This window comes from Chiloscyllium punctatum, chromosome 18 (genome assembly GCF_047496795.1).
Source record: "Chiloscyllium punctatum isolate Juve2018m chromosome 18, sChiPun1.3, whole genome shotgun sequence".
Classification (NCBI taxonomy): Eukaryota; Metazoa; Chordata; class Chondrichthyes; order Orectolobiformes; family Hemiscylliidae; genus Chiloscyllium; species Chiloscyllium punctatum.
This window is the reverse complement of record NC_092756.1, coordinates 84,661,957-84,714,122: the sequence shown is the minus strand read 5'-3', so window position 1 is coordinate 84,714,122 and position 52,166 is coordinate 84,661,957. Positions and strand designations below refer to the sequence as shown.

Genomic DNA, 52,166 nt, shown 5'->3' with positions numbered 1-52,166 from the left:
CACACTTTGACAGAATCATAGAATCTCAACAGTGTGGATACAGGCCCTTCGGCCTAACAAGTCCACACCAACCCTCCGAAGAATAACCCACCCAGACCCATTCCCCCAATCCTATTCTCTACATTTACCCCTGACTAATGCACCTAACCTACACATCCCTGAACACTATGACCAATTTAGCATGGCCAATTCACCCTAACCTGCACATTTTAGGACAGTGGGAGGATCCTGGAGCACCCGAAGAAAACCCACGCAGATACAGGAAGAACATGCAAACTCCACACACAGTCGCCCGAGGCTGGAACTGAACCTGAGTCCCTTGGCTCTATGAGGTAACTGTGCCAACCATGAGCCTTTATGAGCATTTCCCAACTTCATTTCCAAATGTAGTTAGTGTTTGTAGACCACGCCATGATTAAAGATGTGCAGGTTCGGTGGATTGGCCATGCTGAATTGCCCCGTGGTGTCCAGGCATGTGCAGGCGAGGTGGATTAGCCATGGGAAATGCAGGGTTACAGGGATAGAGTGGGTCTGCGTTGGCTGTCCTTCAGAGAGTCGATGGGCCAAATGGCTGTAGAGATTCTGTGTGTTATAGACTCTCCAATTATCAGGAAAAAATGAATTTTCTTAAATCATTCACCCTTCATATCTTATAAACTTTGATCTGTTCATCCCTAAACCTCCCAAATTTCAAGAAATTCAGCCCTAGTTTGCATCATTTCTCCTCAATTTAATCATTCTGATATATCTACACAGTACTCACTCCACGGTCATTACATTCGACGGTCTCCATAGCACCTCACAAGTTTGATCCAAGTAATTGAATCAGTTCAATCCCTGAAGCATGTTCTCCTTCTCCTCTCGGTGTCTAGCCCAGAATACACAGTTAATCTTTGTACCTGCTTTACTGATCCACATGAATCCCTTCAATCCCGGGACATCTCAGTGTCTTGCATCTGTTCAAAAGCGTTTGCAGATTAGTGACACCTGCATGGATCACATCCCATTTTCACACTCAGTGAGATGGTCAGCTCTCACAGTTACCTCAAGTGGGAGCTCTGCTGTCTTTGACACACACTGTTTCAGTGAGACCTGGCGTAGTTTAGTAGTGGACAGCTGGCATGAGCTTCGACAGCAGTGGTAGTGTTGCCAGGTAAAACAGCTGCCCAATTCCCTGCTACTGACAGAGTCATAAAATACCTTGTAGCCTATTGAGTCTGCGCCATCGAAAAAGATCCACCATGGGTTTTCTCTGGATGCTCCGGTTTCCTCCCACAATCCAGACAGTGTGGTGCTGGAAAAGCACAGCTGGTCAGGCAGCATCCGAGGAGCAGGAGAGTCGACGTTTCGGGCATAAGCCCATTCCTGATGCTTTTCCAGCACCCCACTTTCAACTCTGACCTCTAGCATCTGCAGTCCTCACTTTCTCTACAATCCAAAAACATGCAGGTTAGGGTGGATTGGCCATGCTAAATTTCCCACAGTGTTCAGGGATGTGTAGGTTAGGTGCATTAATCAGGGAAAATGTAGAGAAATAAGGGTAGGGGAATGGGTCTGGGTGGGATACTCTGCGGAGGGTCAGTGTGGACTTGGGCCAGATGGCCTGTGTCCACCCTGTAGGGACTCTATCATTCTATCATCTACCTACACTAATCCTACTTCCCATCATTTGGACTGTAACCTTGAATGTTATGATATCTCAAGTTCATCCACATCCTTTTTAAAGATTGCGAGATCTGCCCACAGGGGAGTTAAGAGTCAACCATCCTTCCATGGGTCTTGAGTCACATGTAGGCCAGACCAGGTAATCATGACAATTTCATTCCCTGAAGAACATTCATGAACCAGATGGGTTTTTCCAACAATTAACAATGGATTCACAGTCATCATTAGATTCTTAACTCCAGATTTTTAAAAACTGAATTCAAATTCCACCATCTACCTTGGTAGGATTTGAACCCAGGTCCCTAGGACATTGTCCTGGGTCCCTGGACTAACAGCCATCACCTCCCCTTGTTAGGGGGAATTGGCCATGCTAAATTCTCCTGTAGGGAAATGCAGGCTTAACCATGGTGAGTGTGGGGTTACAAGCATAGGGAGGAATGTGCTTCAGGAGGGTCAGTGTAGACATGATGGGCCGAATGATCTCCTTCCACAGTGTCGGGATTCTATGATTCTATGAAATAGCTTCCCAGGTAGTACATTCCCAGTACCTTCTGGGGTTCCATTCTAGCATCCCATACAGACTGGACAATAGAGTAAGATCAGAGATCCCACCTACTGACCAGATTGTCTCTTGCTCCTGGCAGTCACCATGCAAGGACATCTGGAAACCTCTTAACATGTTTGATCCCATAACTACAGGCACATCCCTGGAAACTATGGGCAATTTAGCATGGCTAAAGCAGGCACACAGCGTATTCTCAACTGTTTTAGCCATTCAAAGTTGCCCATAGTCTCCAGGACTATGCAGGTTAGGTGGAGTAGTCATGGGAAATGCAGGGTTACAGGGGTAGGGGAGTGGGCCTGGGTGGTATGCTCTTTGGAGGGTCGGTGTGGACTCCATGGGCCAAATGTTTCCACGCTGTAGGGACTCTGTGATTCTATCATTTCTACTACCAGAAAATCCAAGCTATAAAGAGCGTGACTGAGTACAGATAGGCAGACCTCGATGTAACCATGCTAGGGGATGACTGAACCCTACAAGGCAAAACCTGAATAGAATAAAATGATTGAATCCTTGCAGTGTGGAAACAGGTCCTTCGGCCCAACAAGTCCACACCGACTCTCCGAAAGAAACCCACCCAGTTCCATTCCCCCACCCTATCACTCTAGATTTACTCCTGACTAATGCACCTGACCTACACATCCCTGAACACTATAGGGCAATTTAGCCTGGCCAATTCACCCACACAGACACAGGGAGAATGTGGAAACACACAGACAGTCACCCAAGGCTGGAATCGAACCTGTATCCCTGGTGCTGTGAGGCAGCAGTGAGTCCTCCACCAGCAAGCAGGCCTCAGCAGGATGCTCATGGTAAAACTGCTGAGTCTTTCCAATCAAAACCGTCGCTGCCCCCCCCCCCCCCCCCCTCCCCCCCCCCGTGTCAATTAGGCACAAAGATGCTGCCTTGCTATATCCTCTTGAATGGATAGAATTACACGTTATTTTGGTGAATTGGTTGGTGATTTACTGGAAGCTTTTGTTGTTTTTGAACTTATAAGTGAAACCATGAGTTACATATGCAAAACCCTGCTCTTGGTCTAAAGGTCCACGCTCAATGAACCTCTCTAATTTCCAATTTAATGTTGATCTCATGAGCTACGGGCAGTTTCAAGGGGTCAATCAATTGAGAGGGATACTTGACTAACCCATTTTACCCTCTACAGCAACGAATCCCTTTCAAAACCTTCCTTGATACCTTTTCCTGCTTAGCGCCATGTAACATAATGCATAATTTTGACCAAATTGATTGGTTTTTAATGACATTGCTGCTCTGTTCAAAGTGATGCTCTTTTCTGAGCCCCAATCTAAAGGCAAACCCTGGAATAATCACAGGCAGTTATCTGATCTGTCATCACTCGCAGCCTTTTACCCATCTCCATTGCTGGAGAGAAGGAGGCCACTTTTTTCACACAGTTCCAGCACGGTTTAAAATCTATTTGAAGACTCTTGGCTGTTCTTGGCAGTCCTGTACCTGGAACAAATTTACAAATTTCCCACGCTCCCCTTGCAAACCCACAATGCACTTCGCCAGTCAGTGAACCCTTTCTGATTCAGTGTTCCGCGCAGTGCCCGGTTTGGGAATGCGTTGCATTCTGGAGTCTGACCACAAGCCAATTTATAAACAATCCAGAACACAATGCAGGACAATATTAAGCAGCTGTTCGTACAAAGAAAAGGACAGTACAGAAACATGCCATTCAGCCCACCAAAACTGTGCCAACAAATGATGCCTTTCTGAAATAAAACCCTTTCGACTCGATGTGGTATCACTCTGTTTCCTGCCTATTCTGTCAAGATGTCTCTTAAACGTTGCTATTGTACCTGCCTCCACCACTGCCTCTGGCAGCATATTCCAGGCACTTCCCACCCTCTGTGTAAATTACTTGCCTCTTACATCCCCTTTTACCTTAAACTTACACACACACAGACACTCACACACGTGTATATACACACACGTGCACACACAGACACACACAGAGACATACATACACAGAAACACAGATACATACAGACACTCGCACACATACACACACAGACACATGCACAGACAGACACACACACACATACACAGAGACACATACGCAGACACACACATACACAGACAAACTCACTCTCACACACAGAGACACCGACACATGCACACACACTCAGACACATACACCAATACACATATACACACATATATACACACACGTGCACACGGACAGACATACACAGACACAAACGCAGACACACACACATACATAGACACAAACACAGTCACACATACATAGACACAAACACAGTCACACCTACACACACAGACACACATACATCCACACATACACACGCAAACACACCCACACACACATGTGCACACACACAGACACACACACATTCAGACACACTTACACACTCAGACACACAAACATATGCACATGCATGCACACACAGACACACATACACACAGATGGACAAACACACACACAGAAACAGACACACACAGAGACACAAACACAGACACACACACACTCAGACACACATATGCACACACACATTCACTCACACATACACACACACACACGCACAGATAGACATGCATATACACACACGCAGATCAGATGCACTCACATATGCACACACACACACGCACAGACACACACACACACACGCACAGACACAGACACACACGCACAGACAGACACACACACACAGACACAGACACACACACACACACACACACACAGACATACACACACACACAGACATACACACACAGACACAAATTATTTCATTCAAGATTCTCTTCTGTCAAACAAATAAAACCAGTCCTCTGATCAAAACAGACAGATTCAAAACTGGACCTCACACTACAGTGCATTCTCTAACCTGAGATGTCACCTCTGGTACATTGATAAAATCTTTAACTATCTAGGGACAAAAGAAATCTGGATTTTGCATTTTAATCAGCAGTCTACCTCCTGACTGGTTCAAGGATTCAACAAGGGCAGCTAGGTTTTAAGCTGTTAACCTTTTGCTGATCGATACTGTGTCTTATATCATTCCTATGTGTTAAATCATACTCACATATATCATTACTTTCGCTGATAGATACTGTGTCTTATATTTTCTATCTCCATACCAAGCCTGAGGAAGGAGCTGAGCTCTGAAAGCTTGCAATTTCAAATAAACCTGTTGGACTATAACCTGGCGTTGTTTGATATTTGACTTTGTCCACCCCAATCCAACTCTGGCACTTCCACAACATGCACACAGTAACTGACATTTCTACCCTCGGTAAAAGACTCTAACTATCCATTCTATCCACACCTCTCATAATTTTGTTAACTTCTATCAGGTCTCCCCTCATCCTTTGATGTTCAAATGAAAACAAACCAAGTTTGTCCAGTTTCTCCTCATAGCTAACCCCTTCCAATCCATATCCTTCTGGTTGTGTGGTGAACTGTACACAACATAACAAAGGTAGCCCTAACCAAAGCAGCAAGATAGGAAATATTCACAGGGACAGGAAATACTTATATGTCGGGTCTTTAAGTTACAACCCAGCATGGGATCGTGGTTGTAGGTGTGTGTGCTCCTGGGTCAGATGCTTGTCCATTCACAGTGAGATAAGCTCAGCACACAGGATATTTTCACAACCAATTCACATTAATAATTACCTGGGAAGGATCGTGAAATTGGAAGAGGAGAAGGGGTAATCTTATTGATTAAAGATACAACCTTAGGAGGGGTGGATATAGGTGACAGAACACAATCAGTGGAGACTCTGGTTAGAACATTTGGAACATTGCGTTCAATTCTGGTCTCCCTGCTATAGAAAAGATGTTGTGAAACTTAAAAGAATTCAGAAAAGATTTACAAGGATGTAGCCAGGGTTGGAGGAATTGAGCTATAGCGAGAGGTTGAACAGGCTGGGGCTGTTTCCCTTGGAGCATCAGAGGTTGAGGGGTGACTTTACAGAGGCTTATAAAATCATGAAGGGCATGGATAGGATAAATAGTCAAGGTCAATTCCCTGGGGGTGGGGGAGTCCAGAACTAGAGGCAGAGGTTTAGGGTGAGCGGGGAAAAATATAAAAGGGACCTAAGAGACAACATTTTCACACAGAGAGTGGTACGTGGATGAAATGATCTGCCAGAGGATGTGGTGGAGGCTGGTACAATTACAACATTTAAAAGGCATCTGGATGGGTATATGAATAAGAAGGGTTTAGAGGGATATGGGCCAAATGCTGGCAAATGGGACTAGATTAATTTAGGATACCTGGTCAGCATGGACCTGTTGGACAGAAGGGTCTGTTTCTGTGCTGGACACACTGTGCAAAAGAGAGGATCTAAAACTATAATGAGAATTGTCTGCAAACCTTTTAGGAACTGTAGTGAAGTTGCAGAATGCACTAATTCAATAATCAGAATAGTTTATGGTAACAACAGAAATGTTTTAATGGGAGAAATGTTTTAATGTTTTACTTTCCATGGAAACTGGGAGTGAATTTTGATAATTTTCTCAAGCAATACACTGCATTAATGAGTAATGAGGAATACTTGGTTAATTATCATAGTAAGGAAACATTGATCTGATAATGATCATGATATAATTAAATTCAATGCTGAAAAGAAGAAACATAATACTGTTCCTAAGATCCTAGATTTTGCTCAAGTTGCATTCACTGGGTGTAATGCATGCAGAGGGTGGTACGTGTATGGAATGAGCTGCCAGAGGAAGTGGTGGAGGCTGGCACAGTTACAGCATTTAAAAGGCATCTGGCTGGGTATGTAAACAGGAAGGGTTTAGAGGGATATGGGCCAAATGCTGGCAAATGGGATGAGGTCAGGTTGGGTTATCTGGTCAGCTTGGATGAGTTGTCTGTTTCTAAACTCAATGACTCTACAAATTGCACAATTCAAAGTGACTAATGGAGTACTGAAGTAAATAATACTTCGACTCAGAGCCATGGAGGCTTAAAGATCGACAGCACAGAAAAGGCTGTCATCCACGCTGACCAAAAGCAATCACCTCATTATTCGCATCCCATTTTCCAGTGTTTGTCCGATACTTAGCATCGCAACCATACATCTAAATACTTCTATCTCTACCACCCTTATGCCAGTCTCCCGGCTCAGAGTAGCGACATAACAACTGCACCACCACAGCCCCTGTAAAAACTCAGAAGAACCCTTTCATCTTGGGTTAGGAGGCAACTGCATAGCGAGCACCTGTATTTGAACTGGGAGCTCTCAGATCAGCCGTCAAAGGCTCTACCACTGGCATATAACCCCTCAAAGCCAATGGTAAGTTTGGACTCCAAACGGGCTCCAGACCTCCATCATCAAGGCAAATGGTCCAACAATGAAACCACTCGGCTATTGCCTCCCCTCTGCATATTTTGTGACACTAAATTTAATGGAGAGATGAATTTTTTTCAAGGTGAGTTCTTCCGATTCTGATTCCAAATGGCCTGTACCTCGATACAAATACAGGACTTGGTGTTAGGTCCTGACTGAAGCACCTCATAAATGAGTTAGTGACAATGGAAGATTAGATGTCCAAAAAAAAGGGGGCCCTCAAATAATCAAAAAGTGACCCAAAAATCTCAAGAGGAATCATGAAGAAAAACAAAATGTTGATAGTTGATCTGACACCATCAAGTGGATGGCCCCTAAGATCACAGTTCACCATCTCCCGCATTTCTGCATCTTATTGCCATCTTGTATGGTTGTGGTGCTAGCATCAATCTGTATATTCCCTGCACGTTTGGAGGAGATGTCTTGTCAGGTCATTGGAACTCAAAATTCTGAAGGAGAATGGTAAAAAAACAGAAATAACTCCATTCTGGCCAGTTTTTCTCCTGAGGCACGCTTGCAGACCTAGAAAATTCAACATTAGTGAGTCAAGATGAAAAATAAATCTAACTTGAACCAACTTAGAGTGATCTTAGTGTCCAAGCTACATTGTGAATCATGTTGTCAGCAGATAATAAAATATTATGTAGTGTAACATTTTAGCATTATTCTGTCCCTAGTTTCTTGAGCTGAGTTTCTTGCCCATATCCCCTCCATTGCTAAGCCATTTACTTCTACCTTTGTAGCGTCATCTCTTTCTAGCCCTGTCTCAGCTCTCTTGCAGCTGAAAAGATTTTGTTACCCCCCTTGACTATTTCAATGCTCTTATGGTCAGCTCCCAACACCCACAGATACTTGCATCATTAACAGGTCAAAGCACTTCACAAGAGCATTAACAGACAGAATTTGATGCTGAGCTAAATAAGATAACTGACCATAGGATCTCCGGAGTTGTAGGTTTTAAGGAGTGTCTTCAAGGAGAAGAGACAGGTGGATGTGGTTGAGGACAGGATTCCAGAGCATTGGAATCTAGAATGTTCAGCCATCAATGGCAAGGTGGAGGAAGTGGGAATGAATAAGAGATCAGGATTGGAAGAACGCAGGGCTCTCAGAGGACATGTCTTTGGAGAAGGTTATAGAGATGGAGGGATGCGGCCAAGCCAATGGAGAGATTAGGAAACAAGGGTGAGAAATCTGACAAGGAGGCACTGGTGGCAGGGAAGGTGAGGGCGGTCAGTGAGACGAAGTATGAGCTCGGAACCGTGTAGAGGAGCTTTGGATGATCCTAAGATTTCCGCACAGCAAGGACAGAGGGAAACTCTGCGGGAGGCTGAATACTGTAAACTCTAACTCTGACCGGAGAAAGAATATGGTGTAAGGGAGATTGTGCCCTCCTTCTTGTTGGAGGTTACCACTTAAACTGCGGATTATCAACAGGACTGCCAGCAATGTCAAGAACCTACTCACCCAATGAAAATGGAATAAATGCATCCGGCTTAAAGAATTCCCCATTTTCTTTCAGGAAGTTCTCCGGATTGAAATGTTTCGGGTCCCGCCATCGCTTTTCTTCAGACAAAACTGACTCCATGTTTAATAAGACCAAGGTTCCCTGGAAAAACAGAAGAAAATATTATGCAGTGAGTTACAGAACTGAAAGAGTTACACCCATCGTCGCTTCCTCGCGCCAAGGATAAGTACTGTATGTAATGGGAAGCAACATTTACCATCGCAGTCAGCTTGTTAAATAAACAAAAAGAACTTCGGGAGCTGGGAGTCAGGAACAAAAACTGCTTGAGTCACACATAGACAGGGCAATGAAGAAGGCGTTTGGCACATTTGCCTTCATATGGTCACAGCACTGACTACAGGAGTTGGGAGGTCATGTTGCAGACGCACAAGATATTGATAAGGCGACACTTGGAGCCCTGCCTACAATTCAGGTCGCCCTGCTTTCGGAAAGATGTTGTTACACTGGAAACAGCAAAAAAGATTTACAAAGATGAGACCGGGACTGGAAGGTTTCAGTCATAAGGAAACGCTGAACAGGGTAGGACTTTTTTCCCTGGAACATCGGAGGTTAAGGGGTGATCTTATAGAGGTTTATGCAATCACGTGGGGCATATATAAGGTGACAGCAAAGGTCTATTTCTAAGGTTCATGGAGTTGAAAATTAGAGAGCATAGATTTAAAGTGAGAAACTTAAAAGGGTGCTGAGGGGCAATGTTTTTACACAGAGGTAGGAGGAATGGATAGATGCAGGTATAGCTTTAACATTTAATAGACATTTGGACAGGTACATGAATGGGAAAAGTTTAGAGGGATATGGACCAAATGCTGGCAAATGGGACTAGTTCAGTTTGGGAAGCTAGTTGGCATGGACGAGTTGGAGTGAAGGGTCTGTTTCCTGCCAAATGACTCAATGACTGTAGAACAAATTGGAAATGAACATATAAACAAATGTAGGTCACTCTGACAGATCTCCTGAATACATTGACTGCTCTGTTTAAAATTTGGTTTTAATGTTGCCTACCCAGCTGCAATGGTAAGGCCATTGGGCTAGTCTACTAGAATTAACGTTCCGAGGACATAGATTCAAATCTCACCAAGACAAGTACTGAAATACATATTCAATACATCATACATTGTAGAAAGAGGCTGTTCGGCCCACTGAGTCAACAATGATCAGTTGAAGAGTATGCCACCCAGACCCCACCCTTTCCTAACCCTAAAACCCCACACTTTTGTGGCCAGGACACATCACCTGCACATCTTTGGACTGTGGGAGGAAACCCACACAGGTTGGGAAGAGAGAATGTGCAAACTCCACACAGACAGTGACCCAAGGGTGGAATCGAACCTGTGCCCCTTATGCTGTGAGGTAGCAGTGCTAACCACTGAGCCAATCTGCCACCCAATACAACTCTGGAATAAAAAGCTGGACTCATGGTGACCATGTAACCATTACCAATTGTCATTAAAAGAAACCCATTGGGTTCACTAATGTCCTTTAGGGAAGGAGACTGTAGTCCTTATCTGAGTCTGGATTACACGTGACTCCAGACCCACAGCAATGGTGATCATTCTGAACTGTCCTCTGGGAAATTAGGGATGGGAGAAAATTCTGGTTTGGCCTGCAATGCCAAATCCTATTAATGAAATCTTCCAGGATGCTCTCTTTGACCATCAGAGGACTAGTACTGATGTCAGTGGACCCCCAATCATTCAAGATGGGTCAGTAACCCTAAGTATCAATTGTACAGGGGCCTGGAAGGATAGTCAGGGACTCAATAGGAATGGGGTCAATGTATCTTCATCAATTGGCAGTGGTATGGTATGGAGCCAAAGTCTACAAAAGACAAATTCAAGAGAGACAATAGATTGAATGTAATTGTTCTATAAGCTCAGGGTAAGGTGAGGTGCAGGGCCTCTGTGATTTATCACAGCTGATACAGAAATTGAACCCATGCTGTTGATTTAATTCTGCACCACATTCCAGTTATCTAGCTACTGAACAAGGATACTTGGTATTCCAAATTGATTACTGCCGCAGAAATAAGACACGTTGCTAAAATGTTTCACCTGGAACTCAACAGGACAGATGCAAGACTGCCAAATTTCAAAGGGAGCAACAATTTACTCTGCAGGAGAAAATGGTGCTGATTGGTTGGCAAGTTGATTCCGATTGGTCAAGGCATTGTGATGGGCAATGCCACTGGGATCGATTGGTTCCCTCGTGCTTTTGTTTCATTGCAAAGACAGTCAATGTGTGACCAGGTGTATTTTGCCTGCAGAGGACAGAGCTGCTGTGTATGAATTTATGTAGCTGCCTGCAACTTCGGGCAAGCCACAGGGGGGATCCAACTGATCATTGGTGTTAGTCCGAGCACACTCAGGATTGAACAGTGTTGACTGGACACGAACAGCCCATGCCTACCAAACTCGCACAGTGTCAATCATTAGGTATGATTATACAGTTAGGCAGCACTAGCCACACAATCTGGAGTTGGCTAATAATCAGAACCACATGCACTTTAAGATTATCCATCAGTTTTGCCGTGTGGTTCGAGAGAAACTACGTACGTTCACACAGAGGGATCTGTCTTCTGTAGGGGATGTTAATTAAATTCTATGAGGCTTAACTTTGTTGAGTATGGTGAAAGAAGAAGGCCAAAGACAGCGGGAAAGAACTGGACTTGCAGTGGCGGCTAAACAAATGCAGAGAAAGTGAGACTTCAGTCAGCAAACACCAAAGGCAAAACGGACTAGGGCCAGTGTGGTCCCCACTACTGCTGCCAAAAGCCATTCAAAACCCGTGTTTCAGAAAATAAAAACCAAGGTGAGATATGACATCAAATCAGATAGATGGTTAGCTGATGATTAATCTTATAGAATCTCTACAGTGCCTATTGAGTCCATACTGACCCTCCGAACAGCATCCCACTCAGACCCATCCCTACATTTCCCATGGCCAATCCACGCAGCCTGCATAATCCACACTTACCTGCACGTCTTTGAACTGTGGGAGGAAGTTGGAGCACCGGAAGAAACTCACGCAGACACGGGGAGAACGCACAAACTCCAGACAGTCACCCAAGCGTCAAATCGAACCCAGGTCCTTGGCGCTGTGAGGCAGCAGTGCTAACCACTGAGCCACAGGCCACCCTACTTAACTAGGGAATCTCAACTGGGACAAATAGAAGATTGATTGAATAAAAATAACTTATTGTCAGGCAGAACTAGGGACATTGATTAAAAATTAATCAGTAAATTCATGAATCAAAGTGTTATAAAGGGCGGGCGATGTGTTGCAGCTGCAGCCTACTGTAGCACATGGGCACCAGGGTTCTCCAATGTAAACACGGCTATAGTCAGTGTCTCTGGTTCAACGATCCTCAGCTCCAGGTCATTGAACTGCAGATACTACAATGCACTGAGGATGTCACCTAGACAGGGGACGAAACGTCTGCAACACAAATTCCCAGCTCGGCGAACAGAACCACAACAACGAGCACCTGAGCTACAAACCTTCTCCCAAACTTTGAAGACTAATGGTATGGTTTAGAATGGATTCTTGGAAATGTTTGAATTTTTTTGGGAAGAGAAAGTTATATACACATTGTGAGGGGCAATGTATTAACATGGTTAACACACAGAAGATAGGGAATCATGATCAATGGATATTTTTCAGGTTGGAAAGAGGTAACCAGGAGGATGCTTTGACTCCAATTATTTACTATCTACGTTAATGACTTAGAGAAGGCAGTATATGATGTTTCTGGTGATAGAAAACTAAGTGGGAATGTTATGATGAGGATATATGTGGAAACTGCAAAGGGACTGATAGATTGCCTGAGTGGCAGATGAGGTTTAATGTAGGGGAGTGAGAGATCATGGACTTTGGGAGGAAAATGTGAGAGAGACTCCAAAACAAAGTGCAACATAGAGGGATCTAGGCGTTCCTGTGCCTGAAACATGTCTATTGGTATAAAAGTGCAGCAAGTCATTCAGAAGGCAAACGCAATTTTGACCTGCGATTTTTGAATTTCTGTACAATTTTGGTCCCCCTTTTTAAGAAAGGATACACTGGCATTGGAGACACTGCAAAAAACAATCAATGGGCTGATTCCTGAGATGAAGAGGATGATTTATCAAGAGCAGCTAAACAGGTTAGTCTTTTGTTCAGAAGATTTTAGGAGGATGTGGGATGACCTTCTTGAAACATACGAGATTCTGACGGGGGGGGCTTGACATGGTAAATGTTTCCACTAGTGCGGGAATCTCTACCTAGGGGACAGAATTCTGATTTCCCTGCTCGGGGAAAGATGTTGTGAAACCTGAAAGGGTTCAGAAAAGATTTGCAAGGATGTTGCCAGGGTTGGAGGATTTGAGCTATAGGGAGAGGCTTAATAGGCTGGGGCTATTTTCCTTGGAGCAATGGAGGCTGAAGGTTGACCTTATAGAGGTTTATCAAGTCAAGAGGGGATGGATAGCCGTGAATAGCCAAGATCGTTTTCCCAGGGTAGGGGAGTCCAAACCTAGAAGGCACAGGTTTAAGGTGAGAGGGGAAAGATTTAAAAGGGAGCTGAGGGGCAGAGGGTGGTGCGTGTATGGAATGAGCTACCAGAGGATGTGGTGGCGGCTAGTAAAATTATAGTATTTAAAAGGCACCTGGATGGGGATATGAGTAGGAAGGGTATAGAGTATTACAGGGCAAATGCTGGCAAATGGAACTAGATTAATTTAGGATATCTGGTCGGCATGGATGAGTTGGACCAAAGGGTTTGTTTCCATGCTGTACATCTTTATGACTCTATAATTACAGAATAAGGTGATACTTATTTAAAACTGGGATACAAAAGAATTTCACCTCTCAGAATGTCTGGAATTCTCTATCCTCAATATCTGTAGAGGCTATACAACTGGAAGAGGAGGTAGTCAAAGTCAGAAGTCACTTGACACCAAGTCATAGCCCAACAGGTTCATCTGAAATCACAAGCTTTCGGTGCACTGTGCCTTCACCTGACAAAGGAACAGCGCTCTGAAAGCTTGTGAATTCAAACATACCTGTTGGACTATAACCTGGTGTCATGTGAGCTCTGACTTCGCCCACCCCAGTCCAACACTGGCACCTCCACCTCAAACAGTAGATGGACAAAGTTTTGAAATATTGGGGAGCTGAGGGCTATGAGGAGCTGAGGCCTGCGGCAGATCTTGTTGTATGGTGGGACAGCCTAGTGAGGCCAAGTGACCTATTGTTGTTCCTATGGAGAAAGTAGGGACTGCAGATGCTGGAGATCAGGGTTGAAAAGCACAGCTAGTCAGGCAGCATCTGAGGAGCAGGAGAATCAACTTTTCGGGTATAAGCCTTTCATCGGGAATGTGGTGGGGGAGGGGGCTGAGAGATCAATGGGAGGGTAGGGTGGGACTGGGGGAAGGTAGCTGGGAAGGCGATTGGTAGATGCAGGTGGGGGGGGGGTGATGGTGGTAGATCGGTGGGCAGGGTGGATTGGGTGGGTGGGAAGGAAGATGGACAGGCAGGACAGGTCAAGAGGGCTGGATCTGGGATGAGGCGGAGGGAAGGGAGACGAGGAAACTGGTGAAGTCACCATTGATGGCATGTGGTTGGAGAGTCCCAAAGCAGAAGACGAGGCGTTCTTCCTCCATGCGTTAGGTGGGTTGAATTTGGCGGTGGAGGCGGCCCAGGACTTGCATGTCCTTAGCGGAGTTGGGTGGGGGCGGTTGAAGCAGTTGTCCACAGGGATGTGAGGTTGCCGAGTAAAAACACCTCATCTTGTGACCTGCTATGCTTTTCCAGCACCACAATTTTTCTAGCCTCGTTCCTACTCCCTTACGGGATTTGGGTCAGCTCCTGACTAGAATGCGCACATGCACGCATTTACTTTGGAGAACGGAAAGTGTAAAACGGAGCGGCATGAGAATTCCGAAACGCCTTCCTTTATTAGACTCCTGTCATGAGCAGTCGGGAGATACAGCCACTCTTTAGTAGTGCAAGGCCTAGTGTGACCTTGTACACCTGGGGAAGCCACCATGTACAGAGTGGCCCATTGCAGAGTAGTGGCTGTAGTTTCGGCGCCAGCGATGAACAGTTCATTGACATCATGGAACAGGTTTCCCTCAGTCAAGCAAGAGTTGGGAGAATTCCCCTCCTGCAAAGTGAAGGTCATGACTGAAATAACCGCACAGTATCCCGTCACTAAGTCACCTTTTATTTACAATGTCCTTGACACCGGTCTGACTCCCTCAGAGCCAGCTCTCTGAGTGAAGAGAACCCTGACATTTCAGTTTCTATCTGTCAGCCAGGGCTCCCTAATCGGACCAGATTAATAGCCCCAGTCGGGGAACTCCAATTCTATCAGGCCCATCTGGCTAACCTCATTCCAATCAACACAATGGCCCTTTCACATATTTAACATCAGCAATCTAAATACCCACCAAAGCAACAAATTAATGGTTTGGAATGTAAGCTGAAAATGTGTTGCTGGAAAAGCGCAGCAGGTCAGGCTGCATCCAAGGAGCAGGAGAATCAATGTTTCGGGCATAAGCCCTTCTTCAGGAATGAGGAAAGTGTGTCCAGCAGGCTAACATAAAAGGTAGGGAGGACGGACTTGGGGGAAGGGCGTTGGGAAAGCGATAGGTGGAGGGAGGTCAAGGTGAGGGTGATAGGCCGGAGTGGGGGTGGGGCCGGAGAGGTCAGGAAGAAGATTGCAGGTTAGGAAGGCGGTGCTGAGTTCGAGGGATTTGACTGAGACAAGGTGGGGGGAGGGGAAATGAGGAAACTGGAGAAATCTGAGTTCATCCCTTGTGGTTGGAGGGTTCCCAGGCAGAAGATGATGCGCTCTTCCTCCAACCGTCGTGTTGCTATGGTCTGGCGATGGAGGAGTCCAAGGACCTGCATGTCCTTGGTGGAGTGGGAGGGGGAGTTGAAGTGTTGGGCTACGGGGTGGTTGGGTTGGTTGGTCCGGGTGTCCCAGAGGTGTCCTCTGAAACGTTCCGCAAGTAGGTAGCCTGTCTCCCCAATATAGAGGAGGCCACATCGGGTGCAGCGGATGCAGTAAATGATGTGTGTGGAGGTGCAGGTGAATTTGTGACGGATATGGAAGGATCCCTTGGGGCCTTGGAGGGAGGTAAGGGGGGAGGTGTGGACACAAGTTTTGCATTTCTTGCGGTTGCAGGGGAAGGTGCCGGGAGTGGAGGTTGGGTTGGTGGGGGGTGTGGACCTGACGAGGGAGTCACGGAGGGAATGGTCTTTTCGGAACACTGATAGGGGAGGGGAGGGAAATACATCCCTGGTGGTGGGGTCCGTTTGGAGGTGGCGGAAATGACGGCTGATGATACGCTGGACATGGAGGTTGGTGGGGTGGTAGGTGAGGACCAGTGGGGTTCTGTCCTGGTGGTGGTTGGAAGGGCAGGGCTCAAGGGTGGAGGAGTGGGAAGTGGAAGAGATGCGGTGGAGGGTATCGTCGACTACGTCTGGGGGGAAATTGCGGTCCTTGAAGAAGGAAGCCATCTGGGTGGTACGGTTTTGGAACTGGTCCTCCTGGGACCAGATGCGGCGGAGACAAAGGAATTGGGAATATGGGATGGCGTTTTTACAGGGGGCAGGGTGGGAGGAGGTGTAGTCTAGGTAGTTGTGGGAATCGGTTGGTTTATAGTAAATGTCCGTGTTGATTCGGTCACCCGAGATAGAAATGGAAAGGTCTAGGAAGGGGAGGGAGGAGTCTGAGACAGTCCAGGTGAATTTGAGGTCGGGGTGGAAGGTGTTGGTAAAGTGAATGAACTGTTCAACCTCCTTGTGGGACCACGAGGCAGCGCCGATACAGTCATCGATGTAGCGGAGGAAAAGGTGGGGTTGGGGCCAGTGTAGCTACGGAAGATGGACTGTTCCACATATCCTACGAAGAGGTCGGCATAGCTGGGGCCCATGAGGGTGCCCATGGCTACTGCTTTGGTTTGGAGGAAGTGGGAGGATTGGAAAGAGAAGTTGTTCAGAGTGAGGACCAGTTCAGTCAGTCGAAGGAGGGTGTCAGTGGAAGGGTACTGGTTGGAACGGCGGGAAAGGAAGAAGCGGAGGGCTTTGAGTCCTTCGTGATGGGGGATGGAGGTGTACAGGGACTGGATGTCCATGGTGAAGATGTTGGAATGTAAGAACAAGTCAAACCCATTGAAGTACACCCAATCAGGATAAGGATTTCAATTTCTGCTTAATCATATACCATTACTGCAGAGAAAGAGACCACTGTGCTGACCCCATGAGAGAACTTTCCAATTAGCCCTCCTGCTCTTTCTGTTTCGCTCTGCAAGGTTTAGCCTTTCAAAATATCTAATTTCCTTATATCAGTTACCCCAGTCTGCCCCCTGCCACCGTTTTGGACAATTGCATTTCTGATGAAAACAACTCATTGCATAAATCTTTTCCATCCTGTTGCCTGTGGATCTTTTACTACTTATCAAAAAATTCTGCCTTTAGTATAGAGTCTGCTGCCTTTAATCTTGGCTACTCCACCACCCTCGCCATTGATAAATTGTTTGGTTTTTGTACAATATCATTGATTCATTTGAGGATCTGGTTTACAAAGTGGATTAAGTCAGCTTCCAAATTGGAAACACCTTGTACTCATACCATCCTACTGGTCCTATACATCTTCAGCTAAAGCTGCTTGTTCAGATTTGTTTATGCAGCTGAGGCAGTGGCTGGATAGGGGAACAGCCTCTCATTGTCACATAATCTCCAGGATCTCAGATTCCAAGTTAGATTAGATTAGAATAGATTCCCTACAGTATGGAAACAGGCCCTTTGGCCCAACAAGTCCACACCAACCCTTTGAAGAGTAACCCACCCAGACCCATTCCCCAACCCTATATATACCCCTGACTAATGCACCGAACACTATGGGCAAATTACCATGGCCAATTCACCTGACCTGCACATCTTTGGATTGTAGAAGGAAACCAGAACACCCAGAGGACGGGAGAGAATGTGCAAACTCCACACAGACAGTCGCCTGAGGTGGGAATTGAACGCGGGTCCCTGGCACTGTGAGGCAGCAGTGCTAACCACTGAGCCACTGTGCCCACCCCTTAACGCTCTCTTATAGAGAGTTTATCTTTTTTGTTCGTTCATGGGATATTGGCATCACTGGCTGGACCTGCATTCACTGTCCATCCCGAATTGCCCACAGGGTAAATGACACAGGTCTGGAGTCACATGTAGACTATACTGGGTAAGGATGGTAGTTTCCTTCCCCAAAGGACATTAGCGTACCGGATGAGTTTCATTTAACAATGGTCGTTGCTAGACTCTTAATTCCATAATGTTATTAAATTCAAATTCCACCATCTGCCGTGGCAGAAATTTGAACCCAGGTCCTCAGAACCTGACCCTGGTCTTTGGATTAATAGTCTAGCAACAACACCACTATAGTTCATCACTTCCCCTAAATAAGCCTTACAATGGTGGCCATCATGTTGTCATAGATATGAACTTGACATGGTTTGAAGTTATCTCGTGTCTGGAGCTAGGTCACACAACAGTTCATCTCAATAACATTTGATTCCTTGCCTCAGTGCCACATACCTTAAATGGCTGCCTTTAGATTTTGGGCTTTCTACATCTGACATGTGCTACAGACAAATCTTGTTGATCCCAGGCCCAGTTGAAACAATCCCTCCTTATGGGAGAGATTATACTGTAGACGTTTCACGTTTGGCTTCACACCTGTTAGTAAATAGATTAGATTACTAACAGTGTGGAAACTTTGGCCCAACAAGTCCACACCAACCCGCCGAAGTGCAACCCACCCATACATTTTACCCCTTCGCCTAACACTATGGGCAATGTAGCGTGGTCAATTCACCTGACCTGCACATTTTTGGACTGTGGGAGGAAACCCACGCAGACACTGGGAGAATGTGCAAACTCCACACAGTCAGGCGTCTGAGGCAGGAATTGAACCCGGGTCTCTGGCGCTATGAGGCAGCAGTGCTAACCACTGTGCCACCCACTAATGATACCTTACCGCTAAGATGATAAGCATTTGAAGCCATTAGTCTGAGCTGGGCCCAAAGGCACAAGGTCAAATCACAATGCTCCGGCCTATTGCACATACAGACCCACTAACACTGGAAAATGTGCCCTCTTCTTACCTTCTTCATTTCCAGCAAATAGACGTCACTGAAATCTCTGACCTCTTCACCATGCAGTGTATCTTTGTGTTGCTGGATGAAATCCTGAATAACAGCATCAATTTCTGCCTGGACTTTGAACAGCCTCTGATGAGGCCCAGGGATATAGCCAATGATTGGAGCAACGTCATAAATCTAGTAGAAAACACCAGAGAATTAGCACCTGTGATTCTGATTCTCCAATACAGTCAGTCACGAGACGTGCGAGTCTTCTCGCAGGCCAATATCCCCAGTTTGGAGGCACTGGTCAGTCACAACCAACTGTATTGGGCAGCTATCACAAGGCCCACACAAATTGGAGGTGTAGTGGACAGCGAAGAAGGTTACTTCAGATTACAACGGGATCTTGATCAAATGGGCCAATGGGCTGAGAAGTGGCAGATGGAGTTTAATTCAGATAAATGCGAGGTGCTGCACTTTAAGATAGCAAATCTTAGCAGGATTTATACACTTAGTATAAGGTCTAGGGTGTGTTGCTGAACAAAGAGACCTTGGAGTGCAGGTTCATAGCTCCTTGAAAGTGCAGTCGCAGGTAGATAGGATAGTGAAGAAGGTGTTTGGTATGCTTTCCTTTATTGGTCAGAGTATTGAGTACAGGAGTTGGGAGGTCATGCTGCGGCTGTACAGGGCATTGGTTAGGCCACTGTTGGAATGTTGCATGCAATTCTGGTCTCCTTCCTATCAGAAGGATGTTGTGAAACTTGAAAGAGTTCAGAAAAGATTTACAAGGATGTTGCCAGGGTTGGAGAATTTGAGCTATAGGGAGAGGCTGAACAGGCTGGGGCTGTTTTCCCTGGAACGTCGGAGGCTGAGGGGTGACCTTATAGAGGTTTATTAAGTCATGAGGGGCATGGATAGGATAAGTAGATAAAGTCTCTTCCCTGGGGTGGAGGGGTCTAGAACTAGAGGGCATAGGTTTAGGGTGAGAGGGGAAAGATATGAAAAAGATCTAAGGAGCAACATTTTCACACAGACTTTGGTACGTGTATGGAATGAGCTGCCAGAGGAAGTGGTGGAGGCTGGTACAATTGCAACATTTAAAAGGCATCTGGATGGGCATATGAATAGGAAGGTTTTGGAGGGATATAGAGTGGGTGCTAGCAGGGGTGTGACTAGATTGGGTTGGGATATCTGGTCAGCATGGACGAGTTGGACCGAAGGGTCTGTTTCCATACTGTACATCTCTATGACTCTATGACAAGACTCTCTAAACAAGTGCTCTATTCTGAGCTCTACAATGGCAACTGATTGCTGGGAGGAGTGTTGCAGACTGGTGCATTCCAAGGTCCAGGACTATGCGCTGAGGGACGCACTGAATTTTGGGGCAGTGCTGCCAAGGGGAAAGACAACTGTCTGAGGTGTTACTGCCAAAGTACAATGGGGGTCCATTCAGTTCTCAGATCCTCTTGGTGTCTCTAATATAGTCTAGGACAGGGAATAAATGCCTTGGGTTCGTGTGCAACTTCTGGGAAAGCCAAATTCTGATGTTTGCTTGTTCTTCATGTGCAAATGCTGCACAAAACTGCTTCAGTGACTGTGTATGCATGGAAAGGGTTTTTTTTATGAATGAAGTATATTATTGAAATTCAAAAAAACCGCAATTACTGGGAGGACACCACGGAGAGGGAGTAAATCCCTTTTGACACCTGAAGGAGTGCCAAAGAAGAAAGAAAGAGGTGAGGAGCTCCAGTCACATGGATAGATTTAAGAAGCTGGAGCTGTTCTCTTTAGAGAAGAAAATTGAATCAGACTTTGATGCTTGCATCCAAAATCATGGAGATAGGCAAAAGATGTTCCTGTTAGAGTCACAGAGACGGAAACAGACCCTTCAGTCCAACCCGTCCATGCCGATCAGACATCCTAATCTAATATAGTCCCATTTGCCAGCGCTTGGCCCATATCCCGCCACACCCTTCCTATTCAAATACCCATCCAGATGTCTCTTAAATGTTATAATTGTACCAGCCTCCACCACTTCCTCTGGCAGCTCATTCCACACATGCACCACCCTCTGTGTGAAAACGTTGCCCCTTAGGTCCCTTCTAACTTTTTCCCCTCTTGCCCTCAACCTATGCCCACTTAGCATTTATTGCAAAACGACTAGATTATAAAAGTGCTGTTACAATTATATAATGCATCGGTGAGACCAGAGCTGGAATGTTGCGTCCTGTTTTGGTCTCCTTACTTGAGGAAGGATGTGGTTGGCGCTGGAGGCAGTTCGGAGGAGGGTCACCAGGTTGACTCCAGGGCTGAAAGGGCTGTCGTATGAGGAGCAGTTGTATTCACTGACTGAGATATATAAAATGCTGAAGTGATAAGGTAGAGGTGGAACAGACGTTTCCCCTTGTGGGACAGTTTCGAACGAGAGGTCACAGATATAGGGTGAGAGGAGGTAGGTTTTAGACTGAGATGAAGAGAAGCTACTTCTCCCAGAGGGTTGTGAATCTGTGGAACCCACTGCTACAGAGTGCAGTGGAGGCAGAATCAATCAGCAGATTCAAGATATATTTGGATGAAAAGCAGAGTAAAGGGCTATGGGGAGTTGAAACCAGGATAGGATGGGCCATGATCACGTTAAATGGTGCAGGGGACTCAAAGGGTTGAATTGCATTCTCTTGCTCCAAGTTCCTTTGTTGATGGAAGGGTTCAGAACGGTGGGCACGAACTTATTGTGACTGACAAAGGAACCAAAAGTAAGGCAAAGCAAAATAGTTCGAGTGCAATGAGTGCTTACAGATCAAGAACGTGCTGCGTAAAAATGTGGTGGGGGCAGGTATAATTATGGATTTCCAGAGATATTTGGATTATTGTTTAAACAGAAAATAAACGAAAGGATACAGGGAAAAGGCAAGGTCATGGGATTAGCTGAGTCGCTCTGGCACAGATGTGATGGGCCGAATGGTATCTTACCGTGTAATGGGCTTTCTATGATTTCAAGATTCTATTTAATTGTCTGAACAGATTGAAGGAGCTGAATATGTTTAAGCTGTCCCAATGTAGCAGTTTTTATCAACCGAATATTTGACACCAATATTTCTATGTCAGTAAGGAGGGTTTCCAATCCCGAAGCAAAGAGAGTTTATTTTAATTTTACCTGAGCCCATTTACTTATCTGCATTTTCATGCTCTCATCGATCAAGTGTGTGAGTCGTGTGAATGTCTGGTCTTCATAATGAAAACGCTTCCCAAGGACAACAGAGCAAATCACATTGGACATGGCGCTTGTGATTATAGAATAGGGATTAAAGGGTTGACCTGTGTAAAATGAGAAAAGAGTTTTGTGAAGGTGACAGTGCCAAGCAGTTCTCCACAAGTCAGACTTGCAATCCAATCAGGCTTGGGACCTGAGTGGTAACAAAAGTGTCCCTGGATACCGATATCATTGGAACGGTCTATGTTCCATCAGGTCATGCTGCTCAACGGGTTAATGTTGGAGATCGCATCAAGTTCCACCCAATCTGGATTGAGTAAGACAGAAGATGTCAGGATCCTGTCAGGTAGAGGGGTGGTCGAAACAGCAACCAATTGATTTCAGCAAACTTTGTTTTAACCGGCTCCTTAACAGCCTGTATTCTTTATACATTGGCAAAACAATTATATACATCAAATACCGTGATCCACCATGATATCTGAATATTTAGGCTGTAAATAATCTATGACAGTGATGTGCAAACTCTCCTGCATTACATGGGAGAAACTGAAGACTGCAGATGCTGAAGATCAGAGTCGAGAGTGTGGTGCTAGAAAAGCACAGCTGGTCAGGCAGCATCCGAGGAGCAGGAGAGTCGACGTTTCGAGCTTAGGCCTTTCATCAGGAATGAGACCTCATGCCGAAGGAAGGGCTTATGCCTGAAACATCGACTCTCCTGCTCCTCAGATGCTGCCTGGCCAGCTGTGCTTTTCCAGCACAACACTCCCACGCATGCATTAGGTTCCTATTACCCTATATCTAATCTAATCTAATCTATATACTCAAGTAATAGGAATGTAATGCTGGGGCAAGAATGTGGTGCTTGAAAAGCACAGCCAGTCAGGCAGCATCGAGGAGCAGGAGAATTGACATTTTGTCGAATAATAGTCAAATTGTTTTGACGACATTTTAAGGTTAAAGTTAGGAGTTGACTGTTACATGGATACTACTTTTACTGGCTGAAATTCATGCCCGTCAAAATTCATACAGTTTCATTAGCGAAAGCCCAATTAATCTCTAAACAAATTTTTAAAAATGGGTGATGGCAATTCTAAAAACCCGTTCAGAGCACGATGGCTGGCAGACTGACTCATCAATGAGGATCTGTTATCTGTGAAGAACTAGGGTTGACGTTTACATGAGTTATATGGGAAATTCCAGATACGAGAACAATTGTTACATGAGTATATATGGTAATTACTGTGTGTTGTTACACTGATTTTAAGAGGTGTGTTGATGTTTTTACTTGGATTTTATGAGGCATGTTGATGTCTCGAAGTTTCTCGTGGTCAGCGTTTGCTGCGGTCATGTGGATTATCTGGAATATTTGATCAACCAGAACATACTGGTCTCAATGGGTGCCAGTTAATAAAACATTTGCTGTAATTTAAAGTTTTCTTCATTTCTACATGGGTTAGCCTTGACTAGGCCAGCACTTATTGCCCATCGCAAGATACCTCTCAAACCAAGTGACTTGCTAAGCAATTGTAAAGGGCTGTGAAAAGTCTATGCTATGGGTTTGGGGTCAAATGTAGGCCAGGCCACATAAGGATGGCTGATTCCCTTCCCTAAGGGATCTGAGTGAACCAGTTGGGTTTTTTGAGACCAGATTTCCATTGATTCAAAGTTCACCATTTGCCATGGTGGGATTTGAAGACACATCTCTGAAACACTAGCCTGGGTACTTAGATTGCTAGGATAGTCATAACATCAATACACCAGCACATCCCCTTATAACTGATTGTGCAGCAAACTATGTCTTGTTTAAGACCACAGCCTCTTCTTAATAAGACTCACAGCGTTCCTTTACCATAGTGAAGCAGGTAGGACCCTTGGACCCAGTGAAGAATAGAGGGCGGTGGCATGAAACTACCCCAACCAGAAGCTGGTCAAAACTGACATGGAGTCATAGAGATGTACAGCACAGAAACAGACCCTTCAGTCCAACTCGTCCATGCCGACCAGATATCCTTAATTATTCTAGTCCCATTTGCTAGCACTTGGCCCAATCATTAGGGCATCATGTGACAGTCTACCATTTCCAAAGTGCAGCAATGGGCAAGGAATGGGTAAACCTACTGCCCAGTGCAGCCTTGCCTCTTTCGGTTGAATTTGGAACACATTTACAGGCTGGGCCAAATGATGTCAGTATTCATTAGGGAACTAGAACTATCTGATGCACAACAGTGCACAGCCATTGCAGGGACATTTGAGGGCTTTGGTTATTTGGTGAAAAGGGTCATTACATGGGATAGTTTGTGCTTGAGTTGAGTGTGGTATTTTACTTTGATTACATTGCTATTGACCCTTCCTTCCAACACTCTCATGGTTGGGGCAGGCCCCATCATGGACGCCGCCCGTCTTTGCACTGATGTCAGAAAGGCAGCTCCAATCTCCTGAAGATGCCTCATGGCGCCAGGGACCCAGGTTCGATTCCACCCTTGGGTGGCTATCCGTGTGGGGTTTGCACATTCTCCCCGTGTCTGCGTGGGTTTCCTTCGGTTGCTCCGGTTTCCTTCCACAATCCAAAGTTGTGCAGGTTAGGTGGATTGGCCGTGGGAAATTGCCCAGTGTCCAGGGATGTGCAGGCTAGATGGAGAATTTTCTCCAGCAGTGTATTTTCGGTCCAATGATAAAGGAAGCTAAACCTACCTCTCGTGAATGGTTATAGGGAATAAGGTTAGAGGGGGATGAGTCTGGGTGGAATGCTCTTCAGAGGGTCAGTGCAGACTCAATAGGCTGAATGGCCTGCTTTCACACTTTAGGGATTCTACAATTCTATGCCTGACACCCTCCTAATAGAGTCGAGAGAGTGTGGTGCTGGAAAAGCACAGCACCCGAGAAGCAGGAGAATCGACATTTCGGGCATCAGAAATGTTGATGATGAAGGGCTTATGCCCGAAACATCAACTCTCCTGCTCCTCGGATGCTGCCTGACCTGCTGTGCTTTTCCAGCACCACACTCTTGACTCTGATCTCCAGCATCTGCAGTCCTCACTTTTTTCCACATCCTCCTAATCGTTCTGATGAGCGCAAGATGAAAAAGCTTTGGCGACATGACTTTATTTTTTAAACAATATTCAACTTCTGGACTGCTGAGCCATGTTCTGTGGGAAATGAAAAACAAATGCAACATTATTTGCTCAATATGTTTTGTTGCCTGAGTTGCTTGTGACTATCTCCTGGTTATTAACAGCCTTGAAGCCTGGAGGACAATCTTGAAAGTTTGGAAACAAGCTCGCTTTAAAACAATGCAGAGAGGATACACAGACCTTACCAGTTTCTGCTTTAAAGACTTCAGTCAAATATCAGGCCTCCTCCAGAATTCTCTCCTCAAAGGCAATTTTGCCTAAGCCAAAGTTTCGGAAAACAGTCAGCATAAATCTACGTTGCTGTTTCCAAGATCTTCCATAGGGCACCATGATGATGCCTAACGGAAAAAAGGGTATAAATAATTACAACTGGCATCATCTCTCAGAGGATGAGAAAGGTAAAAGCACCGTTTTGACCCAAAGTTGAAGTATAGATCAAGGAATAGGAGAAACAAAAACAGAGATTGCTGGAAAAGCTCAGCGGGACAGGCAGCATCTATACAGAGAAATCGGAGCCAATGTTTCTGGTCGAGTGGAGAGGCCATTTGACCCAAAACGTTAACTCTCTGATTTGCAGTATCGACAGTTCTTTCGGTTTTTATTTGATATAATTTTTCAGTCTTCCTTTGACGTATGAGTCGTGCCTGATGACTGGAGAACTGTAAACTTTACGCCCAAGATCAAAAAACATAGAACATAGAATAATACAGCGCAGAACAGGCCCTTCGGCCCTTGATGTTGCACCAACCTGTGGATTATTCTCAGCTCGTCCCCCCTACACTATCCCATCATCATCCATGTGCTTATCCAAGGATTGTTTAAATCTCCCTAATGTGGCTGAGTTGACTACATTAGCAGATAGGGCATTCCACGCCCTTACCACTCTCTGTGTAAAGAACCTGCCTCTGACATCTGTCTTAAATCTATCACCCCTCGATTTGTAGTTATGCTCCCTCGAACACGCTGACGTCATCATCTTGGGAAAAAGACTGTCACTGTCTACCCTATCTAATCCTCTGGTCATCTTGTATGTCTCTATCAAATCCCCTCTTAGCCTTCTTCTTGCCAATGAGAACAGGTTCAAGTCTCTCAGCCTTTCCTCATAAGACCTTCCCTCCAGACCAGGCAGCATCCTGGTAAATCTCCTCTGCACCTTTTCCAATGCTTCCACATCCTTCCCGAAATATGGCGACTGGAACTGTCTGCAGATGTAAGGATCATCTAAATAAAACCTACACACCAGTCAAGTTAATTGTAGTGACTAAGGAAATTCTAGAAACAATAATCTCGGACAAAATTAATGGTCACACAGACAAATATGGGTTAACTATGGATTCTTAAGGGAAAATCATGTTTAACTAAAACTATGTCCAGCTGGTAGAGTTTTTGATGAGCTACCAGAGAGGGCAATGGTATTAATGTAGTATACATGGACTTCTCGAACACAGTTGATGCAGTGTCACACAACAAACATGTAGGGAAAGTGTTAGCTTGTGGGATAGAAGGGGCAGTGGTAACATTGATGTAAAATTGGCTGAGTGATAGGAAACAGAAGAGTAATCAGAATAGATGCTCTTGGCCTTAGTTAGGTTTGTAATGGAGTTTGGGCATCAGTATTGTAGTCCTTACTCTTCCTGATATCTAAGAATGATCTGGCCCTTGGGGAACAGAGCACCACTTCAAAACTGACAGATGATACGAAACTTGAACCAAGAGGAGGACACTGCAGAATAGGACGTAGATAAGTTGGTGAAGTGATAGATGAAATTCGATGTGGAGAATTGTGAGGTCATGCAGGTTTAGATTAGATTACTTACAATGTGGAAACAGGCCCTTCGGCCCAACAAGTCCACACCGACCCTCCAAAGAGCAATCCACCCAGACCCATTCCCCTACATTTATCCTTTTACCTAACACTATGGGTAATTTAGCACAGCCAGTTCACCTAACTTGCATATGTTTGGACTGTGGGAGGAAGCCAGAGCACCCAGAGGAAACCCACGCAGACACGGGGAGAATGTGCAAACTCCACACAGTCGCCAGAGGGTGGAATTGAACCTGGGTCTCTGGCGCTGTGAGGCAGCGGGTGCTAACCACTGTGCCACTGTGCCGCCAAGCCACCCTAAATAAGGGTTGATAAGAAGAACATGGAGAGACAGTGTAAACAAAAGGGTACACCTCTAGAAGGGGTGCAGGAGCAGACAGAGCTGCTTGAAGTGTGCTTAAATCATTGAAATTGGCAGGACAAGTTTAGTGAAGAGCTAAGAGTAGGGGGTGGCACAGTGACTCAGTGGTTAGCACTGCTGCTTCAGAGAACTAGGGACCTGGGTTCGACTCCATCCTCAGGCGACTGTCAGTGTGGGGTCTGCATATTCTCCCTGTGTCTGTGTAGGTTTCTGATGGGTGATCCAGTTTCCTCCCGCACTGCAAAGGTATAGGTTAGGTGGAATGGCCATGCTAAATTACCCCATGGTACACAGGGTTGTGCAGGTTAGATGGAATGGCTGTGCTAAATTACCCCATGATACACAGGGTTGTGCCGGTCAGGTAGAATGGCCGTGCTAAATTACCCCATGGTGCACAGGGTTGTGCAGGTTAGGTGGAATGGCCAAATAAATAGAGGGCTATAGGGATAGGGTAGGGCAATGGTTTGCTCTTTGGAGGGTTGGTGTGAACTTTATAATCTAAACAGCCTGCTCCCACACTGTGGGGATTCTATCATTCTAAGAAAGTGTACAGTAACCTTGGCTTCATTAGTACTGGTTTAACTGATCTCGTTATAACAATAGGTTGAAGAAGTTGGGACTGTTCCTTTAAAGAAGTGAAGGGGAAAGGGAATCTGGTTGCAGTGTTCAAAATCGCGATCTGTCTCTCTGGATCTCTGCTGTTTCCAACTTTTAACGATTGAGAAAGTAACCAGTTCCATTCTAGTTAGACTCAAAGTGGTAGACTTCATATTTACCAACAGTGAAATCCATTGGTGACATCCACCAATATCTCTGTGATTTTGTACCTTGCTGTAAAAAGGTTAACAGGTTGTTACCAATTTCCAGGGCATTGCAGGAAAATGAAATAAACTGATTTTATAAAATGAATACCTTGACCTTTCGTCAATTCTTCCATTGGCCGTCCAGCAAGTTCTCGACCGTGTTGGACGAGAGCCTCTTGAGTGGTCTGGTACCCGTTGAGGACAAGATTGGAATCCATAACGCACTGCATGTAAAAATGTCTCCGTACTTCTTAAAAAGCTGTGTGTGGAGAAGGGAGGGGAAGGAGCCTGTAAAAGATTACTTGCATTTCTGTCAGACTTGCCCGAAGTTGCTGGATAAGCAGTTTGAAATCAAATGTTGCATAATGACCTAACCTTTAGACATATCTAAAGTTGTAGAGAATTATGCAGCACAGTCGCACACAATGTGGTTTCAGTGAGTCGGGACTCTCAAAAGTCTTCAAAAGATAACTTAGAGCTGGGAAGCAATCCCACCTGAAATGGCAAGTCTCGGTATTTCCGAGTCCAGATTCTAACCAGTCAACAGGACCCCCAACACAGCAGCTTTTGAGTCTCTGACCGTTCGGAGGTCGAGTTTTCTACAACACTCACACCATCTCCCCTCCCTCCCCAACAACCCAGTCCCTGATGAATTCCTGCCGCTCAGTCTTTGAACCCGGTTTTGAGTTGAGCTCCGCCAGGACTTCATTCACAGAAAGATGAGGCGCCTGATTCCTCAGGAAGACATTTCCAGCGGGTGACCACATAGACGGGCCCTGGGTTGGGGGAGACCACTCGGCTTCCTGGTTTTAATCAGAAAGGACACCATTAGAGACACAGCCCGGAAAATCAACAGAGTTTGCAGATTGAAAAGCCGGAGCCAGCGAAAAAGATCTGTCTCCAACAAGAATTTCACACTGTCCATCCTCCAGGGTTTGTTTTTATTTCAAAATATACTTTATTCATGTAAATAAATCTCTGGTACTTGTACAATTTTCCATGTTGTTCATAGTTATATACATTGCATGTCTTAACATTACAAAGAACAAATTTAATTAATCAAATTCACAGTTATCCTATTAACAGTTACCTTTATTAACTATCCAGTCTCTTGGTATTTGGCTGTGGCTTCAGCGGAACCCACCTACTGAGTGGGTCCCCTGTTATATGAAAGCAAATGAAACTTCTTTAACCCCCAGTTTATGGAGTTACCATTGTCCATTTGATTGTCCTATCTCTGGGGTAGCTTGTCTACATCCCCAAGGTAAGCACGAACTGCTGGACCTTCGCTGGGCTGAGGTAGCTATCCAGCTCCTTACTGGGGTCATTTACCCGCTCTGGTGTCATTGAGCCAAGGCAAGGGTCCTCACTGTCCAGTTCTGTGTCTGACAATGGGACTGTCAGAGGATCACAGCTCTCGGTTGCCTGTAGTTGTGGGGCAGTGGGTACCCCCTGGTTCTCACTGGGTGGAGGGTGGACTTCGGGGGGTCCGTTGTTTCCTGGTTGGGAGGAAATGCCCTCCTCTTTACCAACGGCGCTCTGTCTCTTCTGTTCATCCTCCAGGGTTCACAGATGTCCCGGCACTGACTGTCCTGTAGAGGGGTTTGGAGCTGAACCGTGCTCAATAGATTTATTCCTGCTTTTTATGCCCAAGGCGCTTTCTGTAACCGGACAAGTTCAGAGTTCACTTTGTTTTCCAAACTGAGGAATTGTTTGCGTGGTCGAGTTTGCCCAGATATTTTAAAGGGGAACTCGCTCGGGCTGTTGCTTGTAATGTATTTGTGCCAAAAAAGAAGGCTTGTGTGGTTCCTCAAGCTGCTCTCTCTCTCTCTCACCACGATTCAGGGTGTGACTATAAAATCCAACTGGTTTTGTAGATTCTCTACAGTGTGGAAGAGAGGTCACACTGGCCTTTCGGCCCATCGATGTCTCCGAGAAACATCCCACCCAGCCCTCTACCCTTTAATCCAACATTTCCCATGGTTAATACACCCAGGCAGCACATCTTTGGATACGATGAACAACTTAGCATGGCAATAGAATCCCTACAGTGTAGAAACAGGCCATTCGGCCCAACAGGTCCACACATCCCACCCACTCCATCCCCCATCCCTGTAACCCTGCATATCCTGTGGCTAACCCACATAAGTTACACACTCCTGGACGCAATGGCCAATCCACCCTAACCTGTACATCTTGGGGCTGTGGGGGGAAACCGGAGCACACAGAGTAACTCACACAGACACGGGGAGAATGTGCAAACTCCACACAGTTGTCTGAAGCTGGAATCGAACCTGGGTCCCTGGTGCTGTGAGGTGATAGCGCTAACCACTATGCCCCCCCGCCCCCCCACCTTCTATTTAAAACCTCAGAGCAAACTTGGGCAGCAATGCCAACTCTGCCACTGACAAGTGGCAAGTAACTTTCCCACCACACAAATGCCAGGCTATGACCATCATGTGTAAAAGGCAATCTAGTCACAGCCCCTTGGCATTCAATGACGTTATCACTGAATCCCCCACTATCAACAGCCTGGGGTTTGCCATTGATGAGAATCTCAACTGGACCCACCACATAAACACAGTGACTACAGGAGCAGGTCAGAGGCTAGGGATACTGCCGCGAGTAACTCATGTCCTTAGCACATTTGCCTTCATTATTTGGTCCTTCGAGTACAGGAGTTGGGACGTCAGGTTGAATTTGTACATGATATTGTTGAGGCCTCTTCTGGAGTACTGTGTCCAGTTCTGGTCGCCCTGTTATAGGAAGGATATTATTAAGCTGGAGAGGGCTCAGTCGATACCCGCCCCCACGCCTAACCCCGCCCCCACTCCCAGCTCCAGCCCCACACCAGGTCCTAGCTCCCAGCCCTGCCGTGTTTTCACACCATCCCTCCAGACTTCCCCCTCTCTGAGGATGAAAGATCAGTCCTCAGCAGAGGCCTCACCTTCATTCCCCTATGCTCTCGGATTAACGAGTTCAACACGCGGCAAGACATCAAATAATTCTTCCGCCGCCTTCACCTCCGTGCCTACTTCTTCAACCAGGATTCTTGCCCACCCTGTGACGACCCCTTCTCCTGCCTCCAATACACCCCATCCACCTGGACACCCCGTGCTGGCCTCTTACCTGTCCTCGACCTCTTCATAGCCAACTGCCGCCCCGACATTAACTGCCTCAACCTCTCCACCCCTCTCACCCACTCCAATCTCTCACCCTTGGAACGTGCAGCCCTCCACTCCCTCCGTTCCAACCCCAACCTCACTATCAAACCGGCAGACAAGGGAGGCGCGGTGGTAGTTTGGCGGACCGACCTTTACACCGCTGAGGCTAAACACCAGCTCGCGGACACCCCCTTGACCATGACCCCACCTTCCACCACCAAACCATCATCTCCCAGACCTTCCATAACCTCATATCCTCAGGGGATCTCCCATCCACCGCCTCCAACCTCATAGTCCCACAACCCCGCACCGCCCATTTCTACCTCCTGCACAAAATCCACAAACGACCCATTGTCTTAGCCTGCTCCTGCCTCACCGAACTCATCTCTGCATACCTCGACATGGTCCTGTCCCCCTTAGTCCAAGAACTCCCCACCTACATTCAGGACACCGCCCACGCCCTCCACCTCCTCCATGATTTTCGCTTCCCCGATCCCCAACGCCTTATCTTCACCATGGACATCCAGTCCCTGTACACCTCCATCCCCCATCATGAAGGCCTCAAAGCCCTCTGCTTCTTCCTTTCCCGCCGTTCCAACCAGTACCCTTCCACCGACATCCTCCTTCAACTGACTGAACTGGTCCTCACCCTGAACAACTTCTCTTTCCAATCCTCCCACTTCCTCCAAACCAAAGGAGTAGCCATGGGCACCCGCATGGGCCCCAGCTATGCCTGCCTCTTCGTAGGTTATGTGGAACAGTCCATCTTCCGCGGCTACACTGGCACCTTTCCCTCCGCTTCATCGATGACTGTATCGCTGCTGCCTCATGCTCCCACGAGGAGGTTGAACCTCTCCATTTCTGTCCCGGGCGACCGAATCTACACGGACATTCACTATAAATCAACCGACTCCCACAGCTACCTAGATTACACCTCCTCCCACCCTGCCCCCTCTAAAAACGACATCCCATGTTCCCAATTCCTTCATCTCCGCCGCATCTGCTCCCAGGAGGACCAGTTCCAATACCGAACAACCCAGATGGCCTCCTTCTTCAAAGACCACAATTTCCCCCCAGACGTGATCGACGATGTTCTCCACCGCATCTCCTCCACTTCCCGCTCCTCCACCCTTGAGCCCCTCCCCTCCAATCACCACCAGGACAGAACCCCATTGGTCCTCACCTACCACCCCACCAACCTCCATATACATCGTATCATCCGTCGTCATTTCCACCACCTCCAAACGGACCCCACCACCAGGGATATATTTCCCTCCCCTCCCCTATCAGCGTTCCGAAAAGACCACTCCCTCCGTGACTCCCTCGTCAGGTCCACACCCCCCACCAACCCAACCTCCACTCCCGGCACCTTCCCCTGCAACCGCAAGAAATGCAAAACCTGCGCCCACACCTCGCCCCTTACTTCCCTCCAAGGCCCCAAGGGATCCTTCCATATCCGTCACAAATTCACCTGCACCTTCACACACATCATTTACGGCATCCGCTGCACCCGATGTGGCCTCCTCTATATTGGGGAGACAGGCCGCCTACTTGCGGAATGTTTCAGAGAACACCTCTGGGACACCCGGACCAACCAACCCAACCACCCTGTGGCTCAACACTTCAACTCCCCCTCCCACTCCACCAAGGACATGCAGGTCCTTGGCCTCCTCCATCACCAGACCATGGCAACACGACGGTTGGAGGAAGAGTGCCTCATCTTCCGCCTGGGAACCCTCCAACCACAAGGGATGAACTCAGATTTCTCCAGGTTCCTCATTTCCCCTCCCCCCACCTTGTCTCAGTCAAATCCCTCGAACTCAGCACCACCTTCCTAACCTGCAATCTTCTTCCTGACCTCTCCGCCCCCACCCCCACTCCGGCCTATCACTCTCACCTTATCACCTTCACCTTAACCTCCTTCCACCTATCGCATTTCCAACGCCCCTCCCCCAAGTCCCTCCTCCCTACCTTTTATCTTACCCTGCTTGGCACACTTTCCTCATTCCTGAAGAAGGGCTCATGCCCGAAACGTTGATTCTCCTGCTCCTTGGATGCTGCCTGACCTGCTGCGCTTTTCCAGCAACACATTTTCAGCTCAGACGAGACTTACCAGGATGTTGCCAGCAATGGAAGGTTTGAGTTATAAAGAAATAATAATAGGCTGGGACTTTTTCACTGGAGCGGAGTAGGTTGAAAGCTGACCTTATAGAGATTTACAAAATCACAAGAGGTATAGATAGGGCTAATGGCAGGTATCTTTTTGCCTCGGGTGGGGGATTTCAAGACTAGGGGGCACATTTTTAAGGTGAGAGGAGAGAGATTTAAAAAAGAAATAAGGGGCAAATTTTTTTTCCACAGAGGGTGGTTCATGTGTGGAAGGAATGTCGTGAGGAAGTGTTGGATGCAGGTACAATTACAATGTTTAAAAGACACTTGGATAAGCACATGAATAGGAAAGGTTTGAATGAATATAAGCCAAGTACAGGCAGTTTGGGATTATGTTCGACATGGACTGGTTGGACCGAAGGGTGTGTGTCTGTGCTGGATGAATCAATGATTCAGGATTCACTCAGATCCATTTTAGAACCACAAATTGTTTGTTTATGCAACCTGCTCTGTTGTGGTCAGGATATGGAGTAGACCATTTAAAACTGAGATGAGAGAAATGTCTTCACTAAGAGAATAGGGAACCTGTAGAACTGTCTACCATATAGCACCGTGGAGGGCAAGTCACTGAATATATTTTAGAAATGAATAGATTTCTCTTCTCCCCTACATTTACCCATGACTAATCCACCTAACACAATGGGCAATTTAGCACGGCCAATTCACCCTAACCTGTACATCTTTGGATTGTGGGAGGAAACCAGAGCACCCGGAGGAAACCCACGCAGGCACAGGGAGAATGTGCAAACTCCACACAGACAGTCGCCCGAGGGTGGAATTGAACTGGGGTCCCTGGCGCCGTGAGGCAGCAGTGGTAACCACTGAGCCACTGTGTGTACCTCACAAGTTCACACAATGAAGTAGTTGACGTGCCTAACTGTACTACCATTGCAGACTTAGTTAGTGACCATGATATAGCTCGTGACACACATGAACACAGCAATGCCATGTGAAACCGTGAGCTTTGTTGTACAAGGGGAGTTCAAGATAGAATCAGCAACAAACCTCCTACTGCAGGGGATAAGCTCGTCCCAAAACCCGAGTGGCTTCTTGAAACGGAGTGAGACTGCTCAATGAGCTCACGTTGTTTGAAGACATGCAGAATCGGAGCTGTTATTTTGAAAATGCAATGTAAATTGCATCAAGTCCGTTGATGAAATCTCGATGTTGCTAAGGTGAACGAATAATCCAGTGATGCAGACAAGTGGCTAACCTCACGGTAGTGAGTAAGTCACTCCCTAGTCCCTGTTTGAAATGCCACAGAACGGTCATATCACACTCAAAATGTTAACTCTGTTTCTGTCTCAGCCAGACCTGCTGAGTTTCTCCAGTGCTTTCTGTCTTTAATTTTTGTAAAATTTCTTGGAAATGCCAGAACAAGGTGTTCACTAAGTTACTATGTACAGTATTACATAGAGTTACATATAAAGTACAGACCATACTGGATGAAACTGGTGTAGTAAGGATTTTAGATTTCATAGAATCCTTACAGTGTGGAAACAGGCCATTTGGCCCATCAAGTTCACACCAACCCCCCCAAAGAGCATCCCACCCAGACCCATCTCCCTACCCTTTTTCCTGTAACCCTACATTTCTCATGGCTGATCTACTTAACTGGACATTATGGGTAATTTAGCACGGCCAATCCACCTAACCCACACATCTTTGGACTGTGGGAGGAAACCGGAGCACCCGGAGGAAACCCACGCAGACACAGGGAGAATGTGCAAACTCCACACAGACAGTTGCCTGAGGGTGATATTGAATCTGGGTCCCTGGCTAACCACTGAGCCACCTCGCCACACTAAGACAACCACTTACACTGAAGAGAGACAGTTGACTACTTGTAAATAATATTGAGATAATTTACTCAGGGTATTAAAAGTAAAAGGATTCATATATGAAGCATTTATTAATTAGACTGAGAGTTGGACCCTATAGACTCTAACCCAGTGGAGGGTAGTTCATGATGCCAGAGGACAGATTTTTTGAATGCGTTGTTGTCAGTTGTTTTGTTTATTCATTTACTTGATGCCAGCATTTGTTGCATGTCCCCAGCTGTCCTTGAGAAGGTGGAAGGTTTCTGCCTTCTTGAACCTAAGTTTCCTGCTGTCCCACTGCAGTGTTAGGGAAACTCTCTCCTGCATTTGTCTCCAAAACGTCTGTCGCCTAGTGATGTCTGCCCCCTGTCTGCCAGCACTTGTTAGCACAAGGTAAAAACAATGACTGCAGATGCTGAAAACCAAATACTGGATTAGTGGTGCTGGAAGAGCACAGCAGTTCAGGCAGCATCCAACGAGCAGCGAAATCAACGTTTCGGGCAAAAGCCCTTCATCAGGAATAAAGGCAGTGAGCCTGAAGCATGGAGAGATAAGCTAGAGGAGGGTGGGGGTGGGGAGAGAGTAGCATAGACACTTCAATTTTAGGTCCTGGGTAGTTTATATTGTGTCAATTTCTTGCTTGGACCCTTCAGTCCAATGGATACAAGATGGTGTCAAAATGGTCGTCTCCTTCTCTGTCCATCTCCCAGCATGAGGATAGCTTTATAGTTTATTTCATTCTGAGGACACTTTCTAAACACTTGCAGTAGCGATAGGGGTGCACGGGGGATCATGCTATCGATTTGGAATTTCAACATGGAAACCTAAACCAAGAGACCTTGACATTTCTGGGAAAGACTTTTGAATTGTTTCTGCCTTCACAGAGAGAAAACCAGTGCTTCAGTGAATTTCAAACGCTCTGTAGAATGCAGAAATATCAGTTTACGAATGGCCCAAACCTTGTACAATCCCCACTCTGCATTCCACATTATCTCACCTTGTCAGAATATTATAGGATCAATTTCCCTCTTATGCTGATACAAACTTGGGAATAACAGTGTAATAAAACACGCACAACACAAACTCAGATTGAATCACTCCAATTTCTAAATCTCTTGCAGTAAAATACTCTACTTCATTATGAAATACTTCAACACAAATTTCTTCCTGGCAAAAGTGGGGTACTGCAGATGCTGGAGGTTAGAGTCAAGATTAGTGTAGTGCTGGAAAAGCACAGCGGGTCAGACAGCATCCGAGGAGCAGGAAAATCAACGTTCCTGATGAAGGGCTTTTGCCCGAAACGTCGATCTTCCTGCTCCTCAGATGCTGCCTGACCTGTTGTGCTTTTCCAGCACCACACAAATTTCTTCCTGAAAATGTGAAGCAAGTGATTACAACCTCACTTTGGTTGTAGCTTCCTATAACAGACCTTCACTCAAGTCGATACACTAACATTCTTTAATAATCCCTGTTGAGCTAGTATTCCAGGTCAGGCCAAATTGTTTCGCTGACAGTGGCATAACGTTTGGTGTATGTCTTCAGTCAACATGGCCAACCACAGGCTGACTAGTTTGAGAAAGCCTTCCTCAGCACTGTCTTTAATCCTCATTCTCCTTTAGTAATGTCCAATCAAGTAAATTCTGCCACAACATTTGAGGGTGATTTAATGGGTTACAATTCTCGGCCAAGAGGTTGACTGACTTCCAGATGGAAGTGTTTGCCAAAGACCACGGTAGGATGATAAGTATCTGTCATGTTAGGCTTAAAAATGATACTTCCAAACCAGATTGTTGAGGGCTAGTCACTTAGGATCAATTGGACGTGGTAATAAACAATTGTAACAAATACATGGGATACAGGCTTAGTGTAAAAGATTCCAACCTCAGGTGACTGTCTGTGTGGAGTTTGCATGTTCTCCCCGTGTCTGCATGGTTTCCGGGTGCTCCGGTTTCCTCCTACATTCCAAAGATGTGCAGGTCAGGTGAATTGGCCATGCTAAATTGCCCATAGTGTTAGGTGCATTAGTCAGAGGGAAATGGGTCTGGTTGAGGTACTCTTCAGAGGGTCAGTGTGGACTGGTTGGGCTGAAGGGCCTGTTTCCACATGGTAGGGAATCTAATCAAAATCTAATCAAATGCAGCCTGAACGAGTTGGAAGGTATGTGCAATGCCCATGACTGTGCTTAGGAACTGGTTATTGTGCAAAGACACAGAAACCTAGGACTATGCTTTTACAAAGAAATGTTTAGGCAAACTATCCTGAGATGGTAATACAGTAGATAATTATCAGATTCAGATTCATATTAATACTGGGGACATTTCCCACCTTTCACCATTGGAATGGGGGTCAGGACACCGGGGCTGTGGAATTTCAGCCTCAGAGTGATTGGATTTGATTTATTACTGCCACCTGTGCTGAGGTACAGTAAAAAGTGTTATCTTATATACGTTATAGACAGAGCAGACTATACGAGTGCATCAGGGTAACAGAACAGAGTGCAGGATACAGTGTTACAGCTGCTGAGAAGGTGCAGACACATTAACATTAAAGAGGACCATTCAAAAATCTGATTATAGCGAGGAAGAAGCTGTTCTTGAATCGTATGTGTCTTCATACTTTTATAACTTTTATATGGAAGTGGGTGGAAGAGAGTATAGCCAGAATGGTAGGAGTCTTTAATTATGTTGGTTGCCTTCCTGAGGCAGTGGGAAGTGTAGATGGAGTCAACGGATGGAAGGCTGGTTTGTGTGATGGACTGGGCTGTGTTCACAGCTCTCTGGAGGTTCTTACAGTCTTGGGAAAAGCAGTTGCTGTACCACACCGTGATGCATCTGGATCGAATGCTTTCTACGGTGCATCTATAAACATTTGTGAGACTCTTTATGGATTTTATGAGTGGCGTTCACACGATCAGGGACATGGACCTTCACTATCAGTTCTGTAGAAACTGAGTTAGAGCTCTGATTGCCAGAAGGTAGAAGACAGTGAAGACCCATGTGTTGAGTATGTCTAGAGTAGTTTACACAACAAACTCACACATTAGTTTGCATATAGAGTTATAGAGTCATACAGCACGGCAACAGACCTTTTGGTCCAACCTGACCATGCTAAACATAGTCCCAAACTGAACTACCCGCCCCTGGCCCATATCCCTCCAAACTTTTCCTATTCATGTCTTTATCTAAGTGCCTTTTAAATGTTGTAACTGTGCCCTTATCCACCACTTCCTCTGGAAGTTCATTCCACACATAAACCACTCTCCATGTAAAAAAATTTGCCCCGTGCCTTTTTTATATCTCTCTCTTCTCATCTTAAAAGTCGCGGAGTCATGAAATCCTCTAAAGTAGATTAAGCTAATAAATTCGTGTTCTCTCAAAGCGCACATTTATTCCTGTAATCATTTTGATCATTAGGCACTTCCAGACCAATAACTGTTATCCCACTGTTGGGGGATGTCTCAAAACCTTATTGCTCCTTCTTTTGGACAAATGCCTTCTTTAATTAGAACGTTATTGCACTTTGTGATGGTGTCATGATACCTTGTCTTCAGTTCAACAATCAGAAACTAGTTGTTTCTTTACAGGTTCTGCACTTGGTTGACATGGTCAACATGGAATTGAAAGCCCTTACTATTGTAAAATGTCTTTGTGTTCTTTTCTCTCTCTTGTGTTGACACAGTCTGTGTCATGCCGCTTAAACATAGACTCAAAAAACAATGGAACAAAACCACATCAGCTGATGATGGTTGTTAATCCAGCTCTGAGTTCTGTCTTCAGGTTGATTAAATTTTCAACTCCAAAATTCTCCAAATTATTTTTGTGATTTATGCTTACCTCTGGTCTGCAACAATCAGCACTTTTACGACACGATGTGGGTGTACTGAATGCTCCTCCCTGTATTCACTATAAACCTGTTGCACTTAAATCGTTTTAAGATACCATTGCACCTCCCAGGTTTAATATTATGTCTCTTCAATCCAAGTTCAGGATTATATCTTTTTATTAATTTATTCACATGCTATGGACACCCCTGCATTTACAACTCATCCTTCATTGCCCTTGATACACAACCCCTGTGCAGTTAGGGAGGGAGCTCCATGGCTTTGACCCACTGAGAGTGAAGGAGCAATGATACAGCATGAAGTCAGGTCGCTGGGTAGATTGGTCAGGAACTTTCAGGCAGTGCCTGTCCCACGTGCCTACTGTTGTTTCCCTTCTAGGTATCAGAACTCAAGGGTCTAGAAGATTCTGACAAACGAACCTTGCTGAGTTGCTGCGGTGCGTCTTGTAGAAGGCACCAACGTCTGCCACTCATGGAAGAAATGGAGGTTTGGGATGTCAATCAGGCAGCTGCCTTCGTTCAGTCAGATGGGGTGTTTTCCTCCACACAGACCCATTCCATCCTGTATCTCCCATGGCTGACCCAACCCAGCCTGCACATCCCTGAACAATATAGGGCAATTTTGGCATGGCCAATCCACCCAAGCTGCACATCTTTAGACAGTGGGATGAAACCGAAGCAAATCCGCACAGACACGGGGAGGACGTGCAAACTCTACACAGATAGTTGCCTGAAGGCGGATTCAAACCCAGGTCTCTGGTGCTGTGAGGCAGCAGTGCTAACTACTGAGCCACCCAGGCCACCCCTTATTGGACGGGTTTTATCAAAATTGCCTCTCAGTGATGTTGACTTTACCTTGGGGAAGGATTCAGCTGCAGATAACATGTGGCCTTTCAATGCTCCCACAAAATCCCTTGACATTGTTAATGATGAGGACGTGTCGGCGAGACCAATCGACTTGGAGAAACATGTGCCCATTTCTGGGTTTGTGATCCTTCTCTTGTCACTCAAAAATGATGGACTGGCTTTGGGGAGTCAGGGGATGAGTCACTCACTGCAGGATTCCTAGCCTCTCATCTGCTGTCATTGAATCCTGGGAGTAGGCCATTCAGCCCATCGCAAACCTTCAAAATAATCCCACCAACCCATTTAACCTGTAACCTTGCATTTCCTACGGCCAATCCAACTAGCCTGCACATTCTCTGTGACACAACAGGCAATTTAGCATGGCCAATCCACCTGACCTGTCATTCCTGATGAAGGGCGTCTGCCCAAAATGTTGATTTTCCTGCTCCTCTGATGCTGCCTGACCTGCTATGCTTTTCCAGCACCACTCTAATCTTGGCTGCATATCTTTGGACTGTGGGAAGAAACTGGAGCATCCGGAGGAAACCCACGCAGACACAGGGAGAATGTGCAAACTCCACACAGACAGTCATCCAAGTCAGGAATCAAACCCGGTTCCCTGGTGCTGTGAGGTAACAGTGCTAGCCACTGTGCTGCCTCGTAGAAACTGGAACACCCGGAGGAAACCCACGCAGACACGGGGAGAATGTGCAAACTCCACACAGATACTTGCCCGAGGCAGAATCGAACCCATGTCCCTGGCGCTGCGAGGTAACAATGCTAGCCACTGAGCCACCCTCATAAAATAGGAAAGGTTTAGACAGATTTGGGTCAAATGCAGGCAAGTGGGACGTTGCTTGTGAAACTTGGTTGGCATACACAAGTTGGACCGAAGAGTAGATTTGTGGGTTGTATGACTCTATGGAAGGTTGGGAGATATCAGGTTAATGGTTATCCATGTTTTAAAATATTTAGCATGGTTTTGCTCTTTTCTTAGTGAATACCAGCCATGCTACGTTTAGTTGTACGCTTACAGGAAGGATACATTTGCAAGCTAAGGTATTTTGACCTCTGTTGGAAGGATTCCAAATTTAAGACTAAAAATATTTGTCTCAGTATTTATGGCTCATATGGGTAATGGTTGGTTGAAGTACTGTTTTAATCCTGATGGTGGTGATGTTGAACCATTAAAACTGGCGTCTGGCTTCACTGAAGGAACATTATTGATCTCAAGCAGCCGCACATAAAGAAGAATAACTGGATAATTGCAATTAGTGCTGCCTTTGTGTGGAATTTCTGACCTCAATAATTGTGTGCTCATCATTTTCAATGCGACTACTTGCGCTGATGTGGCACCTTGAATGTAGCGAAGATGTCACAGGAACGCGAATGAGCAAAAGGTGGCCACGAAGAGACATGAGGACGGGTTTGCTCAAAGAGGGACGCTTTAAGAGGGATTTGAAGAAGAAAGATGCAGAGGGGTTTAAGGGAGAGAAGGATCACAAACCCAGAGATGGGCGCATGTTTCTCTAAGTCGATTGGTCTCACAGACACGTCCTCATCATTAACAACTTCAAGGGATTTTGTGGGAGCATTGAAAGGCCACATGTTATCTGCAGCTGAATCTTTCCCCAAGATAAAGTCAACATCATTGAGAGGCGATTTTGATGATACCCCTCCAATAAGGGGTGGCCTGGGTGGCTCAGTAGTTAGCACTGCTGCCTCACAGCACCAGAGAGCTGGGTTTGAATCCGCCTTCAGGCAACTATCTGTGTAGAGTTTGCACGTTCTCCCTGTGTCTGTGCGGATTTGCTCCGGTTTCCTCCCACAGTCCAAAGATGTGCAGGTTGGGTGGACTGGCCATACTAAATTGCCCCATAGTTTTCAGGGATGTGCAGACTGGGTTGGGTCAGCCGTGCGAGATACAGGATGGAGTGGGTCTGTGTGGGATACTCTTCAGAGGGTCAGTGCAAACTAGATAGGCTGAGTGGCCTGCTTCTGCACCGTAGGGATTCTACAATCAAAACACTGACCAAAAGACAGTTTAAATGTACTTCACAGAAAGGAGTATGTAAAGAACTTCCACCAGTTCCATGTATCAGCACTGCTATTTAGCACACCTTCTCAAGAGAAAAGACACCCCTTTTGCTAACATTAACCAGACCCCTAAATCTAAATTAACGATCATTTTGGCTCCTTTAACAAACAAAAATGAAATTACTTCACCCTCAGTAATTAAACCTCTGGAATCTTATATGTTTTCACTTACAAGCACTATAAATGCATTAGAATAGAATCCTACAATTCGTCCATCAAATCCATATTGACCCTCCTACCCAGACTCCCCCCACTTTATCCCTGCATTTCCCTTGGCTAATCCACCCAGCCTGCACATCTTTAGAGGAAATGGCAGCACACCCTCAGAGATTATGTGCAAACTCTGCACAGACAGTCACCCAAGGGTGGAATTGAACCTGTGACCCTGGCGCTGTGAGGCAGCAGTGCTAACCACTGAGCCACCATACCACCCAAAGGCAGACTAAGGGGCCCATTAGGAGCCATTAGCTTCTCACAAGCGTCACCCCTGACACTGATTCTAGCGGTTCAAGAAGGCACATTCCCACCACCTTCTCAAGGGCAACTAGGGACAGGCAATGAATGCAGCTCAGCCAGTGACGCTCACAGCCCACGAACCAATTAAAACAAAAAAGAAATTTCCTGGATAAACACTATAAACGGCATCAGCTTAGCTTTTAATTTTCAACAGTTTGCTTTTACATGCCCTTGCTAATATAAAAAAAAACACATCAATGTCCATGCATTACTCATAACCTGCAACCCATCATTTTTTTGTTGCTCTGAGAGATTTCTGTCTTTTCACTTCTACCCTCATCCTCATTGTAATTGGTGTTCTGTAGATTATCTCTCCTCTTATCAGCCTTGATTCTCCTTAGGTTTACTGCATACCAGTATTCTTGTGAGATCGTTAATAGCCTTGAGAGCAGTTTCTTTTACCTTTCAAAGCTTTTTTTTAGATTAGATTACTTACAGTGTGGAAACAGGCCCTTCGGCCCAACAAATCCACACCAACCCACCGAAGCGCAACCCACCCAGATTTACCCCTGTCCCTAAAACTACAGGCAATTTAGCATGGCCAATTTACCTGACCTGCACACCTTTGGACTGGAAACCGGAGCACCCGGAGGAAACCCACGCAGACACGGGGAGAATGTGCAAACTCCACACAGTCAGTCACCTGAGGTGGAGAATTGAACCCAGGTCTCTGGCGCTGTGAGGCAGCAGTGCTAACCACTGTGCCACCATGCCACCCACTCAGCAGGTCTGGCAGCACCTGAGGAGAGAGAAGCAGAGTTACCATTGCGGGTCAAGTGACCCTTCTTCACAACTCTTCCTCAGAATGCTGGAGAAAAGTCACAGGACCTGAAACGTCAACTCTGTAATCTCTCTCCACATAGATGCTGCCAGACCTGCTGAGTTTCTCCAGCAATTTCACTTTGTCCCACAAAATTCTGTTTCCATCTCTTGTGCAGATATCTTCAGATCTTTTTCCCAAAAAGCATCTGGAACAGGCATTAAGCTCAAGTTTGTTCATGGGATGTGGGCATCGCTGGTGAAGCCAGTATTTATTGTCCAGAGGGCAATTAAGAGTTGACCACATTGTTTTGGGTGTGGAGTCACAGATAAAGTAAGGATGGCAATTTCCTTCCCTAAAAGCCATTAGTGAACCAAATGGAATTTTCCTAATGACAGCGTCATAGTCATAGAGTCATAGAGTTGTACAGCATGGAAACAGACCCTTCGGTCCAACCTGTCCATGCCAACCAGATATCCCAACCCAATCTAGTCCCACCTGCCAACACCCGGCCCATATCCCTCCAAACCCTTCCTATTCATATAATCCATCCAAATGTTGCAATTGTACCAGCCTCCAACACTTTCTCTGGCAGCACATTCCATACACGTACCACCCTCTGCGTGAAGACGTTGCCCCTTAGGTCTCTTTTATATCTTTCCCCTCTCACCCTAAACCTATGCCCTCTAGTTCTAGACTCCCCGACCCCAAGGAAAAGACTTTGTCTATTTATCCGATCCATGCCCCTCATAATTTTGTAAACCTCTATTAGGCATCATTAGACTGATTTTTGTTGAATTCAAATTCCAGCATAAAGCTGGGTCTTGGAATTAATAGTCTGAATAGAATTATAACAGTGTGAAAGCAGTCCATGTGGCCCATCAAATCCTTCGGAAGAGCACCCCACCCAGACCCACTTTATAACCCTGCATTTCCCATGGCTAACTCACATATCTTCGAGCAATGGGAGGAGACCAGAACACCTAATGAAAGCCCACACAGACATAGGGAGACCCCACATAGACAGTTGCCTGAGAGTGAAATGAACCTTTTTCCGCCTATGGAGTCAGCTGTTACTAGGGGACACAGCTTTAAATTAAGGGGTGGTAGGTATAGGACAGATGTTAGGGGTAGAATTTTTACTCAGCGGGTTGTGAGTTCATGGAATGCCCTGCCAGTAGCAGTGGTGGACTCTCCCTCTTTATGGTCATTTAAGCGGGCATTGGACAAGCATATGGAGGTTATTGGGCTAGTGTAGGTTAGGTAGGCTTCGGTCGGCGCAACATCGAGGGCCGAAGGGCCTGTACTGCGCTGTATTTTTCTATGTTCTATGTTCTAACCCCAGGTTCCTGGTGTTGTGAGGTAGCTGTGTTACTAACTGAGCCATTAGTGATAATGCAATTAAACCATCACCCTTCCCTTATGTTTCTAATGTTTTCCCAGTGAAAATGCTATGCACTTAGCTTTCCAAATTTCACTTGGCCGTGATAACTTTATCGCAATATTCTCAAATAAAGTAAAATACATTTCAGTTCCTTCCTCTCTGATGTTCAAACGCCCCAGGAGACTGACAAACTTATGTAACAATCTGGCGAGGGACCAGTAACCTTCGTTTTGAAGCGAAACAGAATGAGAGATATAGGAACTCTGTCCATTCATTTTAGAATTAGCTTTTTATTGTCACGTCTACTCAAGTCCATGCGTACAATGAAAGTTGTACAATGTTCCCATTCCCAGCGCCATCTCTGGGACAAAATCATAGGCACAAGCCAGGAAAATAAAGAAACAAAGTTAAAAGTTAAACATTCTGGTCCCTACTTAGTATAAAGTAGAAAAGTAAACAAAGTTAAAAGTTTAAATGTTGTCTTTCTTAGAACAGTACAGGCTAAAGGTTCATTCATGTGACTAACTTAAACCAAAGCAAGCAACTATCGCCCAACAAAAATAAATGTTGGTTCAGTGGTTAGCACTGCTGCCTCACAGCACCAGGGTCTTAGGTTCAATTCTAGCCTTGGGCAGACTGCTCTGTGGAGTTTGCACATTCTCCCCGTGTCTGTGTGGGTTTCCTCCTACAGTCACGATGATGTACAGGTCAGGTGAATTGGCCGTGCTAAATGGCCCATAGTGCTAGGTGCATTAGTCAGAGGGAAATGGGTCTGGGTGGGTTACTCTTCGGAGGGTTGGTGTGGACTGGCTGGGCCGAAGGGCCTGTTTCCACACTGTAGGGGATCTTTAAAAAAAAATTAGGTTACAGAGACTAAGGCCACAGTTTTGAGTAAACTTTACGAGACAGTAATAATGCAATTAGCAATACATTTCGGGACTAGAGTGATTCAGTGGTTAGCATTACTGCCTCACAGTACTGGGGACTTGGGTTCAAGTTCACCCTTATTTGTGTGGAGTTTGCACATTTTCTTTGCGTCTGCTTGGGTTTCCTGCCACAGTCCAAAGATGTGCAAGTTAGATGGATTGGCCATTCTGAGTTTCCATTAATGTGCAGGCTCGCTAGGCTAGCCATGGGAAATGCAGGGTTACAGGGATATGATAGGATAAGGGAATGGGTTTGGATGGGATGCTCTTCAAAGGGTCAATGTGTATTCGATGGGCCGAATGGCCTGCTTCCACACTGTTGGGATTCCACATGCACAATTTATTGCTAATGCCCAGAATGAACAAGGTGATGAATATCTGATCGGCATACATAGCACTCATTGAATAGAAAATATGCTCAATACAGATCTCACAGATTTCTCAGCAACTCCCTCCAGGTGTTAGTGACACCGTAGGGCATCAAATATCACTAACTTTTAGAAGGGATCACAAGTCTTCACTATTTCAGTCCAGAATCAAAACTCCCTCTTGAGAACCATTCCATCACAGACTGCCTTAACGACGACTCCTGCTTTTCCTTGTCCATGTGCCCTCTGACCCCATCCTCATTCACAAACGGAACTTCCTCTTCACTAACTGGTAGCTTCCCCAAGTCACTCCTGCCCCTCTGTTTCTCCCATAAGCTACAACCATGCCTCGTTCCATCGTGAACATAATGCATCTGAGCTTTACAACCTGCATGGTGTTTTCTTCCTTCAAGACCCTCACAATGCTCCTCAATGCAAAGTCAGTGACCTAGCCACTCTCTCAGCTTCCTGGGCCTCTTCTGAGCCCCGACTCCAACACTCAGCTGCCTAGTAATGCCAACGACTTCCTTAAAAGTTCTAATAGCACTGAGCCATCCAGCTGCCCCACCCTCCTCACTGGGTTCCCTACACAGAGTCTGTTGTTCACCTGTAACAGTACAGCTAACTGCAGCACTCCTATCATGGAGTTTGTTAAAAATCACACCACACCAGGTTACAGTCCAACAGGTTTGATTGGAAGCACTAGCTTTTGGAGCGCTGCTCCTTCATCAGGTGGTTGTACCCATGAGGATGGGCCTCAACCGGGATCTTGGGTTCATGTCACATTACAGGTGACCCCACTGCACTGCACTACACACTCTCTCTCTCACACATACACTCACACACACAATCTCTCACACACGTTCTCTCACACACACACTCACACATTCTCACACACATATACATTCTCACACACATACACTCACACACGCTCTCTCACACACACACACACATTCACACACACACACACACTCACACATTCTCACACACATATACATTCTCACTCACATACACACACATTCTCACACACATACGCACTCTCACACACACACACACTCTCAGACACACACACTCACACACACATACACTCACACACACATACACTCACACACACATACACTCACACACACACACACTCACACACACACACACTCACACACACACACACTCACACACACACTCTCTCACATACACACTCTCTCACATACACACTCTCTCTCTCACACACACAAGCACACACTCTTACATATTCACACACTCATGCAGACCCTCATACACATGCTCTCATACACACATACACACACATACCCCCCACACCCAGACCTAAGCACACACCCTCTCACTGGCTTATACCCCTTCTCATCCCCACATGCACTTTATCAAGCTTTCACACATGCAAACACACACTCTTCCATGGGTACTCACACACACATTCTCACATGCACACACTCACTCTCTCTCTCATGCATGCGCACACACATACAAGTCTATGGGGTGAATTTGTATTTGTAGAATTATATTTGCAGAAATATTCTATTTTGCTCAAATAATGCACAATCTGCAGGCAGTCAATGCAGACAGTCAATCCAGGTAATATGTTGTAAATTCTGCTTTGGAAATAGAACCAGTCTGACTTAAGATTGGGAGACAGACAGACTCTGACCTCACACCTTTAATGCATTATCTGAACTGAGATGTCACCTTTTGTGATAATACCTTAAGTTATCTCGAGAAGATGACTTAAAAGAAGTTCTGGGATTTACATATTAATAAACTGAAACCTGCATTCTAAAAGATGAAAGACTTAACAATCCAGGTTTGTTCAATATATCACCGTATGAACTATAATCTTTTGCTAAAAAGTCTGTGTCTTATGATCTCATTCTCCACAACCACCTGATCAAATGCAGCATGCTGCAAGCTAGTGCTTCCAAAAATACCTGTTGGACCATAAGCTGGTGCTGTGTGATTTTTAACTTTGTCCACCCTAGTCCAACACCGGCATCTCCACATCATAACATGGAGTTTGTTTCTCTGTCTCCCTCTCATCTCTTCCCTCACTGCCTGTAGCCTTTAAACCCCTCTTCAGGGACCCTCAAATCTATCACGAGTGACATCTTGAAAAATCCCCTTCCTTATTGCTGGAGAGCTGAGGTTACCAACAAGCAACTCTGAATGTTACATCCTCTCAGAATGCTCGAATTGGTTTTAATTAGAGATACAAAGTGAATATTCTTTGCCAAATCCTAGCCTGGACTTAAAGCTAAGTCATTGTTAAGTTTTCCTGTTAATCCCTGTCTGTATAATCAAAGCCTCTCTCTATCCAGTCGAAATTTTCTGACTCCCATTTTAATTTGCAAATTCAAGTCTTTCCTTCTTGCACTCCATTAGTCTCGGAATCCAAGCCAACTCTGCCTGCTCATTATTGGAATTTCTTATTTTTTTCAAGTTTCAGGTATGGAACCAATACCTCAACAAGTTAGGTAAGTGCATAAATATGCAAGAAATGGAGGGATACGAAACAGGGACATGAAACAGGGACAGGCAAAAGGGATTAGTTTAATTTGGTGTCATGTTCACACAACATTGTAGGCCAGAAGGCCTGTTCCTGTGCTGTACTGTATTACTTCCTCTGTTCTAATTTCTGCCCTTGCAAAGCCGCCTTTTAAATCAGATTCTCGCTCCATTAGTATCATCTTCAAATTAATCTTTGTTAATGGCGACAAGAGAGTTATGGAGCCATCCAGCACAGAAACAGACCCTTCGGTCCAATCAGCCCATGCCGATCATAACCCCAAACTAAACTAGCCTCACCTGCTTACATTTGACCCATATCCCCCCAAACATTTTCCATTCATTTACTTATACGAATGCCTTTTAAACATTGGACACACATCCACCACTTCCTCTGGAAGTTCATTCCACACACAAAGTATTCACTGCATAAACAAATTGCCCCCATGTCTTTTTTAAATCTTTCTCCTCTCACCTTATAAACATGCCTCCTGGTTTTGAAATCCCCGACATCCTCGGGAAAAGACACGTTTACTGAAACAAACAAACTAAAAACAAAATTGACCAAACATTATTCAGTAGGCAGGGGCCCATTTTACCTTTAAATAAAAGTTCATCTCACACCACAGTTAAATGCTGCTTAACGAGGCATTTATTCTTTGGGAATCAGCCACTCCTGCTGGCCTGTTTCATTTCTTTACATTTAGCCTTTATTTAGTTTTAGGTTTTATTGTCATATGTACTCAAGTATGGGGTACAAGGGTACAGTGAAAAGTAACACACATGGTGGCACCTTAGGTACAAAGTACCTAGGCATAAAATCCTAGTTTCATAAATAGAGGCATAAAGAAAGAAGATAAAAAGTTCATTTTCTCCTTTCCCAGTCAGGTACCTTCCAATTCCCAAGCTGACTTGGACAGTGAGGGTTTCCCTGGGAGTTCCTCCCTTTGGCTAAGTGAAGCTTCTAGTCTCAATTCATCCTCACAAACTTTAATCTTCCATCAGAGCACCAGCTCCTGTGTGGCAAATTATGAAGATGGAGGTTTCTCTGTTTCAGACGCAAGACTGGCAGGATATTGACCATTGAACCTTCTGTGGACAATACTTGTAAAATAATGACCATCTCTGAATCAGATCTGATCATTCGTGGGAATATTGACCTCGCGTAGGTGAAACTCATTCACCAAAGCGAAGGTGCTGATAAACTCAGAACATAAGTGGGCGGCACAGTGGCACAGTGGTTAGCACTGCTGCCTCACAGCGCCAGAGACCCGGGTTCATTTCCTGCCTCAGGCGACTGACTGTGTAGAGTTTGCATGTTCTCCCCGTGTCTGCGTGGGTTTCCTCCGGGTGCTCCGGTTTCCTCCCACAGTCCAAAAATGCGCAGGCCAGGTAAATTGGTCACGCTAAATTGCCCGTAGTGTTAGGTAAGGGGTAAATGTAGGGGTATGGGTGGGTTGTGCTTCGGCGGGGCGGTGTGGACTTGTTGGGCCGAAGGGCCTGTTTCCACACTGTAAGTAATCTAATTCCCCATCAAATCACATAATCGCTACAGCGTGGAAGCAGGTAATTCGGCCCATTGAGTCCACACAAACCCTTTGAAGACCATCCCTATAACCCTGCATTTCCCATGGCTAACCCACCTCGACTGAACCATCCCTGGACGCTGTCAGGCCAATTCACCCTGACCTGCACATCTTCGGACTGTGGGAGGAAACCCACGCAGACACGGGGAGAACGTGCAAACTCCACACAGACAGTCGCCTGAGGCGGGAATCAAAGCCGGGTCCCTGTGTGGCCGTAGTGCTAACCACTACTGCCTCATGCTTTGCATATGAATCAACTCAGGATGTGGAGATAATCAAATCAAACCCTCTATAGCTTTACAGAAATGGGATGTTCCATCAAAAGCTGGGGGAATTAAGGCAATCATTGTTTAAGTGTGACTTTTTTTTAGGTATGTCTTTAGGATCAGAGAGAAGGATGTACAATGTTAACCGTGTGTAGGAGCAATTACATCCACAGATGGAACAGCCCTTGCCTCAGTGGCCATCAAAGATGAGCATCGCTTTATAGAATGAATGGTGAGAGGTATAGCAAATGTGAGTACTGACTGAAATTGAAGGGAGCGGGGTACGGACATGTATAAGGTATCAATGGGGCAGTAACAGTTTGAAAATTGTTGAGTTGTACTGAATGATGATCCTTCACAATGTTGTCCCATCCAGACAGATTCAATTTAGACGCTAGATTTAGAGTATGAAAGGGTAGGTACAAATTTATTGAGCCAATATATGCCTCCAGTGGTTAATTCCAAACCATGGACCAGAGGTTAGAAACCCCTGAGAGACCTTACTCCCCATTTTATATAATCAATGAACAATTCAGGACCAAATGAGGCTCTTTGGCCACTTATGCCTCTTTGGTAGAGCCATCCAAATAATTTATCTTCCCCGTTCTGCATTCCCACAGCTTTATAAAACAATTCCCTTCAGATATTTATCAAATTCTTGTTTCAGAAGTTACCTTTGAATTTTGCATTCCAAATCACTGCATCAAAGTATAGTGTTTCCTCAGGTCTCCTCTGGTTCGTTCGCTAATCACCTTTGAAGCTTTGTCTTCACGTTATCAATGTGATTGCTGCTGATTCTGTGGATTTTTTGAGCCTCAAGAGATTACACAATATAAGCAGGATGGGTGGGGAGCTGTGAAATGTCACCGTATGAGTCAAACATATCAACCCACTACACAAAGGTTAAAATAGCACAAAACCGGACGGACTACCTGGTATCAACAGAGGAATCATCAATGTCTTCCCGTCGACGTTTTCTTCACTAAAATCTGGGGGGATGGGGGAGTGGGATTTGTGCCAAAATTGGAGTAAGTGTCCCACAGACCAGTCGAGGATGCAGTCTGACATAGCCATGACCACCACATCATACCTTGCACTGTCCCAGACACCACTAGGCACCATCTCTAGGCATGTCCCCCCACCCAGGGACCCAGCAGAAATTGTGGCATGGTGGCATGCAGTCAGGGTGGAGTTGTCTTGGGAGCCGTTAACATTGACTCTAGACCCCCATGAAGCCTCAGGTCAATTCTGGTCAAGAAAAGTTTTTGCTGATTACCACCTACTGCTCCAACAGAACTGACCAATGAGTACTCCTCGCTGTTGAACTTGGAAGAAGCACAGAGGGTTACAAAATGCCCAGAATGCT

At 45.7% G+C, this 52,166-nt stretch overlaps 1 pseudogene; it reads right to left on the bottom strand.

The window, feature by feature from the left end:
• Window positions 1-9,029: 9,029 nt before the first annotated feature.
• LOC140489034 (cytochrome P450 2J2-like) lies at window positions 9,030-51,922 on the bottom strand (annotated as a pseudogene).
• Window positions 51,923-52,166: the final 244 nt, after the last annotated feature.